This window comes from Nicotiana tabacum, chromosome 12, assembly GCF_000715075.1.
Source record: "Nicotiana tabacum cultivar K326 chromosome 12, ASM71507v2, whole genome shotgun sequence".
Lineage (NCBI taxonomy): Eukaryota > Viridiplantae > Streptophyta > Magnoliopsida > Solanales > Solanaceae > Nicotiana > Nicotiana tabacum.
The window spans coordinates 8104788-8166018 of NC_134091.1; the positions used below are offsets into that span (position 1 = coordinate 8104788).

Genomic DNA, 61231 nt, shown 5'->3' on the forward strand with positions numbered 1-61231 from the left:
AAGAATAGAAAGAGCATACAACAAAAAGGTGCGTCCTCAGAAGTTTGAAGTAGGTCAGCATGTGCTGAAACATATTCTTCCACATCAGGTTGAAGCAAAGGGCAAATTTGCCCCGAATTGGCAAGGACCATTCATTGTGACCAGAGTATTATCGAATGGTGCACTGTGCTTAACAGACATTGAAGGCAAATGCATAGATATGGCGATCAATTCTGACGCGGTAAAGAGATATTATGCATAACTTTTTGAGTGGTTGTATTTAGCATTATTTCGAAGATTGGAATGACAAAGGCAATTTATTCTGCTATCCAAACACTATACCATTTGTTTCCCCTTTGAGCCATACTTGTTTCTTTCCTACCCTCTCTTGGAATCAATAAAAAAAAATATATAATAAAAAAAAATCACTATCATCAGGTGAACTACGTTTGACCTGATTCCTCAAAGAAGGATATGTAGGCGCTTCACGGCTCGGTCATAGGGTGCACAATATACATAAAATGTGCACAAAAAGAAACATCAAGCGACCCCAATCAAAGAACTGGGGCAAGAATTATATTGGGAATAAGAAAAAGATTCCAAGAGTTGTAATTTTAAACACATACCAAAACTGTTTAGCTTTTCCATTTCTAACCCCATACCAAAAAGACCTTTCGACCAATCTTAGAAAAATGTTGAGACAAGCAAATGAAGATGGTTCTTAATACTCTGGTACAAACAAGAAAAGAAAGTAAAAATGAGAGAGTCTTATAGGTGAAAACCCACACGGGCACCATAAGGCGACGGAAGTTGAGAGAAAAGTAAAATGAGAGAGTCTTATTGGTGAAAACCTTCGTGGGCACCATAAGGCGAAAAGGAAGTGAGAAATGAACAAATGAGGAAAGTTTATCGGTAAAAACTCTTTGAGACGTTGCAAGTCCAACGGGTCTGTGAAATGAAAAATGAAGTGAGGTTAGGGAAATTTTTGGCAAAAACAAAAATGAGACAAATGAAAGGAGATTGATTAAAAGACTGGGTTGATTAATCCGAAATGCATACCATGATCATGGGTGCCAGTAACTTCAATCAGATAAGTTTTTATTCTTTCTCCACAGTCATCCAAAATTGGATTTTTCTTTTCATTCTATAATTATCGAAATCAACGTGTTTCGTCACTAATAATCTTACTTTTCTAAAAAAGCTTTGAGATAAGTTTTATTCCAAACAAATAAGAAGGAATGCCAAGATATACTACCAAGATTCAAGGTTACAAAATACGGCCACGAAAGGTGGGAGATAAAAGATAAGGGTGTAAGAAAGGTGAAATCGAAAGTGGAAGGGACATATGATTACAGTTAAAAGGTTTTGAAGGAAAACATACAGAGGGGAATCCTATAGTCGAGAATCAGTTACAAAGACAAAACAGTCTTTTCAACCATTCCAGATCAACAAAGAGAAACGAAGAGAAGCATCACCATCGACAAGAATGCCCCAATTAACCACCCTGGTTTAAACTAACAAAGTTTTCTTTGATTTAAAAACAGGGGCGAATACAATATCTGTGTCAGGAAATACATGGTAAAGAAGAAGTCAGGCGTCCACCTGGAGAATGAGGATAAAGAAAAGAAGAAGTCAGGCGTCCACCTGGAGAATGAGGATGAAGAATTAAAAAGAAGTCAGGCATCCACCTGGAGAATGAGGATGAAGAATTAAAGAAGTCAGGCGTCCACCTGGAGAATGAGGATGAAGAATTAAAGAAGTCAGGCGTCCACCTGGAGAACGAGGATGAGAATTAAAGAAGTCAGGCGTCCACCTGGAGAATGAGGATAAAGAAATTAAAGAAGTCAGGCGTCCACCTGGAGAATGAGGATGAAGAATTGAAGAAGTCAGGCGTCCACCTGGAGAATGAGGATAAAGAAAAGAAGAAGTCAGGCGTCCACCTGGAGAATGAGGATGAGAATTAAAGAAGTCAGGCGTCCACCTGGAGAATGAGGATGAAGAATTAAAAAAGTCAGGCGTCCACCTGGAGAATGAGGATGAGAATTAAAGAAGTCAGGCGTCCACCTGGAGAATGAGGATAAAGAAATTAAAGAAGTCAGGCGTCCACTTGGAGAATGAGGATGAAGAATTGAAGAAGTCAGGCGTCCACCTAGAGAATGAGGATAAAGAAAAGAAGAAGTCAGACGTCCACCTAGAGAATGAGGATGAGAATTAAAGAAGTCAGGCGTCCACCTGGAAAATGAGGATAAAGAAATTAAAGAAGTCAGGCATCCACCTGGAGAATGAGGATGAAGAATTGAAGAAGTCAGGCGTCCACCTGGAGAATGAGGATAAAGAAAAGAAGAAGTCAGGCGTCCACCTGGAGAATGAGGATGAGAATTAAAGAAGTCAGGCGTCCACCTGGAGAATGAGGATGAAAGAATTGAAGAAGTCAGGCGTCCACCTGGAGAATGAGGATGAAGAATTGAAGAAGTCAGGCGTCCACCTGGAGAATGAGGATAAAGAATTGAAGAAGTCAGGCGTCCACCTGGAGAATGAGGATGAGAATTAAAGAAGTCAGGCGTCCACCTGGAGAATGAGGATGAAAGAATTGAAGAAGTCAGGCGTCCACCTGGAGAATGAGGATGAGAATCGAAGAAGTCAGGCGTCCACCTGGAGAATGAGGATAAGAATTAAAGAAGTCAGGCGTCCACCTGGAGAATGAGGATGAAGAATTAAAAAGAAGTCAGGCGTCCACCTGGAGAATGAGGATGAAGAAAAGAAGAAGTCAGGCGTCCACCTGGAGAATAAGGATAAAGAATTAAAAAAAATCAGGCGTCCACCTGGAGAATGAGGATGAAGAAAAGAAGAAGTCAGGTGTCCACCTGGAGAATGAGGATAAAGAAAAGAAGAAGTCAGGCGTCCACCTGGAGAATGAGGATAAGAATCAAAGAAGTCAGGCGTCCACCTGGAGAATGAGGACAAAGAAAAGAAGAAGTCAGGCGTCCACCTGGAGAATGAGGATGAGAAAAGAAGAAGTCAGGCGTCCACCTGGAGAATGAGGATAAAGAAAAGAAGAAGTCAGGCGTCCACCTGGAGAATGAGGATAAGAATTAAAGAAGTCAGGCGTCCACCTGGAGAATGAGGATAAAGAAACTAAAGAAGTCAGGCGTCCACCTGGAGAATGAGGACAAAGAAAAGAAGAAGTTAGGCGTCCACCTGGAGAATGAGGATGAGAAAAGAAGAAGTCAGGCGTCCACCTGGAGAATGAGGATGAAGAAATTGAAGAAGTCAGGCGTCCACCTGGAGAATGAGGATGAAGAATTGAAGAAGTCACGCGTCCACCTGGAAAATGAGGATGGAGAAGTTAAAAAGAAGTCAGGCGTCCACCTGGAGAATGAGGATGAGAAAAGAAGAAGTCAGGCGTCCACCTGGAGAATGAGGATGAAGAATTAAAGAAGTCAGGCGTCCACCTGGAGAATGAGGATAAAGAAATTGAAGAAATCAGGCGTCCACCTGGGGAATGAGGATGAAGAATTGAAGAAGTCAGGCGTCCACCTGGAAAATGAGGATGAAGAAAGAAAAGAAACAGTCAAGGCACCCACCTGAAGAACGAGGGAATGAAATTGAAATGTTGAAATCAAAAGCCCGCTCATATGGAAAAGGAGAACACTTAGAATCAATAAAGCAGAGGAGTCCAACAGAATCCCTAGCAAGAAACAACAAGAGTTCCAAAAGGAATACGGAATAATCCAAATGCCCAAGAGTCACCAAGATATCAAGACAACAAGAAACGCAAGGGCATGATCTAGATAAGATTTTTATAATTCCTCTACCCTAATCTAGTTTAATTTTTGTATTACCTTGGAAGTAAGGTGTAATAAGGAGGTCAGCAAGCAGTAAAAACAGCACGAAGCAGCAGTAACATCACAGTCCCACGGTAGTCCCAGCTACCCAAAAAATTCCCGAACTACACTGACCTGATTCCTTTATAGCCAAGGATATGTAGGAAACCTTTGAAGCAGAGGTTCGGTCAAGTCTTTCTAAAAATGCTTCCCACGGAGTATTCGAACGGGCAAAAATCGCTCGTATCCGCTCACTTTATCTTTGCACGAAAACTCTTCGAGTTTCCGCACAAAGAGGGGCAGCTGTGAGCACGTGATTTTTGCCTTAACGAAAACTACTCCAAAAATAAATTTCTCGTACTGTGTAATTTTTGAATTTTGTGTGGTGTTAAATACTTGTGTTATGTCCGTAAATGTTTACTTTGTCATAATGAAATGAAAAATAAAATAAAATACATATTGCATGCATATAGGATTTAATTATGCATTTAAGAATTAATTAAAAATAAAATCACAAAAAATATGCATTCGTTCTATTTTTAAATGTGTTACTGTGTGATTAATATTTTGACTATGTGTTAAATAGTTGTTATGAAGTAATTAATATTTTGTGTAAGGTTAAAAATTGTTTTATAATTTTATTAGGATTTTTTTTATTAATAATAAAATTAGAAAATAATTGAAAAGGAAATAAAAAAAATCGGACCTGGATTTAAATCCAGGCCCAAATCAAATCACCCCCCCCACAGCCCAATCCAAACAGCCCAAGTCTGACCCAGTCCCAAGCTAAGACCAAACGACGTCGTTTGGTCACCTCTCATCAAGGGCCGTTGGATTAAATCCAACCAACGGTCAAGATCCCCTGCCCTTACCCGCAACCCATAACCCGACCCATTGACCCGACTCAGTCCGACCCCAACGTTAAACCAAACGACGTCGTTTGGATTAGTGGATTGATCCTGGCCATTCATCTTACTTGATCGGACGGTCAATATCCACCCACCATTCCCCTATATAAACCCATAATCCCTTACCCGGCCCCCTAACTAAACACCCCCCCCCCCTCTCCGCTCATGTTCATCATCGTTCCAAACAGACCCCTAACCCTAGCCGCCCCTATTCCCCTTCGCCTAAAACCCGGCGGCATCAACGCCGCCGGTCACCAACTTAATACCCTAGGACCTCCTGAACATCCCCTACACGAATCCGACCTTAGTTTCCTTCGAATTAGGCCCCAACCCTTCGAATCTTAAATCGAAGGTTGGCCTGAAAACCTGATCTAAACCAATCAGCACCTAGTTAACACCATAGCTTCCCCTAGTCATCCTGAGTATGGATCTGTTGTTTGTTTGGCTCGAATCAGTTCCGAGCTTCTCGAATCTTCTTTTGAAGATTCGGACCAAACAAGAACAAGCTCAGATTTGTTTTAAGCTAACACCAAATGACCCCTAGGCTACCCTCACCCTTGTGTCATGTTTGGTTCTTCTCGAATCTGACCAGAAATGGTTAAATCCCAAATCGAATTTTTAAGAACCCTAAAAATACCAAACTTTCGGATTATTGTTCAGATTAAGTAAAGATTGAGGTTCAATCGACCTTAGTCGAAGTATTTTCAGTGGAAAATACTTCGACTAAGGTCTGTTTGATTTCAAACAAAAATCCAAATCCAAGTTGAGTTCGAGTCGGATTAAAATTGAAGATTCAAAGGTATTTTTTCTATTATTTTGTGTATTCTACATGTATTGTTGTTTGTCTTAATAGCTTGTTAATTTTTCATGATTTTATTTGATTAATTCTGTCACCTTTGTCTCATGCCCGTCTATATGGTCAAATATGAAACTGTTTCAGTTGGTTGTGATTGTTCATAATGTAAGTAATCGACTCGATTAAGTTCGTCGATTAGTTATATTATGAATTCTCACTTATGATAATGCTAATAAAAACAGTCTGCTTCTATTGTTTTAGACCAATTATGGACAATTGTTGTAGATAATCAGTTTAAATTAATACTCGTCAGTTAAATCACCCTTGTTTATATTTATATGAATCTGTCCAAATAAGTGTTGTATATATGTTATTGTCTGAACATTAAAGTTTCAGGGCATTGTCAGTATTGACAATGATCCTGTGTGTGTTTGATTTTGGTTCAATGTTAAATCCAGTCTGAATTGTTATGATAATTTCAGTAATATGTTGTTATGATGTTAATTCTGAAGTCAATGTAATATTGCTGTAATGTCCAGTTTGAATTCAAGTTTACAAAAGTTGGTCAAGTACAATTGTGTTATTTGGTTTAGGAATTGGTTGTTAGCTGCGAAACAAGCTTAATTCAGATAAATTGGACAGTAATTACAGTAGGTCAGGAGTATTTCTGGGAATGAAACAGTAAAAACAGGGTGTTAGTGCTAGTGTATTATAATGTAATGTTAGTGGCTATAGTTTAAGATAATAATGGGGAACAAGGGATAATGGGGCTGCTGAAAATCAGGTTAGGATCATATATAGTATTAAAAAGAAGTTTTAATGGAACTTTTTGATTTTAAAAGAAGAAGGGGGTCCAAGAAGCACTTAAAAAGATAAAGACCAGCCCTGTATAAATACAGGAAGCTGGACAGCTTAAAAGGGGCAGACCTTAGAGAGTTTTAAGAGAAAAAAGAGGAGTTTTTCAGAGAAAAGAGAGCTTAGAGAGAGTTTAAAAAACAGACTTTAAGAGGAAAAGAAAAAATCAGTTTTCAGGGAGAGGAAATCAGTTTTCAGAAGAGGAATATTAAAGTTCAGTTTTCAGAGAAATTAGAACAAAGAAAACTGAGATTTTGGGTAGATTTTAAGAGGAGGAACAATCTGATTTAGAAAGGCAGTTTTGATTTTCTTCAAGTTATCTGTTTAAGAGAGGTCGACTTTCAAAACATTAGGAAATATGTACAGAAGTACATTCCCAAATTGTGAAAAACAGAAAGAAAGAAATGTGGAATAGGAATCTGAAACAGGAAGAGAAAAGAAACTGAAAGCTGAAATGTTATCTTTCTAGAATCTGTCCGTTGTTTGCTTGTGATTATTGTTCAGTCCAAATCTGAAATTTTTCTCAAGTCTCTGTCGCTATTCATCTAGGTTAACGGGTCTTGTTCAGACTTGCTGTGTTATTGGTATATTCTGCTAATTTTTGTTACTGCTGCAACTGCTGAAACTTACTTCTTCTACCTCCATTTCCAGGTACATATCCTTTTAAATTCTATGTTGGAAAGAGATTCAATATGACGGATAAATGAAGATTGAATTGTAATAATATCTTTGAGTTCTTTAATTAAAAACTCATTTTTGTTTCTGGATCGAATGAGTAGTATATGTTGATAGAATGACTGTAAGCTAATTTATCTTTTATTGAAGATTGTATAAGTGTTGTAACAAGGTTAATTTTTTTTAAAAACTTTCATTAAAGTATAGTTGTGATTAAGATTGTCAAGGTAGGAAACATGGCATAAAATGGTCATTATTTAAATTTTATGTTGTTGTTAGTTAAGTAAAGAGTAATGTAGAAATATCAAGAAAACTACATTACTAACTCTTGTTGTTAAATAAGGTTTAGATGGTATTGATGGTATATGTTTATAAAGATAATAGATGTGTGTATAAACTTTGGTGAAAGGTGACATGATATAGCTTGTTACGATGTTTAAAACATTATGAATGTTTACGTCATACAACTAAGTTGCATGTAAGGTAATTTTATTGAATTGGCTTGTATAATAATTCCTTTCCTATAAACTCGAATGCTTATCTACCTTCATAAAACAAAGTGACCAAATTAATTTCGTCTATTAAGATTAAAACGAGTATATGAGAATAAGTTGAGATGTATATGCACAAATTGCAACACTTTAAATCAATGGTAATTAGAAATAGAATTTGCATTAAGTAAATAATGAAAATTCTTGGAAAATATTTCCTTCCTTTATGAATCATTCATTTTCAGTTTCATATGCAATTTATTCTTCGGCATATATATATATATGTCATATTTGTTTTAAAGATAGTATTAATCATATTTTTATTCTGTCCTTTGAATCTCAATAATTGGAATGAATATAATTTATATTCAGAAATTATAATCAATGGGCGACATTCCATAAATTGTGAACTCTTTTTTTTTAAGAATTAAGGGGTATTTTAAATGAAGAATTCTCATAATATAATAAACAATTTGTGGAAAAATTCCTGATATCATTATAAATATTTTGCGCAATTAGGGATACGTTCGCGTACCCTGATTATATTTTTAAAAGCAAAAATTCGGATTATGCGTACGCGCAATTTCGAACAAATATTTAATAAAAGGATTTTTCCAAAGGCGTTAAATCAATTTCATAAAAACCCTAGATGTACGGTTCACTATTCAAAAAAAAACAAATATTCTTGATTCGACATAATTTCGAAAAATGATTGTTTAATAAATATATTAACAAAAGTTATTGTGTACACGTACGCGTGACACAATTCCGCATTTTTAAAATTTATAACACGAATATACGTACGCGTAATTCGATTCAAAGAAGGGTCCTCAATCACAGTAAGTAAAAGCGGTAGAAAAATCATGTAACAAAAAGTATTTAATAAAAATCAAGATAATTAAGCCAATAATAAAAACAGTTAAGCGACCGTGCTAGAACCACGGAATTCGGAAATGCCTAACACCTTCTTCCGGATTAACAGAATTCCTTACTCATGATTTCTGGTTCGCAGAATAATAAACAGAGTCATATTCTCCTCAATTCAGGGATTAAAATTGGTGACTTGGGATGCCTTAAAATTCCCAGGTGGCGACTCTTAAATGATTAAATAAATTCCGTTTCGACTGTCCTTTAATTGGAGAAAACTCCCCACGCGCCCCGCGGACGCGGTGAAAAGGAGGTGCGACATCAGGGACAAAAGTGCAAAACACAGAATTTTTAGCCCAAAACCCTATTTTAAACACTAGACTTCGCCCAAGAGAGGCATGTATTGATTTTTAGAGTATCTTGGCAAGAAAAACAATTGTGAGAGATCACCCAAAACATCTTTCTTCTTTTCTTTGATTTTTATTGCTAGTTTTTGATGATGAATATTATCTTATCTTGTTTACCCATAGTTATGAGTAGCTAAATCTTTTGTCTAAGGTTTTGATGGAACCTATTGGGGGATGAACTTCTTGTTTATGTGAATACAAATTGCTAGTTTCAATCTTTATTTATTCAACTATGCTCTTGTTGTAGTTAATTGACATGATCCTCAATTAGCTGTGTCTATTTAGTGTGCATAACTCGGGAGAGAGTGCATATGTAGGTTATTGTTGAATAACATCACTCCTAAAGTATAAGAGGAATCTATAACTGCGAGTTTAAAGGCGGGATTAGGGATAACGAAGCCTTGGGTACAATCTTAAGTGAACTGTGTTAATTAAAGCTAGCTAATGTATCTCGGGAGAGTGTAATAGTATATTACTGTGATTACTCGGGAGAGATTTACGGTAAGAAAAGTGTTCATGATTGATAGAGGTGTGTTTGGAAATTTGTATGAAGCATAAACAGAAGGGATTCCATCAATATGGGAAATCTTTACCTTAGTTTTTTCTCATCATTATTTACAACCTTAGCATTTTAGTTTACAGCTTGTTATTTACTTGTAATCTTAGTTAGTAAAGAAACCTTCAACTGTGATTCAAAAGTTTGGGGAAATTGGTTCTCAAGAGTTTAGTAGTTCTAAAGATAGTGATTGATAGGTTAATTCTCTGTGGATTCGACTCTGGGCAGAATACTCAGGTTATATTTGCAACGTCTGCATTAGCCTTTTTATAAGGCATAGTTGAGCGTGATCATGCACCATTAGCAGAGGATTCCAAAGGCCAGCAAGAGTTCAACGATGGGAGCAGAGTGAAGGAGGCCTAGAAGAATCATATCACGGGAGCCGTCATTGTGGGTCTAATTTGTTTCGTTTCACGTATTTAAAAGTTAGACATTAGGTTAAAGTTTCCTTCTTTAATTGTAATTGTCGGTAATTGCTTATTAATATTGCAACATTTAAATCAAAATGTCGTAATTTTCTCACATTTGTTATCAAATGTCATTATGTTAGCAACAGTTTTTAATAAATGTCACAAAAGTAATTAATTTCTGACATTTATTATAAATGACACCAAATAAATGTGGCAATCTGAATATGTTGTCGACTTGGGTAAAGAATCAAACTCAAAGGACAAAGAAGGGTAGCTTTTTTAAAAAGTGGTGAATCAGAATTTAAATACACTCCACAATAAAGATTCACCATAGGTTAAAATTAAATATTACAGCGATATAAATATATTTGACAGAGACCCATCACCTCAGTCAAGTACTTACTGATGCTCTAGCCTCTGTTCTGATGACAGTAATAATTTACCCGGAGTCAGAAATTCACAAGACTCGGTTTTGGTTCAACATTTTTCCATCCGTAATTTAGGGTCTATCGGTAACAGGTTCTTTATTATTGTTCATACAAATTAATACGGGGATCTATGCTAATATCTGACTATTTTTTAAAGAAATTTGCAAGTATATATATGGAGTTTTTCCAAAGTTTTCGGGTGCCTGTGATCCCTTACCTATAGTGTAGGTCTCTCTCTATTGCGTCACATAACTCTCCCCAGATCTCACTGATAAGAATTCACTTAATTTATTGTTGTTTTCATTTTTCTATTTATATTTCCGCTTCTATTTCATTTACCGTTGTCCTTTTTGTAGAAGTATTGTAGAGAGGGAAATGAGTGAGGAATCTAAAAGGCCAGAAATAAATACAGTAATACAGTATAGATTATTTATGTAGTGAAAAATAATGTGAGAATTGTTATAGGTAAGATTGCTATACATTGATTGCTTGTGTTAAGTGTATTTTTGTTTTTTAAATCTAATCTTATCCATGTATTACTAAATACAGTAGTAAGAGAAAGATGATTTCTTATTAATTATTATACTACACTAGAGATCGATATTGAGCCTGTAATTTTAGTCGGCATGAGCAGGGCACAGTTGAGGTGAGACTAGACAAGATTCTGGTGCCAATATACATAAGCTCGTCGTTTCAAGAAAATGGAATGATAAACAAGAACTGCTTATATAATTAAAACAAGATGATTGAAATGAAAAATAAGACCGAAATGTAATTTTATCTTCTTAAAACAAAAGTGTCATATTAGAAATATTACAAAATACCACGAAAAACATTTTATTGTAAATTCAATTATCTAAAAGATTGTTACGAAAAAGACAATTATTTAATCCTTCGAACAATAATAGTCATTCTTTTGTTTCATTTTATATGATTCTTTTTTAATCTTTTTGAAGAAGAATGACACACTTTATATCTGAGAATTCTATAACGTTATTCATAATATAAGGGTCAAAATCTGACCACAAGATGGTTATCATTAAAAGGAATGGTAAGGGATCGACCAAGCCATAGTCATGCCCACAATGCGTAATAGCAACGAGTATCTTGGCCACTGCCGAGATCGAACCATCAGAAAGCTTACACAGCAGAACATATGTCGTAATACTTGGACGAGTAAGGAAGAGTATAGTCGTGAAAGAGTACGCTGGTTAAAGACCGTTCGATAAAAGGGAAAATTGATAATATATATGTGAGGGAAGAAAGCAAGAGGTGGGGTCCGATGATAGATTTCACAATTCTCATATTTTAGTTCTCACAGGAGGGGACCTCCAACAACAAATCAAAAGCCCAGATTTTGGTTACAACCCTTTATAATCATCATTGTTGAATCAATAAAGATGAATTTCATAGTTATCAACAACTTTCTCTCTTCGCATTCTTTGCTCTTACAAGTACTGAACGATACATCGAAGATGTAATCTTATCATTTACATTCGATGTCCGTTAATCATCTCAAGGAATGTTATATAAGCTCAGTCTCTTTCGATTCTCATATTCAATATGCTTAGATCTAGAGTTAATTATGTTTGACTAAAATTTACCTTCTATTTCTAGGTTTGACACTTTTTGGGTCAAACAATAAATATTATAATATATTTAAGATTTGAAATTCTAAGAGTAAAAAGTATTTTTTTCTCTCTTATGTTTTGTATTCAATCACAGCGACATACAAAATGAATCTCAGGGAGTGTCATATTTTTAAAAAGAGTTGTTTCAATATTATATAATAGTTAAATACAATTACTAACATATCAACAACAACAACAACAACAACAATAATAACAACAACCCAGTGTAATTCCACAAGTGGGGTCTGAGGAGGGTAATATGTACGCAGACCTTACCTCTACCCCGATGGGCAGAGAGGCTGTTTCCAGGAGACCCTCGGCTCAAAGGGGCAGCAAGAAACACTATATTAGTACTATCCATAGACTCATAATAAAACAACATAAAATACCATAAAATCCATAACGTAACATCAATACCATAAAATAACAAAGTAATAGCAATATAAGAGATATAGGAAATACGAGAAAGGTATAAGGTATTAATACACAACAGATAAAGCCCATCATCAGTAGTTGCTCAATAACAACCTAAGACTAATTCCTAACTGGCTAGTCTCACTCTAGTGCGCTGTAGAAAAGACATTACAATTTCCCCTAACCTACAACCTTAATGCTCGATCTCCACAATTCCCTGTTTAGGGTCATGTCCTCAGTAACCCTAAGTCGCGTCATATCTTGCCTGATCACTTCTCCCCAATACTTCTTAGGCCTCCCTCTACCTCTCCTCGTACCCACCACCGCCAGTCGTTCACACCTTCTCACCGGTGCATCAGTGTTCCTCCTCTGAATGTGCCCGAACCATCTTAGTCTTGCTTCCCGCATCTTGTCCTCTATGGGGGCCACACCCACCTTCTCTCGAATATCTTCATTTCTAATCTTATTCTTCCTTGTATGCCCGCACATCCACCTCAACATCCTCATCTCTGCAACTTTCATCCTCTGGATGTGTGAGATCTTCACCGGCCAACACTCGGTCTCATACAACATAGCAGGCCTAACCACTGCCCTATAAAATTTACCTTTCAGTAACAATTACTAACATATCAAAAATAAATTTATCACAATATGACACGATGGAGGACCACATAACTGGTCAAAGCTGTAGCTTATTCCCTAAATTGTGACGTGGTTTCTTATTTGGACCAACCAATTCCCAAATAGCAGTAGCATTACTCACCAAATAAATAAAGTAATAATATTGGAAAATTTTATTTTATATCTTATACAATTGACTAGTTGTATGAGATAACTTTTTTATCTCACAATTTTGTGAACCTAGATTTCTGTGGACCTAAAAGTGTAAGATTGAGATTACAAATTTGTGAGACAAAAAGCAATCTTATACAACTAATGTAAGTTGTACGAGACACAAAATAAAACTATTACTCCCGAAAATAATAACGACAAATACACGGATCGTAACGCCTGGGACTCTGTGACCCCACTCTCTCAATATTCCCTTTTCCCATAAAAATAAAAGACGACTGGTTTCAGTTTTCACTGTCACATTAACGGCTACTTTCTCTTTTTCCTCTTTCAATATTTGCCCACTTGTACTTTATTCTCTCTAATTTCTATTCATTAAATCCCTCACTCTTTTGGCGGGAATTCATTATTGGTCCTACCATGTTCCCCCTAAATCCGTAATACTATCCAAAAAGTACACTATATAATTAGGATTACAATTAATTACTCATTTGGTATCACAAAAATAATAACACTTGTATAATCTCACGAGTGAGGTATGGAGAATATAGTGTATACGCGTGGAGGTTGAGAGATTGTTTCGAAAACTCTCGGCTCAAGGACGCACTAATAATTAAGTGTAAAATAAAAATAAATGTCGAGCAAGTTTGAAAGAGATAAAACAACACGACCTTAGACAAACCTTAGGATTATTAACGGAGTTGGAGTCATGATTTGAAATTTATGAGTTATGAACTTGTTTAATCATAGCTCATTTTAATTACTGAGTTCACAATTAAATAATTATATGTTTTAATGGATTTTCTAATACAAATACTAATTCATTCGAAATCGTAGCTAATATTGCAGCTCCACCAACTACTAATGGTTGGTGATATTAATAAAAATTCAAAAGTTCAGTTAAAAAGATAATTATATCTTCGCGCTAAACACTCTAACAAAAGTTATTCACTACGAGATTTTAATTACGTTGGTCAATAACATTATCCATTATCTTTTGATATGATTCACACATTTTATTATAATCAATTTCAACAGAACAATGTGCCTAATGAATTACTTTTGCTCCTGCTTAAGTATAATCTGTTGAGGTTTTTATTTGTAAACACAAAATGATTAAACAATTGGAAAAGCCTCCGAGGAAGTGAAGTTTAATTAATACATGCACATGAATAATTAATCACTCTAGAATAAACAATGCACAAACTTTTGTTTTTCTTAAAAGAAACAAACTTAATGACAATGAATGACAATTGAAGAGATACACGAACATTGAACTAAGCAAATGAAGGAAATTTTCTTGAATTTGATTCATTGGATCTTGAAGTTTCCTTTAGTGGAAAAAAGAATTTGAATTTTTCATCACATTGGTGAAGGAAGAGTTGTAGGATCAGCTGAAGAAGGAATATCAGGACCAACTCTGCAACCTTCAAGCATGAATACAACATCAGTCATTGATGGTCTTTCTAAAGAATCAGGCATTGTGCAAAGCAAACCAACTTTTACTCCTAACAAAAACTCTTCCCATTCTGATGATTCAGGGTCCAATTCAAGCAACCCCGGCTCGAGCAATTCTGAAATTTGACCTCTTTGTAGTTGTCTCTTTACCCACTTGACAATGTCCTCGTCCCCGTTGAACATTACTGGCTTTCTTCCTGTTAGTATCTCTAATAGTACGATTCCGTAACTGTATACATCAGCTTCTTTTGTAGGTATTCCAGTTAATGTTACTTCAGGTGCTATGTAGCCTAGAGTTCCGACTGGGGTGGATGATGTTGAAGCCTCTACTGGTATTGCTACTAGGCTTAGTTTATCTAAACCAAAATCAGAAAGATGGGCTTCAAAATCAGCATCAAACAATACATTTTGTGGCTTTACATCCCCATGAACCACTGTAACTGAATGAAGGTAAGCTAAGCCACGAGCGATGCCAAGAGCAATAAGGTGGCGCATTGGCCAATTGAGTACATGACCATCCTGATGAGATGCTTCTTGTAAAAGTGTGGCAAGATTTCCATTAGGCATGTAATCGTATACAACAAGTCGGACATCAGGTGGTGGTCCTGCGTAATATCCACGAACGACAGTCAGATTCCTATGTTTCACCTTGCCAAGGGATTCAGCTTCTTTGCGGAATGTGTTCACTTCAATTGATGCATCAAGAAGGCGACGGACAGCCAAGACCATTCCATCTGCGTAAGTGGCTTTGAATACCAGGCCATATTTTCCACGGCTCAACACATTTTCCTCATCAAATTGCCTGGTTGCTTCTAAGGTCTCTGCATAAGTGATCTTGTTGTTGAACATAACAAGCTTTGGACCGCCATTCTCCCCACTTCCTCGACCCCCTTCTCCTCCTGAGCTTGCACGGCCTGGGCTTCGCTTCTTCCCTTCAGATGCACCTCCTCTTAACCTCTTGTGCCAAAGTATAAGGCCATAGATGTACCCACAGCAACATACGGCCACTAGAAAAGCCCCTACTGCAGCCAATACAACAAACAAAATCAACTTCTTTCTTCTCCTCTTGCCTTTATTGCACTCTATCAATGGCTTTCCACACAAATCTTTATTGGCAGCAAATAAAGAAGGATCCTTGAACCGAGAACCCAACGCCTCTGGAATCTCACCCTCAAGATGATTATGGGAAACATTTAAGTATTTCAGGTTGGAAATTAGAGACAGATTTGAAGGAATTGATCCATTCAAATTATTTGAAGAAAGATCCAGCATTTCCAAGTTTGATAATCTTGACAATGACTCTGGTATGTGGCCTGAGATGTGGTTCGAATCCAACAAGAGAATATCCAAAGACAAGCAATTAGAAATGTTTTCGGGGATTTTCCCCCTTAAACCATTCTCACCCAAATCAAGCTTTGTTAGACGAGATAAACGTGAGAAATCCTCCGGAATTTGACCTTTTAAATGGTTCCTTCGAAGCTCAAGCACTCGAAGGCCAGAACAGTTGCCCAATTCAGCTGGAATCGAGCCATTAATACCACTATTCGACATAGAAAGCACTTCCAAGGATGTAAGGAACCCATAAGTCTTAGGAATCTGCCCAGAAAAGGCATTAGATGACAGATTCAAATATTCCAAACCAGATAAACTGCTAAAACCCTCAAGAACATCTCCAGTTAACATGTTCTCTTGTAAAGCCACAACTCTTAAACTTGGCAGCCCAAAAATCTCAAATGGCAATTCACCAGATAGGTTTTGCTTGCTCATATCAAGAGTTGTCAGCCTCAACAAACTCCCAATACTACCCGGAATGTTCCCTGAAAACCCACAATTACTAACATTTAAAACCTCTAACCGATGCAAGCTTCCAATTTCTCTAGGAATTTCACCAGAAAACCTGTTACTAGACAAATTCAAAGTAGTCAAATTGCTAAGCAGCACAAGGTTTTGAAACAAACTACCATTCAACTTATTCATGCTCAAATCCAAACACTCTAGCTGATAAAGACTCCCCAAACTGGCTGGAATCAGCCCAGAAAAATTACTCCCACTAAGAGACAGCATTCTCAAGCTTGTCAAATTACCCAAAAACTGTGGAATCAAACCAGAAAACCTATTCCCACCAAGGTCAAGTACCCCCAATGAAGAAAGATTCATTATACTCTCAGGAACTTCACCAGTTAAGGTATTGTTAGCCAATCTAAGCTCCTCAAGAGACTTCAGATTCCCTATAGTATTAGGCAAAGTTCCAGTAACTGCATTCCCAGACAAATCAAGAACCTTCAATGACAAAAAACTCATCAACCAATCAGGAAAAACACCATTAATGTGATTCCCGTGAAGGCTCAAAACCTCTAAAGCACTTAAACATGTTGCATTCGCGGGTTTAGTTAAACCCGTGAGCGCATTAAAATCCAACTCAATGATCCTAATAGCATGAGGAGCATTGACTGATGACCCATTACAGAAAAATGAAGCAGGGACCACCCCAGATAGTTGATTTCGCGATAGCGAAATTACTTGTAAACTCGATAGTGAACCGATTGTAGCGGGGATTAATCCCTGCAGATTATTATCACCGGTGCTTAAGTGTATTAATGAGGATACGTTGGCTATTGCTGAAGGTATAGTCCCGTAAAGTTGATTAGAATCAAGCCAGAGATACTCTAACTTCTGTAAAGCTCCGATACTCGCCGGTATCTCACCGGAGAACCGGTTAAACGACAAGTTTAAGAGCTCGAGCTGAGAACCGGCGGAGAAGTTAGCCGGAATTCCACCGGAGAAGAGATTAGAAGAAAGATCGAGGAACCGGAGACTGGCGGGGACATTACCGGAGATATGGCCGGAGAGAAAGTTGTGAGCTAGGTTTAAGACTTGAAGATTAGTGAGGTTGGAAATCGCCGGCGGAAGTTCGCCGGAGAAAGAGTTGTAATGTAAGTAAACGGCGCGTAACAAAGCACATTGAGCTAAAGAGCGTGGGATAGAGCTATTAAGATTGTTAGAATGAAGGCTTAACCTACGCAACTGGCGTAAGTCAGCAAGCTGGTCAGTTAACCGGCCACTGAGTTGTAGTCCAGGTAAGCGGAGTTCACGAACTCTACCTCCGTCACAAAGAATACCACGCCAATCACATGGCGCTAACGGCGTTGAAATATCCCAACCGTCTAATGCACCAAGTGGGTCTTCTAAATTCCTTTTGAATGACATTAACGCCGCCATTTCTGTTTCCGTTACATTATCTGCCAACGCCATGGAAAAGAAACTAGTACATAGCAATGTAAATGTAAATGCGGCGGCTGCCACCATTAACGGCGGAGAGAGAAGAAAAGTAGCCGTTGACATGAGGGGAGAATTGGAAGGTGGCTGCTGCTGCTAATGGAGTATGTTTTGGGAGTGGGGAAGAGAGGAGCGTAAATATTGTTGTTTCAGAACAAAGAGAAGAAGAAGCACTACTGACAAGACTAACGCCATGTGTTGCGCTATGCACTGTGGCTTTGTTGGTAATTTTTATTTTATTTTTTATATTTCTTTTTTCCTTGCTGTTGGTCCGTTTCTACCTTTTCCTTCTTCCCAGGAAAGTTGTTTTTATTAGCAACAGTAAGAATATGGTGAATTGAGATGATTTATATTTACCTACCATGAATAATAGCCTGTTTGACAAAGTTTCTTTTTGGTCAAAAATAATTTTTTTTATTAAAAGTATTTTTGGCCAAAAATTTAGGTATTTGGCCAAGTTTTTGAAAGAAAAAAAAGTGCTTTTGAGAAGAAAAGAAAAATACACTTAGAAGTAGTTTTGTAAACTTTGGCCAAACACTAATTGCTGCTTAGAAATATTTTTCAATCTAATTCGCCAAACACAAACTGCTTCTCACCAAAATTACTTTTAAGAAAAACACTTCTAAAAATAAGCTGATTTTTGCAGGTTGATCAAACGGGCTATAAGATTCATAATAAAAAACGGGTTATAAATGGAGTCTTAATCAACAACTACACAACAACATACTTAGTATAATCTCACAAGTGAGGAATGGAGTCTTAATCATAAGAAATATTTGTATAAATTACTTTTATCCCTCTTAAAACGATAACCACTAAATTAATATCCCACTAATTGGATTAGTAATCGGCGAATGAGAAAAAAGAGTAATAAACAATTTCATGTTTTTTTAAAAACATTAAATATTTTGAAACAAACTTAAACAACTGATATTTAAGAGTTTCATTAATATCCATTTATGTAATTATTGGATTTTTTAGACGATATTGTTGGGCTAAACCAGCCACAAGATACTCTTATATGGTATAATATTATCTGCTTCGTATTCAGCTCGGATTGTTTTTCCTAAAAGCCCTCACGCCATTAAGATATTTTTACACCTCAATTGACTTTGTTCCCACGCTCAACAATCTCCCCTTAGAACTAAGTTTCATATGTCCCACTACCACGATCCACGGGTCTCTCGATACTCTTATATAGTGTGATGTTGCTCGCTTTGAGCCAAGTCCGTACGATTTTTCTCGATACACCTCACACCGTTAAGAGATCTCTACACTTTATATGCAAACTCTCAATCTATTCTACTAACAATATTAAACTTTGTTTGCACACCCAACATATATCATTTGCTCACGCTATTTTATTTTATTTCATAATATTTTCTTTTTAATCTGTTTTGAACAAGAATGATAAATTTATATATTTAAAATGCTTTCAATTTCATATTTAATAATATGATATTATAACCCCTACAAACTTCGTGAAATATTTTAAGAGGTCGCTTGGTACAATGGATAAGCAAAAATAATTTTGAGATAATAATTTTTTACTGTCTTATTCCTTATCTGTTTACTAATTCTGGGATAAATTATTCCAAGATTAAAAATAGCATCGAGATAACTTATATCTATCAGAGGATGGAATAATAATTCTAGAATAAAATAATAAAATAAACAATCTTAGAATTAATATAACATACCAAACCGTCAATAAAAGATAATGCCAGAATAACTAATTCGAGCATAATTAATTTCAGTAGAACTAATTACAATATAACTAATTTCAAGACAACTAAATGGAGTGATTATTAGCATAGAAAAGTGGGAGTGTTCAAGGGTCTGAAAAGAAGGTCACGCATTTCTGCGGCTTTTGACAAAACTGGGTAATTCTTTTATCCATTGACAATATGGGACGAGGTAAAAGGGCAAAGGCAATGATTAAATGCGACTGGATTCTTTGTGTTTTTTTCTAGTTGAGGGTCACGTAGGGAAAAACAACTCAACAAATGTAGTCCCATTAAAGCCGAAGTTCACTCCTTTAGCCTGATTGCTTATTATGTTATTTAAAGTTGGGATTGATTGATTAATTAAAAAAAGGCATTTTTCTTTTCATTTTAATAATCAATATCATGAATAGGAAGGGGGTATCTTTGGTGTCCAATTACTCTTTAGTCATTGCATTTTTCATCTCCATCACCTTTAAGTTGTGAGGATGTTCAATGCAACAAACAAATTTTTTGGACCACTCTTCACTAGCATGCACTAGTAAAAAAAAATATTAGTTACGGATAAATTTTGTTGCTAAACAGAAAAATTCATTGCTAATTCTATTTTGCGACATATTAACGACAAATTATTAAGAAGTTCTATTAGCTACGAGCTATTCAGCGATAAATTAACGACGAAGTTTGTAGCTGATTTTGATTTTTCTTTTTAGCGTCATCACCCACTCGATTCATATGGTTGGGATATGAGATGTTTAGTTGGTTTAATGTAGATATGGGATGGAGTAGTATACATAGATGTAGTTACTAGTACAAAGATATAAATTGATGTCATATCTACTTCTCTCGAAATAGTTAATCAATTCGAACTAACCAAATCATAATAGTAATATCATCCCCGTTACAAATTTTACTGGTGAAATTATACTAAATATGTTATTGTTGTTGTCTTCCTTTTTCTCTCAAGTTAATTGGGGTCGTTTGGTTTGACACACTAAAAAATGATGCCAACATAGAATTTTCTATAAGTAATACCATGGTTAGTTGGATGCACAAGAAAATATAATCATTGCATAACTCAGTGCAGTGTTTGGTTTGTCTTATTGAACTCATATTGTTAATATTTGTACTATAAGTTATGTATTGATGTATTATTTTATGCATGATAAAATATGGAATCAGAATACGCGTATGACCTAGTAATTCATGGATAGGAGTAACTAAACAGAAAATAGCACTATAAGTAATTAATCTCCACATAACAATTTGTCAATTCACCACATAGCTATTCGTACATTGATTAGCACCATATAAACAACCTCTACATCATAACCCGTGCGTAATTAGTCCTTAAACCAAATTACTATTTTTGTTCACCTTTACTTGTCCGCTATACTATATATTTTTATTTTTATTTGTCCATTCTAACAAATTAAGATTATGATAATTTTTTTCTTGTTTATACTTATGATTAAATCTATTCTCGGATCGTTTCCTATTTTTTTTTTTTTGGAAATGCTATTATTCTTATTATTATGGGAACTGTGGTAAAATATTGGGACTGAATTAATGGGATAGCCCAATAATTAGGAAAATTAGCAATAAAATAAAGAAAAAATGATATTGTATAGCCGCTGTAAAAATAATAGTTGAAAAATATATATAAAATTTGTATATTATATATATTATACACAAAAAGTATACAAATTCTATATACTTTTTTAACTACCAAATGTAAATAGTTACTGACGTAGACTAAAAGTGATAATATCCCAAGAAAAAATATTATTTTTCTCCCATTCAATGGCAGCAAAATGTTTCATGTAAATCGGATATTAAAATCTCACTTCCATAAAAAGAATTCCTCTTCAATTTAGTATTGTTTGCTTTCAGAAAAAGGTGAGAATAGAGGTTTATAAGTTACTTGCAATGTCGGACCAATTCTACAACTCCATTTGACAAACACAAAAAACCAGATGGCATTAAACATATCGCCATTGACAAAATTTGAAGGCAATTTCAATCTAACATTCTGGAAATACAACAAGAAAAACGACAAACTTAAATTCCTTTTATGAAGGAAAATCTCATTGTACTTTTATCATAATGTTTTTGCATTGCTTAATTACGGAGAGAAATTTAAAAATAGTCAGATTTACTACTGGCCACTTAAAAATAGCCCAATTTTAAAAGTAATCGAAATTTAGCCATCTTTTATGTAAAGATAAATCTGAGCGAAAACAATGTTCAAAACCCGAAAAATACGCCCGTATATTATACTGGAGTTCCAGCATAAGTATGCTTGAGCTCCAGCATATTATACGGGAGTTCCAGGACAACTATGCTGGAACTCTAGCATATGTGTTGGAGTTCCAGCATAAATACACTAGAACTCCAGCATAATATACTGGAGTTCCAGCAAGTATAAATGTCCAGTATAATATACTGGAGTTTGGAGCACCGGTGCTCCAGTCTCCCGTATATTATACAGGAGTCAGCAAAATATACCGGTTCAGCATAATATGCTGGAGTTCGTACACAGATGCACCGAACTCCCGTATATTATGCGGGACCGGTCTCTGTTGCAGCAAAATAGTGGCTATTTTTCATTGACTTCATAAACGGTGACTATTTTTGAATGATCAATCCGAAAACTGGCTATACCGTGCTATTTTAACTTAATTACGCCGTTCCCAATTTTGCGCACCCTTCTCTAAATGTTTTAATTTGTGTTTTGTTTCCGGACAATTTTTCTGTTATATAAATAATGAATTCATTAATACATAAGAAATAGACAAGTAACAAGTGTTCACAGAATCATTACAGATTGCAATTTTATTTTAGGGATTTTTACGCAAAATTCCGACTATATATACTGTTTACTTTTTCTAGTCATATACATAGATTATGCATTGATTAAATACAAGTATACACATATATTATACCTTTGTTGGCTATTTTTAATTTAAGCGGTTGGATAATCGATATTTAGGTTAATTCTTCAACTCATTTCATTTCTAGTACACAATTCTTTCTTCAGTTATTTTTTTTCTTTTGGATTAATATACTATAGCGTTCTGATAGATTCATGATAAATGCAGAATTGTTGTTGAATTGGAGAATCACACCCTTTATAATCGTTCAAATGAGACAGCTCAACCAGCCATAAAAATATATAGACGTAGAAATGACAACGGATAGCCACTCTAAAGTGCTAAGTACTATTTAGGAATTAGTGAGGAGAAAATGATCCTTTATAGCCTCTCAAAATGGGGGCATTTGCATCTATACTTGCTTTTTGGATCACGTTTTAATTTGTGCTCGCTTTGCAAAAAAAATTGCAAGCGTACCCACTTTTTCGCGTAACTTCAGCATACGGGGCTGAAGTAGTAAAGACAATCACGCAAAACTTCAGCATTCTAGTAGACGGGACTGAAATAGCAAGTGTGCTGAAGTTTTTGTTTGTAATTGCTAAAGCTTTTGTCTTCAGCTCTAGAGCTGAAGTTTTTGTTTTGTAACTGGCGAACTTCAACTCTAGAGCTGAAGTTTTTGTTTTTGTAACTGGCGAAATTTTTGTTTTGTAACTGGCGAACTTCGGCTCTAGAATTTTTTTCCCTTCATAATGATACTATCACAAAAACATGAAAATAGCTGCTTTAATGTCATATAAAGCATTCAATAGCAAGGATACAACATCTTATAACTCTCTAGTCGGACCAATTATTTAGATGATTAGTTCAACAACTAAACCATCCAAAGGAACTGTTAATCGATATTTGATAAAGCAAGAAACTTTTCAACAATTTACATAAACCAATATGTTGTTGCTAATGCCATGCATTATCAAATAAGATGTGTAGCTTCGTCATTTAACAGATCATCTATTGCCACCACTCAATCAAGCAAATGACCTTTAGTCACGGATTTCAGAAAGAGGTTGAGGGCGGATATAACTTTGAGGAGGAGAAGGAGGAGGAGGGGAGCTGAAGTTGTTTAAAAAGTGGGTACAAGTTAAAAAAAAAATAAAAAAATGGGTATAGGTTAAATGGAGGCGACCAAATAGGGCGCTCCGGCAATTTTTACCTCAAAATGTTAATAGCCAATATTTTCTCCATTGACACGAAATATCCCTGCGGCCCAAACATATTACGTCTAATAGCCCGAAATGTCTATTTTGTATATTTTTTATGTAATGATAGTCTATTTTGTATATTTTTTATGTAATGATAGTCTATTTTGTATATGTTTTGTATAGTGATAGTATATTTTGTATATTTTTGTATAGTGACAGTATATTTTATATAGTGATAGTCTATTTAATAGTATTTTTTATATAGTGACAGTCTATTTTTTATATAATGATAGTATATTGTATATAAATTGTACAGTGACAATCTATTTAGTATATTTTTTATATAGTAACAGTGTATTTTGTATATATTTTGTATAGTGACAGTCTATTTAGTATATTTTTTGTATAATAACAGTCTATTTTGTATATATTTTGTATAGTGACAGTCTATTTTGTATAATTTTTGTATAGTAACAGTTTATTTTGTATAGTAATGGCCTATTGTATATAAATTATATAGTAAGAGTCTATTTTGTATAATTATACGTATAAATTGTCTCCCTTATCTAGAAAAAGAATCAAGAGTTCAGATCTTTATGTTCCATAAATTTATGTTTTTGTTTCTTGGGTTTTGTTTTCTCCTTTTTTCTTGATGGCGCGGTGGTAGTAGGTGGGTGGCAGATAAGGGTGTTTATAAAAACCCGAAAAATCGAACCAAACAGAAAACCAAACCAAATCAATCAAAAAACCCGATACTTTTTGGTTTGGTTTGGTTTTGAATTTTAAAAATCGATCAAATTTGGTTTGGTTTTGGTTTTAATCAGAAAAAAACCGAAAAAAAAATCCGAACCAAACCGACTATAAGAGTAGCTATTTCAGATTTATTATTACACCTATATATATGTATATTTCTATACAAACTTTCAAAAATTTAGTGGTAAATGTTAATAGTTTGCACTTTTAGTATAGTTCTTTACCTTTACATTCTAGTTTGATTGGTAGTTTTCTTTTGTTAAGTGTAAGAATTCATTTCTTGTTAAAAAGAATATATTTTTAATTGAGTCCTTAAATTATTCATCACTATTTGATTCAATTATTATCAATATATCTTGGTAAATAATAGATTTCTCAAAGAGCAATTGATTTGATAGTGTTACGTTGAAAATGTGATCTCGAAATATGTGTTTGATAGTGTATGTCTTATATTAAAAAAACGACAAATAACCGAAAATCCGACATAAACCGAATCGAGAAAAAACCGACTTAATTTGTTTGGTTTTAATATTTAAAAAATCGGTTTACTTGATTTGATTTTTTTTAGGAAAAAACTGATCAAAACCGAACCATGAACACCCCTAGTGGCAGATGTTGAGTATTGATAGATTGGACCGTTACTGTGATTGTTATCCTCAAAGAATTTGTTAAATACGTTAGTTTGATGGAATTTACCAATTGCAGGAGTTTAATATAGAAAAGGACACATTTATCTTATACTCCTATTTATCTATATTACTAAAAAATAAGTTAAAATAATTATTACACAAAAATTAAAATAAATAAAGTAAACGTAATGTTAAAAACTAGTATAAGGCATGTCAATCTCAGAAATTATCCTAACAGTAAATTATAATTTTGCATAAGAAAGCTGAGGCTCGGGGCGGCACAGTTGTCAGCATAATTTATTTGTTTTTGGCTACATAATGTGCAGTTGTGGGCTAGGCGACTGTTTATAGTTTTTGCCGAGCGACTAACTTTGTCAAAAGCTTATTAGTTAGTGTATCCTAAATTATAGCTATACAGTTTAATTTTTCGGGACAAAATATTCTGAATTATTTTAAATTTGAGATTTTTCATTCATATTTTCAGAATAGTATAAGTACTGGTTAATTTCTAAATAACAATTTTAAAATTGCTTGTTTGTGTACTTTCCCGTATAAGATCCAGTTCCCAAGCCCAGTAAGAAAGGGAAAAAAAGCAGAAATAATAAGATTTACAACTAATAACTGAAAAATAGGCATAGTTTCAAAAGTAACTAAAATTTAGTCACTTTTCATATAAAGATAAAATCTAAACAAAATATCCTTAAAAATTCGAAAAAATTCCAGCATAATATGTTGTAGTTCGAATTTTTTACATATGAGTTTTCAGCATAATGTGTTGGAGTTCCAACATAATATGCGGGAAGTTTATATGCAGGAGCTCCAATCCCGCATATTATGCTGAAAATTTTCGTGTGTTGGAGTTCCAACATAATATGCTGGAAGTTTATATGCAGGAGCTCTATAAATCCCGCATATTATGCTGGAACTTTTCGTGTTTCAATAAAACAATAGCTATTTTTCAATGACTTTGCAAATGCTGGTTATTTTTTCCAATCCAAAACTGGCTAGCCAGTGCTATTTTCAATGTACTTCCCCATATAAGATCCAGTTCCGAAGCCTAACAAGACAGAGTAATCTACACGGTATATCCACTGAAAATGCTAGTTAACTCCATATATCTTTGAAATATTTTTATTTTACTTTGTATAGCTACTTTATAAAAGTTTATTACTTTTTAAATTTTTAATATCATTATATGCCATTAAATAAATCTCACCTTTTAAAGAACTAAATTATCTCTCACTCCAACTTAATAAATTCCTTAAAACACTCCATCATCCCACGTTTTAAGGAATTGGAATTATACATATTCACCAACAAGCCAAACCCCAACAATTTCTCTATGAAGCCCTCCATACTCCTTTTCTTCTCTTTCATCAATGTAATCAAAAGAAAAACAAAATAAGGTGAAAATGTTCTAATTAGGGATATAATATATTAAAATATATTATTCAAACCAATACACCACAATATCCTAATGAAAAATACAATATTCAAATCAAACAACTATAATATTCCAATTTAGAATACAATATTCAAATCGAACATAACACAATATTCTAATTTGGAATACAATATTCAAATCAAACATACAATAAGTATTCTAATTTTGAATATAGTATTCAAATCAAACATACCACAATATTCTAATTTGGTAACAATATTCAAACTAAATTTTCCAAATTAAAAAACAAATTATAGAATATTTGGGTTGTACATTATATTCCAAATTAAAATATTATTTGAATATTGTAGTCCAAATTAGAATATTATAGCATTTGAATAATATATTACAAATTAAAATATTATGGTATATTTTGTTTGACTAATATATTCTAAATTAGAATACTATAATATGCTTGATTTAGATATTATACTCGTCATTAGAATATTGTGATATATTCAATTTGAATTGTATTTTAAATTAGAATATTGTGACATGTTCAGAATATGTTGAAAGATTTGAAAGTATAAAGTATACAATATCATAAATGAAGTTCTGATGGAAAATATGAATATGGTTCAATTAGGAGATATGTGAATCTCAAAGTACATGTTTTAGTAATTAAGGCTACATTTAAGAAATATTATTCCCTTATTAATAATGGTTGTTATACTCGTAAGATTCTCTATCAAGATATGCAATGTAATTTCTTTATGGGTATACAATGTAGAGAAACTTTTAGAAACCACTATGTTTTAGCGGTTATTAGCTAGTTGTAGCTACCATTTACTATATTATTTTCATATAGCTATGTTTTCGGGTTTTTTAGAGTGTATTCGATGTATTTAAGCTACTGCATTCATGAATACAATAACATTTCTCAGCGTGAAACAGGGGATTACAGTTAGACAGATTATTGTATTCGACTGTATTCACGGCATAAAATAGGGTATTATAGCTAGATAAATTATTGTATTCGACTGTATTCACGATATGTATTTGTGAATACAGTAACGTAAATAGCGCAATTCATGGTCTATTCAGATGTTTTTAAACGGAAAGTGAATCAATTAATATAATAGACTCCTAATATAACTCAACAAACACAATTATAAATCTGAATACATAAAATACATAAATTATATTAATTAAAAAAATATATGAATACATTGATGGAATATAGCGGGACAGTGAATCTCAAGTTGCTCAATCTCAAACTCAGTCGTCTTTGTTCAAGAACAACCCTAATGTCGTTTCGTCGATAGCAGATTTCGAACCTCTATAATAAAAGAAGATTTTTCAGCAATTTCCCAAACTTTCTCCCACCACCTCCGCAGTGTCGCTTCTTTTCTCTCTCCGCCATCTCTAATTCAGTCGTCAGAGCAAGTTTTGTCTTCATCCTTAAGTGCAAAAATGCACACCTAGTTCGTTTTTGCCACGGAAGAGAACGGATGCTTTGATGGGTCACTGTATTTGAAGGGATAAATAATTGGTTTTAAGCAATCTTGGAATAAAGAAGAAGAATTTGTGAAATTGGGCTGTTATTAATGGTAGCACAACATTGGAGTTGCCCTGGAAAATTCTTTGTTCTTTTCGAACAAAGCTGTTTCAGAGATTTCAAAGATAGCTTCTATTTTTTTACGCGATGATGACGATGATGATTACGAAGAGGAAATTGAGGTTGTATTCATGGAGAAAAACTGGGTTGGGAGAGAGAGAAGGGGTGGAGAAAAATTTGAAAGAGCGAGAGAGAAAAATAATACAAAGCGTATTTTATGGCTTAAGGGTAGGAGGTGACCATAAATAGATATTTGGCTATAAAAATCAAAAGGTAGCTATGGAATATAATTTTTTAAAAGGATATTTATATAAAATAAATAAGGTATCAACTTTTGCTACAGGAGGTAAAAATTCCTACAATGTAACTTTCATCATTAAGGCATAGTGAGTAAAGAGATGTATTAGAGGCATTTGCATCTATACCCGTTTTTTGGGTCACGTTTTAACTTGTGTCCGCATTGCAAAAAAAATTGCAAGCGTACCCATTTTTTTGCGTAACTTCAGTATACGGGCCTGAAGTAACAAAGACAATCACGCAAACTTCAGCATTCTAGTAGACATGCCTGAAGTAGCAAAACTTGTTGAACCAAGTGTGCTGAAGTTTTTGTTTGGAATTGCTGAACCTAAGCATAGTAGCTGAAGTTTTGTTCTCTATTTGCTGAAGTTTTTGTTTGTAATTGTTGAACTTAAGCATAGTAGCTGAAGTTTTGTTCTCTATTTGCTGAAATTTTTGTTTGTAATTACTGAGCTTAAGCATTTTAGTAACTGAAGTTTTATTCTCTATTTGCTGAACTTCAGCATGTTTTAGCTGAAGTTTTGTTCTATATTTGCTGAACTTCAGCATGTTTTATGCTATCGTGTAATTAATTTTTGTACAGATAATAAGTTTATCATAAGTAGAATTAGTAACTTAAAAAACTAGATAATGATTTAGCACAACAGGTTAAAATATATTGATAATGTACAAAGTTGAATCCAAAAAAAATAATAGAATGTGAATTAAAGGAAATGAACTTATATTTACATACATGTACGTACTTACTTTAGAAAGTTATTTATAATTTATTTTTAAATAATCTGATAAACATACTTACGACAATCATCCCATGAACTGAAGTTTCATAGCAGCAGCAGAAGAAGAAGAAAACAAAGGAGGAGAAGGAGGAGGAGAAATGGGGCTGAAGTTGTTTAAAAAGTAAGTACAAGTTCAATTTTTTTTTTAAAAAAATATAGGTTAAACGGGGCGACCAAATAGGGCGCCCGTGCAATTTTTACGATGTATTATAGTTGTATACGGCGTTAAAAGCCCAACAATAAATGCATAGCCCAGATTAAAATAATCGGCCCATGTGCCTTATGAGAGAAAAAATATCTGAAACAAATCAAATTATGAGCACACTTTGAACTCTGCAGTCGCATAGCTCCACTAACAATGGAGGCTTTAACACACCTAAGCTTCGGCATTTGCACTCCCCGCCTTTCACCACCATTTCAACTTCCCGCCGCCGGTAAGAAGCCACTGCGACTCAATGCTGTTACCGGCGGAGCTAGTAGCGTTACCGGTGGAGCAAGTAGTGTCCCGACTAACTTCTCCGCCAGCAAATGGGCTGATCGTCTTCTCGCCGACTTCCAATTCCTTCCTTCCACCACCACCTCCACCTCCGACTCACCGGATTTCCTAAATTCAACTTCCTCTACCGCCACCGCAACTACTCTTCCTCCGCTCTCTCCTCCTCCAGACCGCCACATTTCTATGCCGATAGACTTTTACAGAGTGCTTGGTGCTGAATCTCATTTCCTCGGTGACGGTATCAGAAGAGCTTACGATGCTAGAATTACAAAGCCGCCGCAGTACGGCTACACTCAGGAAGCATTAATTGGCCGACGACAGATTCTTCAAGCTGCTTGTGAAACCCTAGCTGACTCTACTTCTCGTAGAGAGTACAATCAAGGCCTTGCCCAGCATGAGTTTGATACTATTGTTACTCCTGTCCCCTGGGATAAAGTATCTTTTTACCTTCCAGTACTTCCTTTTTTACTATTCACATTCTTAATTACTTGAATGAATGTTTTAGCTTTGTTATTAAATTTATTGTGTTAATCTCAATCTTATTTTGACAGTGTTTAGACGTTTTACTCTATCAGTATATTTTAGCTAACAATTGTAGCATGTTACTTATCTTATTTTTCGAAGTACCGATTGTAAGTAGCTGCTGATAAAATCGTAGAAGTTTGCATTTTTAAGTTATATGTACAGTGAGAGCAACATGATCAATTATTTTCCAAATTACTAATCTGCACTTACTATAGGCAACGGTAAATTGCTAAAGTTTTGGCTAAAGTTATATAGTGAAAGTAAAAGATTTTGTACATGATCAGTGTATTTTAACCGGTTGTAGCTTGTTACTTTTTTTTTTCCAGATTACCAATCCAAACTTAGTATAGGCAATGAGATGTAGTTAGCTCTTAAAGCTTAACTAAATGGTAGTGTGATAAAAAGTTTACCTTGTTGGTTATAAAACGTAAAACCTATAAAAGTTTTAGTGGGATGCAAAGAATTTAAAGGAATGTTATGGATTTTTGCAGGTTCCTGGAGCATTATGTGTTTTGCAAGAAGCTGGTGAGACTGAAGTAGTTCTTCAGATTGGGGAGAGCTTGCTGAAAGAGAGGTTGCCTAAGTCGTTCAAGCAAGATGTGGTCTTAGCTATGTCACTCGCATATGTTGACCTTTCGCGGGATGCCATGTCCCTTTCACCTCCTGATTTTGTTAAAGGTTGTGAACTGCTTGAGAGAGCGCTTAAGCTATTGCAGGTATAGTAACTTCTGATGATATGACTCACTTAAAGTGAATGTGGTGGTATATCTGAAATTCCATACAAAAGGGAAAGAACATGGCAATAGCTCATTTCTATAGTTTATGCACTATAGCATCGGTTTTACAGCTGCAAATGGCTCTCACAAACGACTTTAGTGGTGGAGGAGGGTTTATATTGCTGTATTAATTTCTGACTCTTCATTCTGATTTACCTAAGAATGAATGTTCTGCTTGGTCATCCATCATTCAATAGTCTGAGATATTAGTCATAGGCAAGGACTTCAGATTACATCTCTGTTTGTTTGTTTTGTAATTTGCGTGAGTAAGCATGAATGCTTTTTCTTTCCTCTTGTCTTCTTTAATGCACTTTTTTTTTGTGGTGGTTGGGGTTTTGTGTGTGTGTGTGTGTGGGGGGGGGGGGGGGGGGCTAAAGCTTATAGTGAAGAGCAAATAATGAGGAACTTTTCTGCCCTTCATTTGCCAGGAAGAAGGTGCAAGCAATCTTGCCCCTGATCTGCAATCCCAGATAGATGAGACATTGGAAGAGATAAATCCGCGCTACGCACTTGAACTTCTAGCTTTTCCTCTTGGTGATGAACACCGAATGAAAAGAGCAGAGGGTCTTCAAGGTGTGCGCAATATTTTGTGGGCTGTTGGAGGAGGTGGAGCAGCTGCAATCTCTGGGGGGTTCACGCGAGAAGATTTCATGAACGAGGCCTTCCTACGAATGACAGCTGCTGAGCAGGTTGGCTTATCTATGTTTCGTATATTTTAGTTTCTTTGTAACTGTTTTTACACTCCTTTTCTTCATTTTCCTCTTCCTTTTTAAAAGGTGGACCTTTTCGTAGCAACGCCAAGTAACATTCCTGTAGAAAGCTTTGAAGTTTATGGAGTGGCGCTTGCTCTTGTTGCTCAAGCTTTTGTTGGGAAAAAACCTCATCTCATCCAAGATGCTGATAACCTTTTTCAGCAACTTCAGCAGACAAAAGTAACAGCTTACGGCAGCTCTGTGTCTGTCTACACTGTTAGAGAAAACCGTGAAATAGACTTTGCTTTGGAGAGGGGCCTTTGTTCACTTCTTGTTGGAGAAGTCGATGAATGTCGCTCATGGTTGGGCCTAGACAGTGAGGATTCACCCTATAGAGATCCATCTATTGTGACTTTTGTTGCAGAACACTCAAAGGATGACAACGAAAATGGTCTGCTCCCTGGATTATGTAAGCTTCTGGAGACCTGGTTGATGGAAGTGGTCTTTCCCAGATTTAGAGAGACACAAGATATCATTTTCAAGCTTGGAGACTATTATGATGACCCTACTGTTTTAAGATATTTAGAAAGGCTGGAAGGCGGTGGTGCGTCACCTTTAGCTGCTGCGGCAGCTATTGCAAGGATTGGAGCTGAAGCTACAGCTGTGCTAGATAGTGTTAAGGCTAGTGCTATTCAGGCATTACAGAAAGTTTTTCCTGCTGGTGATGGGGAAGGCAGTGTAAGACGATATGGCGACAATGAGATGAACGAATTTGATATCGCTAAGCCATTTGAGGATCCTGTAGAGCTTCGTGATCAAAATAATTTTATCACGTCAGTTGAGGATCCTGAGAGAGTTCCTTCTGGTTATCAGGAGCAAGATATGATAACCGACAAAATAAAAGATGCAACCGTGAAGATTATGTGTGCTGGAGTGGCAGTTGGATTCTTGACTTTGGTTGGATTGAAGCTTTCTTCCTTTAAACATGGGTCTTCAGTTCTTCGTAATGGTACTGGTTCAGCTATTGCCTCGGATGTCATCAATGTGGGTATGACTTACTGATCACTTTTGGTTCTTAGTAACTCTCATAGTTGGCAAAATATGACCCATGGTGCCTTTCTCTTTTTATTTTCTCTACTGCATTCAACAGCTTGGTCTCGAGAGGAAATATCTTCTTTAAAATATGTTATAAGTGGTTGCTGTAAAGCTGTCTTATAAAGATATAAAAGCTATCTTCTTCTATTCGTATTATAAATTCTTAATGCTGGACTTCTTTTCACTTTTTGAGTAAGGGTCTAAGCGCTCCTGCTTTCTTCCTCCAACTTTCCCTTCTTTTGGATATCATAAATTTTACCTGTTACTGCAGGTGCCACACTAGTTGAAAATCCTCTTGAGGTTCCTAGAATGGATGCAAGGCTTGCAGAAAGTATGGTTAGGATGTGGCAGAATATCAAATCCCAGTCTCTTGGACCTGATCATTGTCTCAACAAATTGTCAGAGGTAATGAATATATAATGCCTTTCTTTTTATAGTGTTGATTCATGTTTTGCTAGAATGACATGCAAGGACAACGAAACCTGAAAGCCAATAGGCCTTCCTGACAGTAGACACACTCCACTAGATGCGGCTGCCTGAAAAGCCTAGTTTGCCACTTCGCCTTTATCAAACCTTACCGCATTTCTTTCCGTCCGGCTTAGGCTTCATTAGCAAATAATTGAACAGATTCCTCACTGAGAACCTCAGCCAGGAGGAGTGCAGAAATCTGTGACATTGTTTATAATAGTTGCCGCTACCTAAGTGACTCAGTCACCAGCTATGGCATCGCATGAGAGATGAGCAAAACTGCAAATTATCGTATAACATGAATAGGGACACCAATTAGTACAATTCTTGTGTCACCCATAGTCTTCCCACAATTATGTTTATGAAGAGCCCATTCAGAAAAGAAAAAAATTATATTTATGAACAACCAAATAGAACATATAAAAACCCATACAAAATGGAGACTAAGGAAGACCTTTGGAGATTAAATTACTAAATAAAGAACAAATACAACACAACTGTTACCTTTCTCAAAAACAAAGAAAAAAAGAAGAAACAAAACAAAAAGAGAAACAAAAACAAATGTCTATACCTAGTCTTGCGGCATCCTCATAAAATGTCTATGTCTATACCTATAGTCTTGCAGCATCCTCATAAAATGTCTTATGTTAAAGGACTGAATTTGCTCTTTCGAGACTCGAATAGGAGTAATACATCTTGGTTTGCAAAAGAATTATACTAACAAGTTTCCAAATGTTGGAAGAAATTGAGAAAAGAGGACTTGTAGTTTGGCATGTGTCCAAATAGTATGCATCTGAGTCTGTCGCGTCTGCCCTCCATTTGGTTGTAAGCTGGCTCAAGAACCTTCTCCTTTGGATTTCCTTGTTTCAGACTTAAGGATCAATTGGTTGTGCTGTCTATAATTGGGCGACAATGATCCATGGTTCCTACCTCCACCACTGACCTCTGAGTAGTCTTCAAAGTTACTAATGGTGCCTCATCTCTTTAACTTGTATGAATATTTACTAATGAGATACTGAGAATGTGTAACATGGATATATTCTTTTTTTCTGTTGAAGCAATATATAGGTTAGAAGTAGGTTGGTTTTTTGTGCTACAATTTAGTACTAGATTCCAAGGATTTATATTTTAAGTTTGCTTATGTCGAAACTTGATTGCCACTAAAATCAAATTGAACCATTTTGGAATAACTAATGTACCAAAATTTAAGGAATAATTCTGAATAGACTTTAATTCCTGCCAAAGCAGGGGTTAGGATTGTACATGGTAACTGTACTATTTTGGCTGTTGTTCGACTGCAGTTTATCCACTTCTTTTTGCAGTATCTGGCGTCATGTTTGCGGTTGGCCTGACATTATTGTTCAAACTGCCAGGTTTTGGATGGTCAGATGCTGAAGATTTGGACAGATCGTGCAACAGAAATTGCCCAGCATGGCTGGTTTTGGGACTATGAGCTTTTAAACCTTACCATTGACAGCGTGACTGTCTCAGTTGATGGCCGGCGTGCTATTGTGGAAGCTACCCTTGAAGAATCGGCAAGCTTAACTGATATGGCCCACCCGGAGCACAATGACTCATACAGTACTACCTATACAACTAGGTATGAGATGTCCTGGGCAAATTCTGGTTGGAAAATTGTGGAAGGAGCCGTTCTTAAATCACGATAACGGATGTATATTTAGACAAAATTACGTGTAAAGTGCATTATTTTTGTTTATTTTGCTTTACTCTCAAAAGTCCGGTAAATGGTTAGTGTTGGCCAATTATAATGTATCTTGTTTGGATCATAGAATTGCTGAGTGTAGTCAGGAAAATGACCAGGATTTATGTGAGATAAATGTTATACTTCCCAAGGGCTGACCTCTTTTTTAAGAAGCAGAGGCGTACGTCTTTTATTCATCATGGGGTGTGTGTAAGCTCCAATTTACTGGACTTAAACCTAACGAGTATTTATATTTTAATATCTTTAAATGTAAAAATATTTCTTTAGATGTTATAGAATCACATATAATATCATTTAGTAAATTTGAGTCAAATATTTAAAAGGTAACCTGATATACATATTGGCTCTAAGAGGCTCTCTTTACCAAAAAGAACAAATAAGGAGAAGAGAAAAGAAGGTTACGTGGGTTTATATTCCAACCAAAACAAAAAACTGCAGATAAGATGTCTTTTGAAGACAATTCTCCTATACTGTCCCAATGATTTTGAGTTCCTTATTTTACATATAAGCTGCAATATATATCTTCCACTTATATCTACATACAAGGATGACTGTCTGAACTTGAGATCTCGAGGTTGTGGATTGAATTTACATAATGTACATTAATAAAGCTCGATAACGAGTAGGGGGAGGGTTAATTAAGTATACAGATGGGACACCTTTTGTGTATATTTAGATACTATAGGGAGGTTAAACTTCTAAAATGTACATGAATTGAGGGGTCAATTCATCTTGAAGCTACTACAATGCTTCAAATAATCCTTAAAATCTTTGCTTTTGATCACATAGGCTTTCTTGGTTTCCAGCTGAAAGACCTGAGATTTTTTGGCCCTGGTGAGAAGTTAAGTTCAAACATCTCTTTTGGAACTTCGTTCTGTGCTTCGAATCCAACTAATTTTGAGATAAGTGCTGCACTCTCCTTAATGTGATCCATGTCTTTGGTATCTTTCCATAACTTATGGCACAGTTGGAGTCTTCTCTTTTTAGTTTTTAGATCAATGCCCCATTTCTGGTATAAGTTGTCTCTCTCCTTTGAGTGAAACTTCTTAAGAAGCAGCTTGCTCAACATCTCCCTCTCGCGATTCAGAGCATTTAAACTGTTCAAAGGATAAGAATACATTTGCATCAATTTTTATCTCTTTCAGATAGAAGAAGTTTACATGGTTGTTAAATTAAAGGGAAAACGTCCAAATTTATCCTTCTACTATACGAAATATTTGAATTTTACTCTCCGTTATACTTTAGGGTCATTCATATCCTTGTGGTTAGCAAATTGTCTCGTATTTGCCCTTGACTTTAATGGAGCTACAGCGTGGACTAAATGGACTCCACATATCAAATACTTCAGGAAAAAGGTCCACGTTTACCTCTGTATTTCTGACTGTGGTTTAAAATTATCCTCAGTTATACTTCAAGTTGTATCTCCGTTATCGTCAAGGGCAAATACGAGACGATTTGCTAATGGAAGGGTATGAATGACCCTAAAGTATAATGGAGAGTAAAATTAAGATATTTCGAATAGTAGAAGAGTATTTTTGACCGCTTTCCCTATATTAAATGAGTGATTATCCTACAGCTTGTCTTGTCTCCTTGCTTGTGAAATTGGAACAAGAACTCAAGACACAGCAGCCCATGCAAGAAATCTCCAAAAACTGCAGGAAATAAAAAGGTATAATGAGTACCTTGCTGCCTGTGAGAAAATTTGACCATCTTTCACAACTTTAGCTCCCAAAGAGAATGCATTCTTCAAATAGGTAAGTCTTCTTAGCTCCACCTCCATGTAAACTGAGTCAGTTGGATCTCCTTTGAATAGTAGGAAAAAGTATGTTCTGTGAACTAGGGGCACATTGCATGCATCCCATAGTTCTATTATCTCTTGCCTTTGTTTTTCAAATTCCGTCGATTGTCTGGAAGGAGATAGCTCCGATTCGTTTTCTGAATTCACGGAATCACCTATAAAGTTCCCCAATTCCTTGGAGATTGGCTCATTATCCTGGACCTAGCAAGAATTATAAATTCTATAGTAAGTGAAAATGCGAGATTTATGTTGAAAGAATTAAGCCAACCTGTTCGCAGACAGATCCTAAATTGTTCTTATGATTTCTAACAAATTTACTGAAGTATGTATTGATCAAGAAAACTCTGCCTGTGTGAGCTTGCTCACATTGCCGGTCCCAATCCCGAATAAAGGAGGGGGGTTGCGGTAGGCTGTCAGCCATGATACAACTTGCTAATTCATGATGAATCCTTATAATATTATTACTGTTATTTCTTATTATTATTACTATTATTTATATTTGTATATTTATCTTATTTTTCAGGTTCACTTTTATTACATTTTGGTAATGTTGATGATATGACATGAGCTTAATGAAAAAATTAAGATTCATATCACCGACCCAACTCGTTTGGGACTGAGGCGCTGTTGTTATTGTTGTATGTATGTATTGATCAAGAATTATATCAGGAGAAGTTTTAAGGCTCTTTGTTTCAAGGAGGATGTGCAATTCTAGATATTATGCTCAAGCAGCAAGTTAGATACTCACCAAATTATCACCTGATTGCTTTTCAGGCACAGATTTGGCAACCTCAGCCTCGGTACAAATTTTTTCAATATCTTCACCTGATTTTTTGAGTTCCTCAGCAGAAATCTTCTCACTATCATCACCTTTCATTTTGAGCTTTACTTCAATCGTAAAACAATGGTTTTGTTCTTTTGATAACACCTTAACACTATCAGCAGCAACCTCCGGCTGAGAAGGCTTCTCCTCAAGATCATTCTTTATTGTACATAACTCTTTCTCAGACTCGCTTAATATGCCCCCATTTTCTTTTGCTAGTTCAGACCCTTTTACTACTGGCACGTTAACGATTATTGCTTCACTGCTTCTGCTCCTAGGTAAGTTATTTGAGTCAGAAGAATCTGTGTCGGAAGAAGAAGATTGTTCGCCAGCCAGATTGTGGTCTATGTCAATGGAACCTGATTCCTGATCTCCCTTTCGAGGTGATGTATGTTTATCAGAGCTTGTATTGTTCGTGTTAGAATCCACTTCAACACATTGAACTTCCTTGCAGTTATCTTCCAAATTTGGAACAGTTCTTTGAGCAATGTTTTCCCATCCTTTACATGGATCTGGTCCAAAATACTTCTCAATAAACAGCCTCGGTGAGGTGTCATCGCAGAGAAACTGATCTTCTGGAGGGTCAGGAATCTGTTCGCTTAGCTTGTTAGAATTATTAAGGCCTTCGTATCCGTCAGGACGAAAAGGATATACACATTCTGATACTTCTGATGCTGCATAGTCATCCATCCATTGGACTTTATCAGGAGATGACACACTACTCAGTTCAGTCTACAGGAGAAAGAGAAACCGATTAAGTTCCTTTTGATGTAGTATTATGTATTGAATAGTTTATGACCTTATTTCAAGACGAACTACATACCCATGACCCTGAACTTGTCATATTAACACGAGATTGAGCAAGATCCCGCTGCTCGGTTAACTCCCTTATTTCTCTGCTCATCTGCATCATCATACAAATAGGACAAGGTTATAGATGTCTTGTCTTGAACTGAAGACGCTATATGTAGTTCGAAGTTCAACCAATTGAAGTTAGATAAATATATACTACCTTTTCTATCAGAGCTTCCTTTTCTTTCAATGCTTCTGCAGATCCACCTGAAGCAGCAAGCGCCGATAAATTCCTCAGCTCAGCCTCCAATCTAGCTAGTTCTTTTCGTAATTGTTTCACTAGTGCCTTCTCTGACATTACCACATTGACTTTAGCATTAGTAATGACGTTCTTGGCGCAGGTTGCAAACAATAAAGTGTTCCTCGATTGCTCAACGTGGCTATGTGCAGGACTCATGGTGCAAATGATGGCAGTTCTCGCATTGCCTCCCAAGGAATTCTGTAGTATACGTGTCAGCTTCGAGTCTCTGAAAGGTATGTGTCCATTTCCTTTTTTGCTGATCCACATATAAGACTTAAGTTAATGAACAGCAAATTTATCTGAAGCTTTAACTAGGAAACTGTAGTTACATGTCAACCTTAATTTGCGAATAACAGTTCCAAGAGTTAGCAAACTGCGATTGATGTGGCTGCCTTCTTTCAATCTGACATTTGCCGATAAGGTTTGAGAAGCACGCTCACTTCCAGCAAGATCAACAAAATTCTGCAGGAAAGGAAAAACAAAATATTGTCCGTCGCTCATTTTAATAGGAACTAATGTCAGAGGTAATTTTCCTTACCACAGCAGAAGTCAGAGTACTTGAATTTTGAAAGCCAACAAATTTCTTAGCGGTACTTTCAACTGTCTGCAATAAGATCATTTGTTGGCCAAGTCAAGAAAATAATATATCTCCTTGTGTTATGATACGTGACCAATCGTGTAACCATTAAACTTACCAAACGTAGAATCTGGTGAGATCTTGAGCTCATTTCATTTAGAGCAGTTTCTCCTATTTTCCTTTGAGCTACAAGAATGGTGAAAGCTTAAGTTATACAACAATAACAACGACGACTCAGTGAAATGAAATTTTAAGTTATATTATATGTAATCTTTTTTGCAGGAACACTACCAATATGCAGTCTCAGTCTTTTTACCTTCACATACCGACAACAGCTCCTTTAGATGGTTCCAGTCCTTCAATGTTACCTCTGTAAGTTTTTCAACTACAGTCCCTCTCTGCAAAACAAAGAGTACAATTTCTTGCATAATATCGTCTGTGAATAAGACAAAAGTTGATCATGCTTAAAACATATAGTAGTATTTACCTCTGGATCATCGAGGAGTCTAAGTGGAGTATCATCCGGGGTTAGAAGGTCTCTAACAACTTCATTGTATATCTCCATTGCGGAGAATTTAAGTGTAAATTCTCGGTCATCATTCTATAAATTTTTGAAAAGAAAAATGCACCTTAAGAATTAGACGCTGTGAATGACATACATAGTTTCTAAATGTATTACATAGGAGCATAGGAAAGTCTACACACCTTGCTTGTATGATCATATATATCAGCTAATGTATATTCAGTGATTCCAGACATGGTATATGTTTTTCCACTGCTCGTCTGTCCATACGCGAAAATACTTGCTGCAAAAACATTTCACCAATTATTGCTGCAACAACATTACTTAGGGCAGAAAATGGACAGTGAACAAGGATTAGTACTTACAATTAAAACCACTAAGAACTGATAGAGCAACTCCTTTGGCTGCCTCCTCATACACTTGCCTTGTGGAGCATTCTGAACTAAATACTCTGTCTGTTCCATTGCATATACCGATTTTAAGGAGGAAAACATATGAAGAAGAATAGCACTGGAAGAAACTATTGCGAAAAAACTCATGATAGATACAGGTTAAGATGCTTTGCTTAGTGTTAAAAACTTGAAAATTTTCAAGAAAGAGCTCAAAAAGACTATTTCTTAGAAAATCACCTAGCTAACTTCTTTTCCTGGTGCTAGAGGATTCAATAAAATTTAGAGAAATGTATATTTTTCGCCGCTTCTGAAAACAATAGCCGATAAAACGTACTATTTTTTTGTATATATGTCTATTATATACATATAATGTATATATTATATACATTTTTTGGCCAGCGAATGAAATTAGTTTTGGCCGATGAACCAATTTTGTATTTTGCCCTAATTTATTCATGCTATTGCTGCAATGAAATTGGGTAAAATCTTGATTACTTGACACCCTTTTTCATGCATAGAGGAAATAATCTTTTCGAATAAAAAACATAAAAAACGACAACAACAACAACAACAATAGACCCTCTGAAGTCTCACAAGTGAGGTCTATTAAGGGGTAGTGTGTATACAAACCTTGCCCCTACCCTGGTAGGGTAGAGAGACTGTTTCTGTTTCTGATAGACCCTCGGCTCAAGAAAGACGGAAAGAGAAAAAACTTACCATATGCACAAGCAGTTGGAAACAATGAACGTTCAGACAGAGCATTTTTATACAGAATTGTGGTGTTATTGATGCATTCCCAATCCGAGACATCGTTATTCGCAATTTCCCTTTCATTCAAAGGCCTTAATCTAACAGCAACAAAGATCTTCTCTTCATGTGCACCTGATCCTTGATCATCACCACATTGAGATGCCTCTTCCCCATATACCGAGCTCATTTTTCAGCACTCTTTTTTTCAATGCACTTGAAGAGGAACAGCAAACAGATTATACCAGTGAATTCATATGGTCCCTCTCTTTATGTTTAAAAGAGAGGAACTTAACTATCTTATAAACACCTCCTACCCTCTTTATATGCTTAATTTGATCGAAAACCTCGTTATCTTCTTATCTGTCAAAATTCAAGAAAACAAAACTTCAGCAAAAAAAGCATCTAAAAATGAGTACTTTAGCTCATAAATATCCAATTCTTGAGAGCAAAACGCAACCCGGTGCACTAAGCTCCGGCTATGCGCGGGTTCGAGGAAGGGCCGGACCACATGGTCTATTATACGCAGCCTTACCCATTTCTGCAGGAGGCTGTTTCCGCGGCTCAATTCCGTGACCTCCTGGTTAACAACTTTACCAGTTACGCCAAGGTTCCCCTTAATTCTTGAGAGCATTATGTCAAAAAATTTAACCCCACAAACTTATTATTATTAATTATTTTTAATTATTGCCTCTGTTCCCAAGAATTATTATCACCCTTCTCACCTTTGTGTATCAATGGTATTTGAAATTTGGTTGTAAAATTTGTATGGTAATACAAGAAAAGAAGAAAAATGAGATGCTAATGTGATGATATTTTGGGAAAGAGGAGATGATATTTGCGGTTGTAAAGAAAAATGGGGTGAGCTAAAAACACGGTAAAAACTCGAAATTTGAGAGATTTATGGTGGTGGAGAAATGCAAACAATTTTAAAAGAGAAATTTTCTGCAACGCTAACTGTTTTACTATCTCGAGAAGAAAGCGGTTTGTACGGAACTTTGAAATAAAACAGTTACCGCTAATTCCAACGACCAACAGTAATTTGTAAGGAATTAAATTTTCGCCGTTAGTAAGGAGAAACTTCCATTTTTACCCATTTGCCTTTTATGTTTTTTTTTTTCTTCAATTTTTACCCCACTCTTATTTATTCCTCAAATGAAGTGTTACACTAATGGTTCATATAAATTCAGTACTTTTTACGCATAACAAATATATATATAAATTATTTAAAATATAAGAAATAGTAAATATGAACCCTTAATTCTTTGTTTGGGTTATCAAAGGGAAAAGAAAATATACATAAAAAAGAATAGAGATATTGGGTTTGTCCTTTCCCCTTTCCCCTATTTTGTGCAAGTAGAGATGTTGTTTTTGATGGATCATCGACTTAAGAAAAATATAATTACAGTAGTATTGAAAACGAAATACAGTAGTATAGAAACCATTAAAAAAAAAATAGTAACAACAACAACAAGATAATAAGATAACTGAAACAAGATCAATAATAAGCTAAGTAGTAATAAAAATATAAGAATAAGAAAGTACAAGAATAATAATAATAATAATAATAGCGGTATGAAAAAGAAGTGTTGTTCATTATGTTAATAGAAGAAAATACAATATTAAAGGATTCTCTTAAAAGTCACACATTCTCATACAGCAGTAATCTCCCAAGGTGGAGTAATTTCATTAATTAATTGAGAATTTGGATAAGATGTCATCAGATATAAAAAAAATATTGTGGGCCAAGCAAAGCTTAGCTTTTGTGTTGGGCTGAAAGTTGGCCTGTTGCATTTTGGGCTAATGGCAAGCTACAGCCCAAAGTTGTATGTTCACGGGGATATTTACACAATTAGTCGGTCATATTTATAGTTTATCTTTTTTAGTCATATATATATACACAATGACGGAGCCAGGATTTTCATTAAGGGAAATCAAAATATAAAGAAATAAACTCACCAAGAAGTCAAGGGGTGTGTATATATACATATTTTAAAATGTAATTACCGAGCTAAACAATGTAATTTTCCGACGAATGGGGGTCAGTTGACACCCCTTGGGTGCATGTGGCCCCGCCACTGTATATACATAGATTATTGTTGATTATATATGATTATAGACAACATAAATTATACGTATATTATATATTTGCCAGCTATTTTTAATTTAAACGATTGAGTGGACGGCTAATTAGAGTAAGGTGGGGGAAGAAAAGAACTAAAAGCGTTTGCGTAAATGTTTTATTTCACCTTTGTTTCCACCAAACAAATCATTTTAGTGCATATTAAGCCTCTCTTTTTTTGTTGAAGATTTCATATAGTGCCTTTGGTTTTATGTGTATCCAATTTTGAAGTTTTATTTTCAGTTTACATGTCTAATTTTACATTATATAGGAGTTTTAAAATATAAAAATGTGCTTCATCAAATGTGATTAAAAGTTAGCAATAGGACAAGTTCTAGGGGTGAAATTCAAAAATAGCCAAATTTACAAGTGGTTATTAAAAAATAGTCATAGTTTCAAAAGTAATTAAAATTTAGCCACTTTTCATGTAAAGATAAATCTAAACGAAAATACTCTTCAAAATCCGGAAAATATTCCAGTATATGATACTGGAGTTTAGTATATTATATTAGAACTCCAGTATATTATACTGGAGTACTAGTATAATTTACTGGACTTCCAGCATAATATATTGGAGTGTAGTATAAAATACCGGTCTGGAAGTTCATACACAAGTACTCCAATCTCCAGTATATTATGCTGGAACTTCCCGCGTGTTGGAGTTCCAGCATAATAAGTTGAAAGATCATACATAGGTGCACCAATCTCCAGTATATTATACTGTAACTTTTTGTGTTGCAGCAAATATTGACTATTTTTTAACGACTTTATAAATACTGATCATTTTTCAATTATTAGTCCGAAAACTGGCTAGTTCGTGCTATTCCACCAAGTGCTAGCCATGAAGTTAGGATAAGTAAACGAGAAGGATGTTGAATTAAAAAAACAAGAAGGATAAGATTACGAGTTATGCATTCAATGTAAAATTCAAGGGAAAGGTACATATTTTATCTTTATATGTCACTCTTAACTTTGACTTTCATTTCTTTTTTTCTTTCTAAACAATAAAACCAATTCGAAACCAGGGTTGGAAATGTTATTTTCTTTTGTTTATCAGATTCAAATCTTTCTTGTCATTTTCAAATAAGTGCAAAGGGCAAAACTTATGAAAAGAAAGAAACTGAAGATCCAACTTTCCAAGCAAAGGGTGGCATAGTTTCATAGACATCTTTCTATTGTGAAAATGCAGAGTCCTTTCCCCTATTTTGTGCAAGATGATGTTTTTGATGGATCCTCAACTTAAGAAAAATATAATTACAGTAATATTAAAAAGGAAATACAATAGTATAGAAACCATGAAAAAGAAAGTAGTAACTGTTGGGAATAAACCCCCACAGAAATAATATTCACAATAATAAAAACGGAATAATAATGTAGCATCGAGATACGGTAATTAACAAGAATAAAAGAGTAACAACGACACCAAGATTTTTACGTGGAAAACCCTTTTAATAAGGGAAAAAACCACGGCCCCGAGAGGAGCAACTGATATCACTATAGTAAGGAATTTTATACTTTGTAGGTCCGAGTAAAATACTCCAAAGACCACTACAACACTCAAAAGAAATAACCCTCTTTTGATATTCCCACCTCACTACAATATCGCTCACTCTCTATTTTCCTCACAAACTATTTTCTTATACCCTGTCTGTGAAACCTCACTCTTTCTTTCTCTCTTTGTTGGTGTGTGGAAATGAGAGTTGAAGCTCTCCTTTTATAGCCAAAGTTTCACTCTCTAAAGCCTACCATATTTGACAATTTACACACACTTTTCACAATTCAACAAAGTTGGCTATCAAACCAAACCAAGTCAACAAGATTGGCTACCCAACCAAACTAATTCAACAAGGTTGACTACCAAACCAAACCAAGTCAACAAGGTTGGCTACCAAACCAAAGAAACTTTTATTAGGCACATGCCTAATACTTCTTCAATGAGATGGACATCATCAATCTTCCCTTCCAGTCTCATTCATCTAGAGGAGGTAGCATTGTCTTCTAGTTTGAGTGCATGCCGACAAGTTCTTTGCATAGCTTGAACTTGTTCCTTGGTACCACCTTGGTCAGCATATCTGCGAGATTCTCACTTGTAGGAATATTCAAGACTTTTAGAGATTCATCATCTACCATTTCTCGAATCCTATGATATCTCACATCAATGTGTTTGGTCCTTGCATGCTACATAGAGTTCTTGCTAAGGTCTATTGCACTTTGACTGTCACAATAGACGACATACTCCTTCTGATGCAATCCAAGCTCTTGAAGGAACCGTTTGAGCCATATCATCTCCTTGCCAGTTTCTGTAGCGACAATGTACTCTGCTTCAGTTGTTGAAAGTGCAACACACTTCTGCAACTTAGACTGCCATGATATAGCCCCCCTGAAAATGTAAACAAATATCCAGTAGTGGATTTTCTGTTGTCAATGTCACCTGCCATATCAGCATCTGTATAGCCCTTCAAGATTGGATCAGATCCTCCAAAGCACAAACAATCTCCCGTGGTACCTCTCAGGTACCTGAGTATCCACTTGACTGCTTCCCAATGTTCCTTTCCAGGATTTTCAAGAAACCTGCTGACAACACCAACTACGTGAGCAATATCAGGTCTAGTGCATACCATTGCATACATTAAGCTTCCGACTGATGAAGAATAAGGAACTTTAGCCATGTACCCTTTCTCCTCCACTGTTGTAGGACACATCTTCTTGCTCAACTTTAGATGACCAGCAAGAGGTGTGTTGACTGGCTTAGCACTTTTCATGTTGAAGCGTTCTAGTATACGTTCAATGTACTTCTCCTGAGATAGCCACAACTTTATGCTTGTTCGCTCTCGAACTATCTTCATCCCTAGAATTTGTTGTGCAGGGCCCAAGTCCTTCATATCAAATGACTTGGATAGATCTCCCTTCAACTTTACTATCAACCGCTTGTCTTTTCCTACAATTAACATGTCATCCACATACAACAACAATATAATAAAGTTATTCTTAGAAAATCTTTTGAAGTATACACATGGATCAGAATAGGTCTTTAGGTATGTTTGACTTTTCATGAATGAGTCAAACTTCATGTACCACTTGCCTTGGTGCTTGTTTCAATCCATAAAGACTCTTGTTCAATTTGCACACCATGTGTTTCTTTCCAGCTACTTCAAATCCTTCTGGCTGCTCCATATAAATCTCCTCTTCTAAATCTCCATGAAGAAATGCAGTTTTCACATCCAACTGCTCCACTTCAAGATCTAGGCTAGCTGCTAAGCTCAAAATTGTTCGAATAGAAGTTGTCACACCTCCTTTTTCGCCCGTGCCACCCACAACAGAGACGCGGAAGGGAGTTTATTCCAATTAAAGGACAATCGAAACGGGATTTATTTCTTTATTTCAGAGTCGCCACTTGGGAGATTTATGGTGTCCCAAGTCACCGGTTGAATCCCTAATCGAGGAAAAGAATGACTCTGTTTAACAGTCTGCGTACCAGAAATCCGGATAAGGAATTCTATTAACTCGGGAGAAGGTGTTAGACATTCCCGAGTTCCGTGGTTCTAGCACGGTCGCTCAACTGTCATATTCGGTTTGACTATCTGACATAATACATGTTGAATATATGTGCGAATTTTAACTTTTAACCGCTTTTTTTTTTATTATTATTATTATTATTTTTTTTATCGAGAATTGCAACTTTGTGAAAATATATCTTGAACCACGTCACCATCAATGTACCCGTGGTCGTCGACACACTTCGACTCCGTTGAGATTTGGATTTGGGTCACATAAATGTGCACCCGAGTATAGGAAAATAACATTATTAAATACGCGCCTAAAGACTAACGTGTTGTTATTATTTTTTGGTAGGGCCGTGAAATTTGCTAAACGGCCCGTCCCGGAATCTAAGTACTTTTAAATAAATAATTATTGAGGGCCCCACAATTTTTGTATTTTATTTTTGACGAAGCACGCCTCCTTTATTTTATGGATATCTTAAAATGACTACATTTCTATTAAATTCGTCTCTAAAATAAAAGAGAAAAAATCCTAATTAATTACATGCTTAAAAAAAACGTAACATATTAAATGCTAGGTTAAGACAAATGTTAACGGAAAGGAATATTACTAAAAATTGAAATTATAAATACAATACGGAATCGTTAAATAATATATTTAAAAGAAACTAATTATCCCATAACCAGATTAAACTCACATTGTTAGATGCCTTGAACTGTTGAAATTAATTATTTACAACTACTGAAAATTAGAATCAATCTTAATTACTAATGCATATTTCTAAATTTATTAAATTTAACATTAACTCGCCTTGTTTGAACTCAAATCATGCCATAATGCCTAATTCGCGAAATTAATTTAAATTCATGCTTTAACTAAATTTAGCTACATGTTTTCAATTAACTTAATGTTGACAATATTAAAACCTTCATAACTAGTGAACTTAATTAGTTTTGCCAAGCCGATTTAGTAAAGACCGACTTATGTTATTTTCCTCTTATTCCAATTATTAAACAGTTTGACAGTAATGAGCATGCTTAAATATATACTACCTAATAATCAAGTTAAAGCAAAGTATTATTTAATACATCACTACAAGATGCCTAGTTATGCAAAGCGACATAAATTAACAGAATAATAATACATGAAATAGCCTAAATACAATTAGTAAAAGAAACAAAGAAAAAGCTAAATTAAAATTTTAAAGCTCCATTCTTCATATGTATTCATACTTTCACATTTCAGCTTACAAAATGCCAAAATTACAGTTGTGTACCTCGTATTGCCAATACAAGAAGAAGAAAGTCATCAAAGTAGTATGTAACACAGCAACAACAACAATAACCAGCGATAACCAACATACGGAACACCCAGTGACAGATTTGAAAACCAAATAAAATCGAGCAATAACCAGTGAAGTAGTAGCAAATAACCAATCAAACTCAAGGAACAAACCACATGAAAATCCAGAAATACCAACAATAATCAACGGGCAAAAACAAAGTGACCTTTTTTTTTTAAATTGAAAGACCAGTTAATGTTTAACCCTTAATTCTCTTTAATGTTCAGAAAATTCTTTCTTTTAAACTCTCTTCAAGTTCGAATCCCCAAAAATCTTTTAATATTTTCGAATTTTTTCTCTCTCTATTTTCAGCTAATTCCCCCTCCTTTCATTTTGTCCAAGTATGCTCTATTTATGTCTCATAACAGACCCCTTAATCAATTAATCAAATAATAAAACCATCCACTTTCTCTTACCAAACCCACTACTACATAAAAAATGCAATTATTATTTATTTAATCAACTTTTCTTGATCCCCATAATCCTACTATGTCTTGTTCCCCATGATTGATTAAACAAATGCATTATTCCCCATCATTATGTCTTGTCCCCCATTATTGATTAAACAAATGCATTATTCCCCACCATTATGTCTTGTCCCCCACTACGTATTAAAAAAAGTATTAATTTTTTATTATTAGTACCTAGTGGACGGAACACTCAGATTAAATAATTGTTCAAATTTTTAATTCCAAAAATACCCCTCTGAAATTACTAAAATTACCATTCTACCCCTGAAAATACTGCGATTTACCATTCTACCCCCATCAGCTATAACCAATTCACCTAATCAATTCTAACCAAAATACAACAGCTATAACCAATTCCTAATCAAATTCAATCAACAAATTCAAACTAAATGATGAACAACAAAGAAACAACTGGAATTATTTTGACTGAACAATATTTTTTAACAACAAACCTACTTTCAGATTCAACAAAAATAACAAACAAGTATATTCAAATCATTGAGCTCAAATTCAAATTAAACTTAAACAGAACAAATAAACGGATTCAAATTACCAAACTCAATAATCAATTGATCTTCAAATTAAATCCAACAATGTTACAACAAAGATGGATGATTCAAACTACCTCAAAAAAATAAAAAAAAAACAAAACATAAGCTCGCATTAAATCACTGGATTAAAAACGAACTTCAAACAAAAATGAACACGAATTAAATCTAAATTAAACAACAAAGATGAATGACTCAAGTGTTTAAACTAGCACCCTTCTATATTAAAACTAAACAAGAACAAATGAATGAAAACAAACTGAACTAAAAACAACAAAAAAAAATCGTCAAAACGTACACACATATAATTTCTACGAATATGCAGTAGGATACTTCATGCGAAGATTTTATCAAAAAATAAACCCATATATTCCATGATAAAATGAAAGAACGATGGGATAGAAATGAACCTTAAAGCCAAGTAAATTTGTTTTTGAATCTGAAGATGTCTAACTCCGAAAATTTGGACAGTGACGAACTTGACAGAAACCAAATCTGCCCGGAAACTTTGCCGGACACTCGAATCTGCCCGGAAATGAAAAAGGCCGATGGAAACAAAGAAATGGGAGACGAAGAAGAATGACGGACTGTTGGTCGTTTGGTGGTGACGAACGACGTGAAGACGTCGAAGAAGAAGACGACACAACAGTAAGGGGGTTCGTTTTTATGGCTGGACGTAGAGGGGTCATTTGGCAGAGTGGTCGAGGGCAGTGGGGGGTGGTTGTTAGGAGCTGGACGCCGACGATGGAGGGAGACGGGGACGAGCTGGTTGCTCGACGTGGTTGCATGGAAGATGGACGACGAGGCAGCTGCTGGACGTGACGAAGAAGATGCAGAAGAGGACGAAGTAGCAAAAGCAGCAGCCATGGCGACTGTGTGTGTGTGTGTTCGTCGCTGCTGTTATAGCAGCTGGTGGAGACGGGTAGCAATGGTGTTTTACGGTGGTTTATTGGTTCTGTGAATATGGCTGGAGATGGAGTTCGGCGTGAGGAAGGAGGTGACGCAGCGGGGGGGGGGAAGGGGCAGCCATGAGAGGGTCGTTGTTTGGAGCAGAAGTGAAGAAGAAGAAGATGAGGACGGGGCACCCATGGTTGGGGGCTTGGGGTTGCTTGGAGAAGAAAAAGATGGGGGGGGGGGGGGCGGATGATTTTTTAGCGTTTTTTAGGGTAATCCAAAAATGAAAAATGGGGGTTGGGATTAGTTTGGGTTATGGGGCGGACTGAGTCGGGTCGACCCGATGGGGTTTTGGGTTGGGTGGAGGTGTTTTGGGCCTATATTTAGAATTGAAGAGGAGGCCCAATTCCGATTTTCTTCTATTTTTTGTTCTCTTTTCTTTTACTTATTAATAAAACTAAAATGCTAAAATTAAATTATAAAAACCAAAATTATCTTAAAATACTAATTAACTCCTAATAATAATTATCACCCAAAATTAAACATCAAATAGAAATAAAATCAGACATTAAATGCTAAAAATGCAAAAGATGCTTAATTTTTGTAATTTTCATTCTTGTAAAACAAACTTAATTACTCATAATTGCACACCTAAATCCTAAATGCAAATGCAACATATTTTTGTATTTTTTATTAATTTAACAAATAAACATGCATGGCCAAATACAAATAATTATTGAAAAATGCCACGAAAATTCTCAAAATTGTACACAAAGGAAAATTGTTTTATTTTGAATTTTTTTGGGAGTAATTCTCTCATAGGGCAAAAATCACGTGCTTACAACTGCCCCTCTTTGTCCGAAAACACGAAGAGTTTTTCGTGCAAAGATAAAGTGAGCGCTTTTTTCCCATCCGAGTACTCCGTGTGAAGTATTTTTTTGAAAAAGATTTAACCGAACCTTTGCTTCAAAGGTTTCCTACATATCCCTGGCTAAAAGGGAATCAGGTTAATGTAGTTCGTGATGTTTTGGTAGCTGGGACTACCATGAGACTGCAATGTTACTGCTGTTGCATGCTGTTATTACTGCTTGCCGACCTCCTTATTACACCATGCTGAAAGAAAACAAGAAGCTAGACTAAACTATAGTCTATGAATTACAAAATCTTATCTAGATCTTCAGCCATGCTCTTGTGTCTCTTGTCGGCTTGTGTTTCCTCTGGTGCTTTTCTTTCGAAAACTGCTGGGGATGACACTGGCCTTTTGCCTTTCTGAACACAAGTTTTATTATTCCGCTCTGTCTGCTGGGGACACTGCTTCCTACATTAAAGCTTGTTATGCTGGGTATTTTCGTTGTAATCCTCCTTATTACTGACTTCTGATTTGATCTTGAAATGTATTCCTCTATTCTGCAGGCGGGTTCCTGACTCTTGACTTTTGAAAGATGACCCAACCTCCATTCTACCGGCGGGGTCCTGACCTCTTCAACTTAAAAATATAACAACCTTCATTCTACAGGCGGGCTCCTGACTTCTCCATCTTAAAATAAACAACCTCCGTTCTACAGGCGGGCTCCTGACTTCTCCAACTTAACATTTAACAACCTCCATTCTACGGGCGGGCTCCTGACTTCTTCAACCTTTTAAATGTAACACCTTCATTCTCCAGGCGGGCTCCTGACTTTTCCAACCTTTTAAATGTAACACCTCCATTCTCCAGGTGGGCTCCTGACTTCAACAACTTTGAAAATAGTTCATCCTCCATTCTCCAGGCGGGCTCCTGACTTCAATAACAACTTAAAAATAACACCTCCATTCTCCAGGCGGGCTCCTGACTCCTTCAATTCCTTAAAAAATAACACCTCCATTCTCCAGGAGGGCTCCTGACTTCTTCAATTCCTTAAAAATAACACCTCCATTCTCCAGGCGGGCTCCTGACTTCAACAACTTCCTCAAAATAATTCAGCCTCCATTCTCCAAGCGGGCTCCTGACTTCTTCAATTCCTTAAAAATAACACCTCCATTCTCCAGGCGGGCTCCTGACTTCTTCAATTGCTTCTTTCCAAACTGGTGTTTTGTTCCTCTGAAAACTGCTGGGAATAACACCGATATTTTATTTCACCAATGCGTCATTTTCCTTCTTCAAAGACTATTTCCTTTAAAGTTGGTGCTTTCACTTCCCTGAAACTTGCCGGGAGTAACATTGCTGTGGAATCATCTTCCTCCGTTTAACAATGGTGGGGATGATATTGATCCAAAGGTCATAACTTCGGGTTATCTTGCTTCTTCCAAGATTGCTTTTCTTTTAAAACTTGTATCTCCCTTCTTGTATACTTCTTGGGATTTTATTTCCTTTAAAACTGGTGTTATCTTCTCTCTTTCCCAAATGACTATCTGCTTTCAAAAAAAAAAAATTCGTAATGAGAGAAAATTTTCTGCCCCAGTTTAATAATCTTCTTTGTGACCCTGTCTTCCTGCTATCAATAATATTTCCTTTCCCTGCTTAAAATCAAAGAGAAATTTGTTAGTTTAAAACATGGTGAGTGGCCGTGCCACTTCTGCTGGGGATGGTTTTCCCTTTTCCTTTCTCTGCTTTGCTACAAAACTTGCTGGTGATGATATTATTTGCTGAGGATGATATTCCTTTTGGGGGATGGTTTTTCTTTATCTTCCTTCCCCGCTCTGTGTTGTCCAACCATTGCGGAACTTGGTCGAGAATCTGTCAGAGTTATTCCTGTATCTCGCAAATCTGCCGGGGATCCTCATAACCTTTTAACTGTTGCTTTTCTGTTTTTCTCCAACTCCCCCTGGAAATTTGGTCCCTTTGGGATCTAGAACCATTCATCATTTGGTCTTGCGACCAACATTCTCTTTACTTTGTCACCTTATCTTTGGCCTGTCCTATTCGTATTTTTGCTTTGCACCATTTTGGCAACTGGTAGTAAGCTCAGAAAATCCTTTTCAAAAACAAATTGTTGGGGAGGTAAAGTCTTTAAACCAAGAAATGAAAAAAATGATGATTTCAAAAAAAGAATAGAAAAAGAAAAAGTCTTTCTAAACAAATGCTGGGGAAAAAGAAAGAAAAGAACTTATCTGAAATACAACCAATCCCTGCGATCATGTCGTGCATTCCGGATTAATCAACCCAGTCTATTCGTATGAATCAATCTTTCGGACGGCCTCATCTTGCTGGGGATAATCAAACACTCAACTCTTTGCCAAATGCGGACCCTTTCCGTCAATCTTGCCTTGTCGCCTCATAGTGCCCTTCGAGGGATTTTCACTAATAAGACTCTCTCGTTTCTCTCAACTCCTGTCGCCTTATGGTGCATGTGAAGGTTTTCACCGATAAGACTCTCTCATTTTATTTCATTTTTCAGCTGGGGATTGGAGTGTTGCCGATATAACTCTCTCTGCTGGGGATTCTTTCGGCCATCAATTCATTTCCAGTTTATGATCCTCTTCTTTGCTGGGGATCAGAGTGTTGTTCCCGATTTCCGTTTGCATGATTTGGCACTTCTCGGATACTGATTGGGAGGTCTTTTTTGGACATCAATATGGGTTTTTATGTGGGGTTAAAAGAAAAGGCTATCAAAAATTCAAAAATAACTTTGATGGGTGAAACATTACAACTCTTGGAATCAAACCTCTTTTGAAACTTTAAAACATAACTTCTGCCCCAGTTTTCTTGCTTGGGGGATTTTTATTTTTTGTTACACTATGACCGAGCCGTGAGGCGCCTACGTATCCTTCTTTGAGGAATCAGGTCAAACGTAGTTCCCAATTCCTTTGTTTTCCTTGTGACTTTTCTTTTGTCTTTATTATCATTATTTTTCTCCTTTTTTTTTCATTTTAATTACTGATTCCAAAAGAGGGGTATGAAAGAATAAATAAGGCTCAAAAAGGGGAAGCAAAGGTTAAAGTGTTTGGATAGAAGAAAGAATTGCCTCCGTCATTTCATTCTCCGATAAATACCAACCACAAACAAATAACAATTACAATAAAAAGAAATCATACATAATATCTCTTAACTGCGTCAAAATTGATAGCCATGTCGACGCATTTCCCTTCGGTATCTGTTAAACATAAAGCGCCATTGGACAATACTCTGGTTATAATGAATGGTCCTTGCCAATTCGGGGCGAACTTGCCCTTTGCTTCGGCCTGATGTGGCAGGATTCGTTTTAACACCTGCTACCCCACCTCAAATTTTCTGGGGCGCACCTTCTTGTTGTAGGCTCTTGCCATTCTCTTTTGATATAACTGGCCATGACACACAACTGCCAATCTTTTTTCATCAATCAGGTTCAACTGCTCCAATCGGGTTTTGATCCATTCATCATCATCAATCTCAGCCTCAGCGACAATCCGAAGGGATGGAATTTCAACTTCCGCAGGTATTACTGCTTCGGTTCCATATACCAACAAATAAGGGGTTGCACCTACTGAAGTCCGGACGGTAGTGCGATAACCCAACAATGAAAATGGTAATTTTTCATGCCATTGTCTGGATCCTTCTACCATCTTACTCAGTATCTTCTTGATGTTCTTGTTGGCTGCTTCAACTGCTCCATTCGCCTTGGGACGATATGGTGTGGAATTACGGTGGGTAATCTTAAACTGTTGACATACTTCTTTCATCAAATTGCTGTTAAGATTAGCACCATTATCCGTGATGATCACTTTTGGGACCCCAAATCTACAGATGATATGGGAGTGAACAAAATCCACCACTGCCTTCTTGGTTACTGATTTGAAAGTTTTAGCTTCAACCCACTAAGTAAAATAGTCGATGGCCACCAGAATGAACCTATGACCGTTGGTAGCTGCCGGCTCAATAGGTCTAATGACATCCATGCCCCATGCAACAAATGGCCATGGCGCTGACATTGTATGCAATTCTGTCGGCGGAGAATGAATCAAATCTCCGTGTATCTGACATTGATGGCATTTCCGCACGAAACTGATACAATCACACTCCATAGTGAGCCAATAATACCCTACTCGAAGAATCTTCTTTACCAATACATATCCGCTCATATGTGGCCCACAAACTCCAGCATGTACCTCAATCATAACTGTCGTGGTTTGACTGGCGTCTATACATCTCAGTAATCCCAAATCTGGGGTTCTTTTGTACAACACTCCTCCACTGAGGAAGAATCCACTTGACAATCGCCAAATGGCTCTTTTTTGATCTCTGGTGGCCTGCTCCGTGTATATCCCCATCCTGAGGTACTCCTTTACATCATAAAACCACGGCTCGCCATCCACTTCTTCCTCTACCATGTTGCAATAAGCATGCTGATCACGAACCTGGATGTGCAACGGATCAACATGAATTTTGTCTGGGTGGTGCAACATCGATGCTAAAGTGGCCAATGCATCAGCAACCTCATTGTGAACTCTTGGGATGTGTCTGAACTCCACTGATCGAAATCGCTTGCTTAGATCGTGCAAACATTGTTGATAAGGTATGAGCTTCAAATCTCATGTTTTCCATTCACCCTGAATTTGATGTACCAGGAGGTCCGAGTCTCCCAAGACCAAAACGTCCTGGACATCCATGTCTGCAGCTAGTCGCAGACCCAAAATGCATGCGTCATACTCAGCCATGTTATTGGTACAATAGAAACGCAGCTGAGCTGTAATAGGATAATGACGTCCTGTTTCAGAAATAAGTACCGCTCCTATTCCAACACCCTTCGCATTTGCGGCTCCATCAAAAAAAAGCTTCCAACCTGGTTCCTCAGGTAATTCCAACTCATCTATATGCATTACTTCCTCGTCAGGAAAATACGTCCTCAACGGCTCGTATTCTTCATCAACAGGATTCTCAGCCAAGTGATCTGCCAACGCTTGGGCCTTCATGGCTGTCCTCGTCACATAGACGATGTCAAACTCCGTGAGTAATATTTGCCATTTCTCTAACCTTCCTATGGGCATAGGCTTCTGAAAAATATACTTTAGCGGATCCAAGCGGGAAATGAGATAAGTAGTATACGAGGACAAATAATGCTTCAATTTCTGGGCTACCCAAGTTAGGGCGCAACATGTCTTCTCGAGTTGAGTGTACTTAACCTCATATACTGTAAACTTCTTGCTAAGATAATAGATGGCTTGCTCCTTTCTTCCTGTAATGTCGTGTTGCCCCAACACGCAGCCAAATGAATTCTCCAAGACTGTTAGATAAAGAATTAACGGTCTCCCTGGCTCAGGTGGAACCAATACAGGTGGATTTGACAAATATCCTTTGATCTGGTCAAATGCCTCCTGGCATTCCGCCGTCCATTCTACCGCGGCATCCTTCTTCAATAGCCGAAAGATGGGTTCACAGGTTGCTGTGAGTTGTGCAATAAATCTGCTGATGTAATTCAACCTTCCCAACAGACTCATTACTTCTGTCTTGTTCTTCGACGGTGGCAAATCTTGGATAGATTTGATCTTTGACGGGTCCAGTTCAATACCTCGCCGACTGACGATGAATCCCAACAGCTTTCCAGATGGAACACCAAAGACACATTTGGCCGGGTTGAGCTTAATATCATACCTTCGAAGTCTTTGGAAAAACTTCCTTAAGTCTGCTACGTGGTCTTCCTGATGCTTGGACTTTATGATCACATCGTCCACATACACCTCAATCTCTTTGTGGATCATGTCATGAAACACAGTGGTCATTGTCACACCTCCTTTTTCCGCGCCCGCGGGGCGCAGGGGAGTTTTTTCCAATTAAAGGACAATCGAAAGGGGATTTATTTGTTTATTTCAGAGTCGCCACTTGGGAGGTTTAGGGTGTCCCAAGTCACCAATTTTAATCCCGAATTGAGGAAAATAATGACTCTATATTACAGTCTGCATACCAGAAATCCGGATAAGGAATTCTGTTAACCCGGGAGAAGGTGTTAGGCATTCCCGAGTTCCGTGGTTCTAGCACGGTCGCTCAACTGTTATATTCGACTTGATTATCTGATTTTATACAAGTGTGAACTTGCGTGCAAAATTTAACTTTTAACCGCTTTTATCATTTACTGTTTTTATCAAGAATTGCAACGTTGTGAAAACATATCTTGAATCACGTTGCATCAATGCACCCGTGATTGTTGACATATTTTGACTCGGTTGAGATTTGGATTTGGGTCACATAAATGTGCACCCGAATTAAGGAGAGTAAATTATTAAGACGTGCCTAAAGCAACTAGCGTATTTGTTGTTTTGGGTAAGGCCGAAAAATTCGCTAAACGACCTGTCCCGAATTCTAAGTGTTTTAGTATATATACAGTTGGAGGGCCCCGTAGCTGTGTACATTTTTTATTTGGCGAGGCTCATCTCAATTTTTTTTAAAAATGAAATTGCAACGTCATGGACACGCATCTCGAACCACGTCACAATCAATGTACCCGTGATTAGAAACACATTTCGACTCCGTTGAGAATTGGATTTGGGTCACATAAATGCGCACCCGAGTTTAAGAAGGTAAGATTTATTAAGGCGCGTCCTAAAGAGTCTAACGTATTGTTATTTTTAGGAGAGTTGTGAGATTTGCTAAACAACCCGTCCTGGAACCTAGATGCTTTGATAATACACATTTAAACAAGGGCCCCGCGTCTGTGCGTTTTGTTTATTTTCATCGAGGCTCATCTCGTTCTTTTTTTTTTATTATTTTTTTTAAAAAGGATATCCTATAACAACTACGTTTCTCGTCGTGTTTGTCTTTATCAATTGAAAACAGTAGATAGTCCTAATTAATTAAATGGTTGCAAGTTGTTTGTAATGACATTCAGAAAAGCTAAAAAAAATTTCAGAAATGAGGTTGTATGTACAGTCAGCCGAACAAACAATTATAGGCCCAAATCCAGCCCATGCGTGATAGGCCAGACCTGGGCCTCTGCCTGTTCTACGCGGGCCTACTTGGTTTGCTTCGATTTGGGCTCGACCTTCATGAGGTTGAGGCCCTGAACTGATTCTTTGTTTTGTGAAATGAGTTTATCAATTTATGTGACAATATGGCAAAAGGAGAAAGAACTTTAACTAAAACGGATAGCTTTCCTATTTGGCCTACATTAGAGAATATACTACCCCATCAGACTAAGTCTGAAATACAACTTATTACACTGGGCATATTTTCACCTAGCAGTATACATACAAGGCTAGCATTCGTTAACCTACATTGATATACTTAGTATGTAGGCTGCTTCTATTGTCCCAACAAAATGTAACTATTTCATGACATTTAGAGTAACAGTTCATGTACATACATAAAAAACAATCTGCAGGTCCTCTCTTTTGCATTCATGCTCAAACTTTCAGTTACATTTGTGGTATTAATTGTGTACCTGGTATGGAGGACAAAGAAGGAAGGAATGGTCAGCTAGGCAGCATGCAGTAAACACAGCAATAACAGATACACAGCAACAACATAGCAACAACCAACTGAACCAAGTGTTTTCCGCAGCCACAGACAACCAACAATATCTCCCAGAATACAAGGACTAGCAGATAGTCGAAACCAAGCCAGCAATCCCAGGAACAGAACTTGGCCAAAACAGCTTTGACCAATATGCACTCTTGTACAACTTTCAGGCAGTGTTTGGTTACAATGTCTATTGGAAACTACCTTGTGTCTACGCTATTGTGATTTGGGACTCACTAGACCTCTCTTCAGACTAAAGTTTTTTTTCTTTCTGAAGACTCAAAAGTCCAGCCTTTTCTCTCTTTTTCTGAAGACTAAAAGTCCAGCCTAAGACTCAAAACTCCAGCCCTCCTCTATTTTCTAAAACAACTTCTTTATAAGCTAATCGACCTAGTGCAGCTAAGTTGCCTGCCTCCTCAACTTTGCAGTCTGCCCCTCCCTATTAAGCCCATCCTAAGCATCTTTTGATGCCAGCCCTTTTTGTTCCCCACGCCTGGCTTTCTTTAATCAAGAGTTATGGGTTCATTTTAGTAGTCATTTTAAATTCCCATGCTCTTATGTCTTGTTCCCCATTGGCATTAATTTAATCCCAAATTAGTACCCTACTTGTCAGCTCATTTAAACTAATCATTTTTGTTCTTTTCAAACCCCAGACTACCCTTGCTAGCCCTTGATTATCACTGCCCTGCCCATTGCAGTATCAGGGCACTTTGGGCTTTAACCATTCGATTTCAGAATTGCCCCAGCCTGGCTTTTTTAATTGCTTACAAGGTAGTTACAAACTAATATTCATAGGCAATGCCCAATTCAAACCACAATACAGGCTCATTAGTCATGCGACATTATTAGTTCGTTCGTTTCATTAGTTATAGAAAACTAATCGATGACATTTATCGAGTCGACTATACTAATTATAGCAGGTAATAATCAATCGCTCACATAAACGATACATTTAGGGACCTAAAGGGCATCAGACAATTTTTGTTCAATTACTGGGGCCTATATGAGTTAACTTATCTGACGATTAAACTAATCGACGATCATGTTTATCACAGAGTACATTCAGAATCATACACAGAACACAATCGACCAAATAAAAAGGTCTTTACAGAGATGAAAGAAATCCGAATGAAAAAATAACAAAAAAATAACAAACATAATGACACATGCTGACCACTTAATCAAAACTATCACAAAAGAAAGGAAAACTTACCGAAAATGTTTAAATCAAACAGACCCAAATCTGATTCAACTTCGAACTTTTGAGGCCGAACAAACTTTAACCAGGGTGTTCTCACATGAGAACACCTTGATTAAGGTCTATTAGACCTCAAACCCTTGTCAAGACTGGCCGGGTTCCCCAGGTGCATGTGTTTCAAGTTCTGGATTTTCAGATCTGGATTTTTAGGAGTTGTGGGTAGATTCGGACCAAACCAAGCTTGGTTTGGTCACGAGGAAGGTCAGGGGGTGTCTGGTATGAAGATGGGGTAACTTGGCATAGGTACGGGTTCGACTCAAATCTTCAAATGAAGATTCGAGACGAACGAAAGTGATTCGAGGCAAATGGATAGTAGATCCATGTTCAGGAGAGGGAGGGGGTCTTAGGGTGTTCAGGAGGCGGTCACCGGCGTTCGTGCCGCCGGGTTCTGGTGAAAGGGAAGCTAGGGCGGCTGCTAGGGTTTGGGGGGGGGGGCTTCAGTGTTTGGATGAAGACGATGAGTGGGGGGTTAGAATAGGGGGCGTGGGGTATGATAGGAGGCTTATATACGGGGAGGCTGATTCAATCCTGGCCGTTGGATTGATTAAAATTGATGGCCAGGATTGGGGAGGCTAGACCATACGGTGCCGTTTGGTTAATCAAGGGGTCGGTCAAAAACGGGAATGGGTCGGGTCATGAGGGCTAATAAGGGCCATCGGATCACTGGAAATGAACGGCTCAGATTAATCATCCCTGAAACGACGTAGTTTTGGTGTTGAACTACGTCGTTTTGATGGCCTGGGGAATGGGTCGCTTGGGCTGCTGATTTGGGCTGCTTTTGGGCTTAGAATATTCAAAACAAATAGGCCCAAGTCCGGTTAATCTTGCACTATTTTCTTTTTGTTCCTTTTTCCTAATTTTAAAATTAAATAAATAGAAATTAAAACAATTATTAATTTAAACCTTTAACACAGTTATCACTCGCATATTGAAATATTCAAGTAGGTTTAAATCACCACCTAGATGCATTTCATATTTTTTGTGGATTTTCTTTTAACGACCGAATTTAATTACCCTGACATACACGCTTTGTATTTTGATCGGTAAGACTAAATGCAAAATGGACAGACCCGCAAATGATTAACAACACATGTAACGGAAAACTTGAAACATTGTATAGCGCAGTCATTTGTCGCTATTTTTTATTTTCTTTTTGGAGCGATTGCCGGTAAAGCAAAAATCACGTGCTTACAGCTGCCCCTCTTTGCCCGAAGACACGAAGGGTATTCGTGCAAAGATAAAGCGAGCGATTTTTGCCCGTCCGAATACTCCGTGTGAAGCATTTTTTTTTTGAGAAAGATTTGACCGAACCTTTGCTTCAGAGGTTTCCTACATATCCTGGGCTGAACAGGAATCAGGTCAATGTAGTTCGGGAAATTTTGATAGCTGGGACTACCGTGCGACTGTAGTGTTTGCTGTCGTTGTGCGCTGTTGTATGCTGCTGTAGGATGCTACTGCTCAACCGATCTCCCTATTACATTGCTCAAAGGAAAACAAGAAGCTAAGCTAAACTGAGGATCCTGAAATCTCATCCATCTTCAACTTGTTCTTGTTGCCTTGCTTTCTTGTCGGCTACCACTTTCCTCCGATGCCTTTATCTTGTGACTTTGGGAGATGATGCTGGTCCTTTGCTGACGTTTGAATGACAGTTTTCATCACTTTGCTTGATCCGCTGGGGACACGACTTTCTTCTTTAAATTTTCCAATGGTTTCTTCAGTGGTATGTTTCTTCATCAGCATCGTCATACTGGGCATGCTACAACGCTCCCAAACTGCTTCTTTTGAGATGCGTTCCTTTTTCCTTTTGAATTGCGCGCTTGCCTCTGCAGTTGTCTGCTTCTTGGTGCTGGGGATTTTATTGTTTCCTGCTTGGGGATCTTTGTTGTAACCTTCCGTCTTCAGGTGGGGCTACTGATTCCAAACTCTAGAGCTAAAATA

The 61231-nt window shown here is 36.4% G+C and overlaps 3 protein-coding genes across 6 annotated transcripts; 1 reads left to right on the plus strand and 2 right to left on the minus strand.

Moving 5' to 3' along the window:
• Window positions 1-14149: 14149 nt before the first annotated feature.
• LOC107810701 (uncharacterized) lies at window positions 14150-17992 on the minus strand. The gene has a single exon (XM_016635507.2). It carries the CDS (start codon window positions 17831-17833, stop codon window positions 14396-14398), a length of 3438 nt encoding a protein of 1145 aa, XP_016490993.2. The 5' UTR covers window positions 17834-17992; the 3' UTR covers window positions 14150-14395.
• Window positions 17993-29301: 11309 nt separating this feature from the next.
• LOC107788198 (protein ACCUMULATION AND REPLICATION OF CHLOROPLASTS 6, chloroplastic) lies at window positions 29302-34974 on the plus strand. 2 transcript variants are annotated; one of them, XR_012697184.1, is made up of 6 exons: window positions 29302-29954; window positions 30536-30760; window positions 31249-31509; window positions 31597-32556; window positions 32879-33012; window positions 34449-34974. XR_012697184.1 is itself a non-coding variant. In XM_016609873.2 (6 exons), the coding sequence occupies exons 1-6, from the start codon at window positions 29382-29384 to the stop codon at window positions 34740-34742; spliced, it is 2451 nt and encodes an 816-aa protein (XP_016465359.2). In that variant the 5' UTR covers window positions 29302-29381; the 3' UTR covers window positions 34743-34974. The 2 variants fall into 2 exon arrangements, 1 of the variants encoding a protein (XP_016465359.2); XM_016609873.2 differs by having other exon boundaries at window positions 31597-32560.
• Window positions 34975-35181: 207 nt separating this feature from the next.
• Window positions 35182-41608, minus strand: LOC107810672 (kinesin-like protein KIN-7E). Of its 3 annotated transcripts, none has more exons than XM_016635474.2 (14): window positions 41477-41608; window positions 40722-41114; window positions 39978-40067; window positions 39795-39895; window positions 39577-39690; window positions 39406-39487; window positions 39208-39275; window positions 39051-39116; window positions 38850-38974; window positions 38432-38768; window positions 38243-38323; window positions 37345-38151; window positions 36481-36791; window positions 35182-35895 (listed from the first exon to the last, which is right to left on the minus strand). In XM_016635474.2, the coding sequence occupies exons 2-14, from the start codon at window positions 40939-40941 to the stop codon at window positions 35580-35582; spliced, it is 2718 nt and encodes a 905-aa protein (XP_016490960.2). In that variant the 5' UTR covers window positions 40942-41114; window positions 41477-41608; the 3' UTR covers window positions 35182-35579. The 3 variants fall into 3 exon arrangements, with proteins under 3 accessions (XP_016490960.2, XP_075082214.1, XP_075082215.1); XM_075226113.1 differs by having other exon boundaries at window positions 36481-36797; window positions 41477-41607; XM_075226114.1 differs by lacking the exon at window positions 41477-41608 and adding an exon at window positions 41287-41380 and having other exon boundaries at window positions 36481-36797.
• Between the last annotated feature and the right edge of the window lie 19623 nt (window positions 41609-61231).

Bases quoted from the DNA above. Each gene is read 5' to 3' on its own strand.
- LOC107810701 (XM_016635507.2), bottom strand. From the start codon at position 17,833: ATGTCAACGGCTACTTTTCTTCTCTCTCCGCCGTTAATGGTGGCAGCC.
- LOC107788198 (XM_016609873.2), top strand. From the start codon at position 29,382: ATGGAGGCTTTAACACACCTAAGCTTCGGCATTTGCACTCCCCGCCTT. The intron at 30,761-31,248 runs GTATAGTAACTT...TTCATTTGCCAG, and splicing joins GAGCGCTTAAGCTATTGCAG to GAAGAAGGTGCAAGCAATCT. The intron at 32,561-32,878 runs GTATGACTTACT...CTGTTACTGCAG, and splicing joins CTCGGATGTCATCAATGTGG to GTGCCACACTAGTTGAAAAT.
- LOC107810672 (XM_075226113.1), bottom strand. From the start codon at position 40,941: ATGAGCTCGGTATATGGGGAAGAGGCATCTCAATGTGGTGATGATCAA. The intron at 39,276-39,405 runs GTAAAAAGACTG...CCATTCTTGTAG, and splicing joins GCTGTTGTCGGTATGTGAAG to CTCAAAGGAAAATAGGAGAA. The intron at 38,769-38,849 runs GTTGACATGTAA...TATGTGGATCAG, and splicing joins ACTGTTATTCGCAAATTAAG to CAAAAAAGGAAATGGACACA.